Source organism: Myxocyprinus asiaticus, chromosome 44 (assembly GCF_019703515.2).
Source record: "Myxocyprinus asiaticus isolate MX2 ecotype Aquarium Trade chromosome 44, UBuf_Myxa_2, whole genome shotgun sequence".
In the NCBI taxonomy this organism is placed as follows: domain Eukaryota; kingdom Metazoa; phylum Chordata; class Actinopteri; order Cypriniformes; family Catostomidae; genus Myxocyprinus; species Myxocyprinus asiaticus.
In genome coordinates this window covers 24,966,990-25,018,202 of record NC_059387.1, presented here as the reverse complement: position 1 = coordinate 25,018,202, position 51,213 = coordinate 24,966,990, and the positions used below count along the sequence as shown (strand labels likewise).

At 38.0% G+C, this 51,213-nt stretch overlaps 2 protein-coding genes across 4 annotated transcripts in view; both read left to right on the top strand.

The window, feature by feature from the left end:
* LOC127434403 (membrane-bound transcription factor site-2 protease-like) overlaps positions 1–6,249 on the top strand; it is a 15,435-nt gene extending 9,186 nt beyond the window's left edge. Inside the window, exons 8-11 of the mRNA XM_051687126.1 lie at positions 2,083–2,177; positions 2,532–2,727; positions 3,345–3,420; positions 4,503–6,249. Of these exons, the coding sequence (XP_051543086.1) occupies positions 2,083–2,177; positions 2,532–2,727; positions 3,345–3,420; positions 4,503–4,725 (590 nt within the window). The 3' untranslated portion in view covers positions 4,726–6,249. The remainder of the gene's footprint in view (positions 1–2,082; positions 2,178–2,531; positions 2,728–3,344; positions 3,421–4,502) is intronic.
* Positions 6,250–26,812: 20,563 nt separating this feature from the next.
* Positions 26,813–48,574, top strand: LOC127434632 (phosphate-regulating neutral endopeptidase PHEX-like). 3 transcript variants are annotated; one of them, XM_051687506.1, is made up of 22 exons: positions 26,813–27,259; positions 29,342–29,398; positions 29,561–29,722; positions 31,014–31,097; positions 31,222–31,448; positions 33,122–33,190; positions 33,293–33,409; positions 33,538–33,621; positions 34,059–34,201; positions 34,634–34,727; positions 38,556–38,684; positions 39,342–39,443; positions 39,529–39,606; positions 39,741–39,844; positions 42,845–42,903; positions 43,063–43,117; positions 43,392–43,459; positions 43,560–43,690; positions 43,793–43,858; positions 44,017–44,121; positions 45,027–45,103; positions 45,207–48,574. In XM_051687506.1, the coding sequence occupies exons 1-22, from the start codon at positions 27,136–27,138 to the stop codon at positions 45,307–45,309; spliced, it is 2,238 nt and encodes a 745-aa protein (XP_051543466.1). In that variant the 5' UTR covers positions 26,813–27,135; the 3' UTR covers positions 45,310–48,574. The 3 variants fall into 3 exon arrangements, with proteins under 3 accessions (XP_051543466.1, XP_051543464.1, XP_051543467.1); XM_051687504.1 differs by having other exon boundaries at positions 43,560–43,858; XM_051687507.1 differs by having other exon boundaries at positions 27,134–27,259; positions 29,620–29,722; positions 43,560–43,858.
* The last annotated feature ends 2,639 nt before the right edge of the window (positions 48,575–51,213 follow it).

The following is a 51,213-nucleotide window of genomic DNA, read 5'->3' as shown; positions in this document are numbered from 1 at the left end:
ATGGATTAAATTCATTATTTTCCTCACAATTCTACAAACAATACCCCATAATGACAACGTGAAAGAAGTTTGTTTGAAATCTTTGCAAATTTATTAAAAATAAAAAACGAAAAAATCACATGTACATAAGTATTCACAGCCTTTGCCATGACACTCAAAATTGAGCTCCGGTGCATCCTGTTTCCACTGATCATCCTTGAGATGTTTCTACAACTTGATTGGAGTCCACCTGTGACAAATTCAGTTGATTGGACATGATTTGGAAAGGCACACACCTGTCTATATAAGGTCCCACAGTTTACAGTACATGTCAGAGCACAAACCAAGCCATGAAGTCCAAGGAATTGTCTATAGACCTCCGAGACAGGATTGTATCGAGGCACAGATCTGGGGAAGGGTACAGAAAACTTTCTGCAGCATTGAAGGTCCCAGTGAGCACAGTGGCCTCCATCATCCGTAAATGGAAGAAGTTTGGAACCACCAGGACTCTTCCTAGAGCTGGCCGCCCGGCCAAATTGAGCGATCGGGGGAGAAGGGCCTTAGTCAGGGAGGTGACCAAGAACCCGATGGTCACTCTGACAGAGCTCCAGTGTTTCTCTGTGGAGAGAGGAGAAACTTCCAGAAGAACAACCATCTCTGCAGCACTCCACCAATCAGGCCTGTATGGTAGAGTGGCCAGACGGAAGCCACTCCTCAGTAAAAGGCACATGACAGCCTGCCTGGAGTTTGCCAAAAGGCACCTGAAGGGCTCTCAGACCATGAGAAACAAAGATTGAACTGAATGGCAAGCGTCATGCCTGGAGGAAACCAGGCACGGCTCATCACCTGGCCAATACTATCCCTACAGTGAAGCATGGTGGTGACAGCATCATGCTGTGGGGATGTTTTTCAGCGGCAGGAACTGGGAGACTAGTCAGGATCGAGGGAAAGATGAATGCAGCAATGTACAGAGACATCCTTGATGAAAACCTGCTCCAGAGCGCTCTGGACCTCAGAGTGGGGCGAAGGTTTATCTTCCAACAGGACAACGACCCTAAGCACACAGCCAAGATAACAAAGGAGTGGCTACGGGACAGCTCTGTGAATGTCCTTGAGTGGCCCAGCCAGAGCCCAGACTTGAACCCGATTGAACATCTCTGGAGAGATCTGAAAATGGCTGTGCACCGACACTCCCCATCCAACCTGATGGAGCTTGAGAGGTCCTGCAAAGAAGAATGGGAGAAACTGCCCAAAAATAGGTGTGCCAAGCTTGTAGCATCGTACTCAAAAAGGCTTGAGACTGTAATTGGTGCCAAAGGTGCTTTAACAAAGTATTGAGCAAAGGCTGTGAATACTTATGTACATGTGATTTATTTATTTTTTAAATTTATTTATTTATTTTAATAAATTTGCAAAGATTTCGAACAAACTTCTACCACGTTGTCATTATGGGGTATTGTTTGTAGAATTTTGAGGAAAATAATTAATTTAATCCATTTTGGAATAAGGCTGTAACATAACAAAATGTGGAAAAAGTGAAGCGCTGTGAATACTTTCCGGATGCACTGTATATGTATTTGGCTAAGGTGTATGTAAACTTCCCCCCACAAAGGTCCGAAATGTCCCATGATCTATAACGTGAAGTTTTAATGAACTCAAATATGTAAACAAGTGATATACTGTATCTTGTTTACAAGTTATTGCTAACAGTAATTAATTAACAGTAATTAAACAATTATGAAGATTTTACTAAACATTAACTAAATTTGTTAAAATACACTGAACTAAGAATATTTTAAGAGGACAATGCCAGTACTTTCATTTCTTAAGTGTAATAATTAAAATTATATTTAAGCAGTGGGCTACATGCACATATTATTTGGAGTCCTCCATGTGTGTTTTGCGGTATTAACATTAACGATTATTAGATTCATTGATTGTTAATTTCCACAACCATTGATTATGAAAATGTCTGAAAATTAGCATCCCTATTTACCGTCTTACTGTACATTCATTATTTATCACATTAGAGTGGTTGGCCACAGAAAGGTAATATTTGTTAGATGATGCTTCTGACTTTTGATTTTATTTTTTTCTTCACAGCATATAAACGCCTTGATGGGACTATGGAATGCTGTGGTAATAACAGCATGACAGACCTCTGTTTCTCATACAGTAATAACCTGGAGAGCAAACTGGTAAGACAGCACACATGATACGCATGTTTCACACATGTCACTACTGTAGCATTTTCTTTAAGGCTATTTGCATTTGAGGCTAATTATATGAACATTTGGGTAACCGTATCAGCACCCCATTGCTAAGCACACTGAACTGTATGACAATAACAAATAAATGACCAGTAAAACTGGATTTGTACATTGTGCTGATGGCTAAGAAGTCTTTGCATGGTTACGGAAATGAAAACATGGGCCATGTTTACATTAACCCTTATAGCCCTTATAAACCCCCACCCCCCCCCAGTACCCTCAGCTATATAATTTGGCGAGTTTTTTTACATTTTGAACTATTACTGATTTCCCCCCTGCCAGTTTGCCTGCCTGCCGGTTAGAAAAACCATCGAAGCGAGCCGTACATGTCGTACCAACACTGACTGTCAAACAGACTTCATCCCGAGCTTGTGTTTAATCCCGTCTCTGGAGAACCAGACCAGACTGATACGGGTCAAACACCCTCCACAGACAGACATGCTGTTCGTCGGATACCCTTCACACCTCCAGTTTTCAGGTCAGATGAAAGGTTATACGTTTAATAGGTTTAATTTGACCGATTAAGATGTAAGCTGGTGTTGGTGGTTAAAGATCTGGTCTTTTAACCAGAAGGTTGCTGGTTCGAAGGTCCTTGAGTATTCTGTTCTATTCCAGTGGTTCTCACCTGGTTCGTTCGTAGGTCTTTTCTGATAGGGTGGCAGGCAGCATGGTAAACTGAAATGCTGAATGCCAATAATTTAATGCAATCAACCTTACAATTATGCATAGTTAAAATAGCAAACAGTTTTAAAAGGGAGGAGAAACACTTCCCTTATCTTCTGTTATTGACGTCAAATCAATCAAACTCTGTTATTTTGTTGCATTTATTTCTGTCTCTTAGTAATATTGCTAGTGCTAATACAAAATGTGGCCCTGTGTTTGTTCCAAGTGTTGGGCTGGTGAATTACACTTCTGCTTTTATATATGCATTTACAAAATTGACAGTTTTCCCATTCAGCCTATGTCATGTTAATGATAATACATGTTTTTGGGCCCATGAAGCTCATGGTAATATTATTAAATTTGTATTATATTCTTCTCTGTTCTATTCAAGAGATCTTGCATATAAATCTGAACATTTCTTTATATTTTTAGTGAGTCTCACCAACTTTGTTCCTCGTTTGGGTTTCCTTCACCCTGATCTGCCTGTCATGTTGGAGACATTCTTCAAGTATCCTTCTCACAGAATGACTATTTGCATATCTCTGTGGTTAGAGGTTTTTTTTAAAGACTTCACAAAATGGTTTTCCCTTTTTAAAATAGTCAACAGCCTTTAGTTACATGTAGTATTACAGCCCCAAACAGAAGATGATGTCATCAATAATCATCAATGCTATTGAGGAACTATCCAAGATTGCATAGAAATGTTTATTTCTGCTCATTTTGGAAATTGTATAAGTACATTAGCAAAGAGATGTCCTCAAATAAAGTATACATACTAAAATGCCAAATTTAGTGTCATGGGGTCTTTAAAGGAAATGTCCTGGTTCAATACAATTTAAGCTCAATTGTCAGCATTTGTGGCATAATGTTGATTGCCACAAAAAAAAAAAAAAAAAATTTTTTGACTCTTTCCTCCTTTTCTTTAAAAAAGCAAAAATTGAGGTTACAGTGAGGCGCTTACAATGGAAATGAATGGGGCCAATTTTTGGAGGGTTTAAACTAAATGTGAAACTTATTATTTTATAAAAGATCTTGCATTAACTCTTCTGTTGAAACTACGTGTATTCATAAAACTGTGTATTATTTGAGCCGTAAAGTAGTTTAAATTGTAATTGTTTTAGGGTTTGTTGACATTACATCGTCATGGTAACGAAGTTGTAAAATTGGCTGAAACTTTACACAGAAAAGGATTGTAAGTGATTTTATCACACTAAAATAATGTTTACACGCATATGCTTTATGCCTTGTGGCTATACTTTTGAAAGAGTGAATATTGTAATGTTCAACAATTGGCCCCCATTCACTTCCATTGTAAGTGCATCACTCTAACCTTGATTTTTGCTTTTTTTAAAGAAAAGCAGGAACAAAATTAATTTTTAATTTTAAATTACGTTTTGTGGCAATTATGCCACAAATGCTTTCAATTGAGTTTAACTTGTATTGAATCTGGAACATTCCTATAACAGGTTGGTATGAGTGCCTCAAAACATTATCCATGAATTTTGACCAGATTGTGTAGGACAGTAGTAAACTTTCTAGTAAAGATTTATCCACCTTTATGCATTTAGCCTTAACCCTTTGTGTGTTGAGATACCTGATATCATTGTCAGGGGCTCTGGCAGTGGTAAACGCTGTTCCATGCTTTGCACTGGATGGCCAGTGGATGCTGACAGCATTCCTCGAGGCCACACTGAGCTCCCTGATCCCAGAGAGAAACAACCGTGAGCTAATTGGCTTCTTTTTTCTCCTGGGGGGCAGTGCCCTTCTAGCAGCCAACGTGGCGCTGGGCCTATGGATGGTCACAGCACGGTAACAGACAGCTTTCTCCTCTAATCAGACTGCTTGGGGGACATGTTTATTGAGGAACCTGCTTGAACCACCAGAGGAATAGACTAGGTGTGTAACTTGTAGTGGTGGAAATTGCAGTTGGCAGGTTGCCCCACTCACCAAAGAAAGGGCCAGAGGGATTGAAACCTGCTGTACCTTAGAATGAATTTGTGCAGTTAACTTCATCGATTTGTTCTTAGGTCTGAATTGCATCAAGAAGCAAGCTGTGAAAATAATTTTGAAGGTGCATGCTTTTACTGTACACCGAGACCTCAGGACTGCACCAATAGTGCCCTCTTTGATCAATGCACTCTCACACAGGCACATTGAGTGATCTGATTTAAATGTGTGTCTACTTTATTGTGTAAGCCCACAAATGGCACTACAGTATATCAACATCTACAAGTACATGGAGGCATTTTTAGGCATTCCCTGCCTGTTTGGCCTCTCTGTCTTCCTGAAGTACGTAGTCTCACAAATTGAAAGGTTGTAGTTTTACTTGGTACCTTTCATTCCGCATCTGTAGTTCACTTTTTCTTCAGGCTACTGCAACCCAGGCAATTACCACTGCACTGCAGAAATAAAGCCATTTAATAAATTGACCCCATGAGGGAAATTTGGGCATTACAGCAGCAAGATTTGAACAGCAGGTGCTAACAGCCTACAGGCTATAGCCTAAAAATAGGACTCACATCTGTAAACTGAATATAAATTTGTTGACTGTACACAGAATGTTACTTCATTAGAAGTAGCATACGCCATGACAAGCTCTTGCTAAACTTGCTCCATTGTGGAAAAGTATTCACACTGCTAAAGATAGGAAGTTTTAATACTGGTCATGATCTTTTTTCTTTCTTTTTTTGAAGGGTATACTGTGAATATTTCAGTAAAGACTTTCTTCCATCTGGAAGAATTGAACTGAAGCCTTTAACACAAGCTTGGATTACCTAACAACATTTAGCCAGACTATTTGTTCTAACTGCACTAGGAATTATTTGTTGAATATGGTAAATTTTGTAATTACTTTGATCTCCTTTTTTATTTGTTATCTTTTATTTTCTTTCGATCCAATGTACATACAGTTTATAAATTAAATTTAAAAAAAAATTTTTTTGTCATTGGCTTTTTGTTTTGAAGAGCTAGAAGTTGGTCCTGCTCTAAATATGTTTGGCAAATCTCCTTCTGTTTGATATTCTATTCCATTCTCCATGCATGTGCTCTACCCCCTCGGATAGGCAAATGTATTCATGAGCTGAAGAAGGGAAGATGTTTAACTATAGCAGTGTTTGAAATGAAATACTAGCATACTGCTTAGTGCATACTGCACAGTGTATACTGTATTCTACCTATTTGAATTTTTTTTTATTTTTAAGTATGTGACCAAATGCGATATGCTACAAAAAGCGTTTCCAAAAGTGGTATGCTACATTGTTGTCACATGACCTTAAAACTTATACAGCGAGTGCTGTCCAGTTATTATCTTTGAAATAATTAAAGTTATTATGTGTTTTTTTTTTTTTTTTTTTTTTTTTTTTTGGGGGGGGGGGGGGGATTTTTCCCCTTTTTCTCCCAATTTGGAATGCCCAATTCCCAATGCGCTCTAAGTCCTCGCGGTCGCATAGTGATTCGCCTCAGTCCGGGTGGCGGAGGATGAATCCCAGTTGCCTCCGCGTCTGAGACAGTCAATCCACGCATCTTATCACGTGGCTTGTTGAGCGCGTTGCCACGGAGACATAGCGCGTGTGGAGGCTTCACGCCATCCACCGAGGCAACCACGCTCAATTCACCATGCGCCCCACCGAGAACAAACCACATTATAGCGGCCACGAGGAGGTTACCCCATGTGACTCTACCCTCCCTAGCAACCGGGCCAATTTGGTTGCTTAGGAGACCTGGCTGGTGTCACTCAGCACGCCCTGGATTCGAACTAGCGAACTCCAGGGGTGGTAGCCAGCATATTTTACCACTGAGCTACCCAGGCCCCCTTATGTGTTTTTAATTCATTTTTAATTGTGTTAAAAACAAGTTTTTTTAAACATTGGCAGTTTGATCAAATATTGAGTCAAGAGATCATTTTTTTTTTTAAATCGTTCATTCATCATATTTATAAGGTCAATTTGAGCGCATTACATTGTGGAATACAGTACCTAGCGCAGTATGCTTTGTTGAATACTGCGGTTTTTGGCAAATGTAGTAGGTTATCCTGATATTCTGTTCATGCAGAACATTTGCATAGTTTGCAGACTATACACTACAACATTAGTAGTATAGAAACACACTGGAGCACCTCTTGGATACCCTGTGCCAACGGCTCTGGATCGGTATAGAATGGCACAGTTCTGCAACAAGAACCATCAGTCAGATGGTGGAAAAATGGCTATTGAAGAACATGGTTGTTTTGTAGAACATACAGATAGCAAATGTCATAACTGATCTTACAGCTATCCTGATCATCCCAATATTTTAAAAGATGTGGTGGAATGTTATATATATTCTGATGTCAACGTTGTCCCAAATTTGCCATGGAATTTTGTTCCCTCACTGTAGAGGTCACTGTAGAAAATTATAAGACTTACTATATACTGGACATGTCAGTCTAAGACTTGATGGAAATTTCTGTCGGGAACCATTACAGTTCTAGCTGAGATACACAAAATTGGACCTGTAAAAAAAAAAAAAAAAAGATGTTCCTAATCTTGGCTTGCCAAAAGTCCCTGTAGCTCTAACACTTTGATTCCCAGGGAACCCACAAATTGATAAAATGTATACCCTGAATGCTGTGTAAGTCGCTTTGAATAAAAGTGTCTGCCAAACACATAATGTAAATGTAAAAATGACTTGGCAGACAGCATGAGGAAAGCTACTGGAGAAAATAAGAGGATATCTCCGGAGGAAAAAGAGATATAGCTGGCAGGAATATTCATTATGGGTGGCATAAAGCCATTGTGTATTTCTAGGCTGTGACTGTTCTCAAAACAAGTCATAACCAGAGTGGATTTTAATGGCTGTGTTGTTCTGGAAGGTGATGAAATCTCAGTGGTGAAAGAGAACAGGATAGAATACAATCAGATCTTTCTTCAGTTTGCATGTGGTGGAGATAGAAGTGGTGGTTCAGCTATGGAAATGTTATGTCTTTGCTGATCAGAGCTAAGAAAAGACTTCACAGAAAAGGGTAAAGTACATTTGTTGGCCAGTGAACCCTGTATGTTGTGTGTGTGTGTCTCAAGAAAATCAGCGTGTGAAACTGAATGTTCCTAAAGGTCTCGTTAATGGCTTCTGCATGTCTCTTTTCTCCTGACGTGCAGAAGCCAAGACACTATGGGAAAATGTTAGCAATGATGTGGTCAGTTTACAAGCATTCCTCTTCTCCAATTGAACAGATTGAAACTTATACAACATTGTGTACAGCATATGTGAGCTGTATGCTTTTTTTTATATATATATATATATATATATATATATATTCCACTACACTGTAAAAAATGAAATACATTTTATCCAGCTTATGGGGGGTTTTGAGTCACAAATACTACGAAATGTGAATTACTTACTTACATCTACATAAAAACACATGGTAGACCAACAATTTTGCGCCAAATAGCCTAACAGACTTACGAACAATTTCATATTGAACAATGTTGCTGATTTGCGAGTTCCAGCATGCATTTCAACATGAATATATTATCCGGTTAGTGTTATAGGCTTATTTTTTTACTTATTTATGCTGTTATTTTTTTCTATTTTATTATTGTTTATTTATTTTCTGCCACTGTTAGTTTATTGTTGTGTGGTGATATCAAGAGCTCATCTTTTAGCTTAATGAAGTTGATTGTCACTGTTACTGAGGTTTGTGTGTTGTGGTCTATTGTGTGTCTATGTCAAACAATTGCACGTACTGCCGTGTCTTGCAAGACATACCTCTCCTCAGAGGCAAATATTGCAGTTCATTTCATGTAAAAGTAATTGAAATGGTTAAAGTGAAAATTCTCATACTGTGAAGTGATAGTTGGCTGAACAAGAAATTAGTACTTCTCTCAACAATGTTTGCATTTGGTGAACAAACAAATTCACATTAATAAAACAAAGCTTTATAACTGAGGACAATTATTAAGACAGTTGTTGAGAACTCAAAAATATTACTGCTCATGTTGCCTTGGTTTTTTTCTTTTTTTAAACAGTGTACAATGTTCCAAGTTCATGGCCCAACATATTAAAAGTTCTCTTGAGGGATCATGGGAATCTTGGTTTGTTTGCTTTGTGAATCTGCATGATCTGCTAATGTTATGCACTTTTCATGCAGGCAGAGCTTTACTGATCACAGTAAGATATGTTTTAAAGCTGATGTGTGTTTTCAGTGTTGAAAATCTTTTATCCCAGTTTAATATTAACTATACACAAATCATTTGTTGGTTTATTTCAATGGAAAGTGTAATGTTGTAATTATTTAACAAGAGGCTTAAATAATGGGGCAATAATAAAGTGAATCGGTGACTCCTATTAAAATTAAGGTGTACTTGGTTGCCAGGGCATTGCTTTGTAGTTGCTAAATTAGACCTAATCTGAGTGCTCTTTTATTTATTTAATTTTAGTTTGGTTACAACTTGCCGCTACTTAAGACATGTTCAATGTTATAAAAGGGGTATGTTTTGGTACTTGCATTTTCTTTAAATCTTTCCAGTGTAGAGCTCATCAATCCATCTGTCCATCAGTTTGTCTCATAGGCTGTGTGCTTCCTGGCTCCTCAGAGGCTTTTGGCAACATTTGGCTGTATATGTCCCAGATGCACAACTATAATCAGCTCTCATTGTGTCCCTCACTGCATATTTGAGTTTTTCCTCCCAAGCAGGCCCTGTTGATGTTGCGTTCGGGACGTGCCCCCATGGGAAAATAGAGGGCTGTGAGTCTGTTATTTCTGAGGGAAAATAATTACACATGGATGTGGTTCTGCGTGGGGAGACCAGAATCCTCCCCACTCACTGTCACCCAGAATGCCTTGGGACTGTTTATATGTGTGTCTGCTCATAGTTAAGAGGGATGAACTAATTACTGGCTTATATATTCAGACTGGTGTGTGGAAAATGAGCTCTGAATTAGCGTACATTCATCCTTCATAGCTAACTTGCTTTTGTTTTTATTATGTCTGTTTAAAGTTTCAAGTTATGTTTAGTTTGATTAATTTTTGTATTTGTTTTTATATATATATATTAGAATATTCTATGTCTCTAATTTTTGTATCTCTTATTTTGAGATTGACAGTGTGTGATTGGTACTCAACAAAATTTGGGCACACCATTATGCCATGTATGTTTTTCATGATCTAACAGATTTGTTTATTTAAAGACTTCTGCTTAAGTGCTTGGGATTTTTGGTCACTGCATAATTCCCATACTATCATTTGTTTTATTTCATAAATTTGATGACTTTATATTATCCTAAAATGTGGGAAAATAGTACTACTAAGAAAGAATGACTAGGTATGTTCAAATGTTTAACTAATACTGCATGTATTAGTTGACCCCACAGTGCAGGAGAAACTTGAGAGGAACTTGCTGTTGTCCGCTGCAAGGGTTGAATACGTCTTAGACTAAATGAGTCACAGCTCTTAGTAAATCTTGAAAGTCTTCTATTAGACTGAAACAAAAACAAAAAATGTTACATAAATGTCAGTAATAGACAGGTATCTATTTCAGGTTACTTGTTTGACCCAGAAAAGCACAAAACCCATTAAACATTTAAATAGACAGCTATTTTTGTGCTGGTAGAAGCCACATACTGTAAAGGTGATGACACATGTTTTCTGAGAGTTTGTTTTCGGATTTGTGGTTGGCTGAGGGACCAAAAATCTCATGTTGTCAAATCTTTTTGTTTTTTCTTTAGTAGAGCAAATATTTAGCTGTGTAATTGATAGACCTTCTTGTTTCTCCCATAAACCTCTTAATTGAAGATTTGTCCTGTTAAAGCAGGCAAGACCACAACTGTCTGCCGTGTATGACCAGTTTAGAAAAATCAAGTGACACCACTGTTCTTTGGATATGCCAGTTGGCAGGATCATGGTGAGTTCAGCCATGATAATTCTCACAAAAAAATGTACCATGGTCAGGGTTGGGGAGTAACGGAATACGTGTAACGGGATTACGTATTTAAAATACAAAATATAAGTAACTGTATTCCACTACAGTTACAGTTTAAATAATTGGTAATTCGAATAGTTACATTCAAAAAGTATTTTGATTACTGAAGAGATTACTTTGCATTTTATTGTCATTTGTTTCATTTAATATTTAGTCCTTTCAGATGGAAGAAATTTACATATAAATGATGCGATCCAAAGTACATTTGAACAGCGGTGAAACACTTTCTTATAATGTGTTACATTCATACGAGCAGACAGAGAAGTAAGTTTGAAGTAAGTTTGGAGCAGAAGAAATAGAAATAAACCTTGTGTAAGTTGTCAGCTTTACGCTAAGCTAAAATGTTATTTCTATCCATTTAACATGCACATGTTATCAGGCACGATCATATTTTTTTATCAAGAAAATTCACTTTAGATCATAATTTCTTTTTTTCTAGTAAGACCTTTGATATTAGGGCAAAATTGTAAAATTCGATCATTTTTGTACTGTTTTCCTGTAAAAATATCTGAAAATCCTTCAAACAAGATCAATTTGATTTATCTTGTTTTAACAACACTGCATAAGACTTAGGTTTTTCAGAGAATGTATTTTTAACGTGTATTTTGTCTTACTGTACTGGCAGAGATTTTAATAGTCAAAACAAGTGAAAAAATCTACCAGTGCTGAAGAAGTAATCCAAAGTATTTAGAATACGTTACTGACATTGAGTAATCTAACGAAATACATTACAAATTACATTTTACAGCATGTATTCTGTAATCTGTAGTAGAATACATTTCAAAAGTAACCCTCCCAACCCTGACCATGGTAACAACATTTTCCATCAAAATCAGATATTTTAGTACTACAGTTGTTCTAAATACAATAAAAAAAAATATTTCAGTCTATTTTTAAGATTAACGCATTCCATGACACATTTCCATTGAACCTAAGTGATAATTCTTAATAGTAAACTAAAGAAAATTATTATGAATTCAGCAGAAATGTGAATAATTTAAGTTTGATGAAATATTTCACATTATGCTTAATTCATGGTAATGTACATAATGTGTAATAATACTGTATAAAAGATGTGATTTCTTGATTGTAGGCATGAAGGAAGAAATATATATATATAATTTAATACTGTCACACAACCACTATATACATTGTGTGTATATATATATATATATATATATATATATATATATATATATATATATATATTATTATATACAGTTGTGCTCAAAAGTTTGCATACCCTGGCAGAAATTGTGACATTTTGGCATTGATTTTGAAAATATGACTGATCATTGGTCTTTTATTTAAGGATAGTGATCATATGAAGCCATTTATCATCACATAGTGATAGACTCCTTTTTAAATCATAATGATAACAGAAATCACTGAAATGGCCCCGATCAAAAGTTTACATACCCTTGAATGTTTGGCCTTGTTACAGACACACAAGGTGACACACAGGTTTAAATGACAATTAAAGGTTAATTTCCCACACCTGTGGCTTTTTAAATTGCAATTAATGTCTGTGTATATATATAGGCAATGAGTTTGTTAGCTCTCACGTGGATGCACTGAGCAGGCTAGATACTGAGCCATGGGGAGCAGAAAAGAACTGTCAAAAGACCTGTGTAACAAGGTAATGGAACTTTATAAAGATGGAAAAGGATATAAAAAGATATCCAAAGCCTTGAAAATGCCAGTCAGTACTGTTCAATCACTTATTAAAAAGTGGAAAATTCAGGGATCTCTTGATACCAAACCAAGGTCAGGTAGACCAAGAAAGATTTCATCCACCACTGCCAGAATAATTATTTGGGATACAAAGAAAAACCCACAGGTAACCTCAGGAGAAATACAGGCTGCTCTGGAAAAAGACGGTGTGGTTGTTTCAAGGAGCACAATACAACGATACTTGAACAAAAATGAGCTGCATGGTCGAGTTGCCAGAAAGAAGCCTTTACTGTGCCAATGCACAAAAAAGCCTGGTTACAATATGCCCGACAACACCTTGACATGCCTCACAGCTTCTGGCACACTGTAATTTGGAGTGACGAGACCAAAATAGAGCTTTATAGTCACAACCATAAGCACAATGTTTGGAGAGGGGTCAACAAGACCTATAGTGAAAAGAATACCATCCCCACTGTGAAGCATGGTGGTGGCTCACTGATGTTTTGGGGGTGTGTGAGCTCTAAAGGCACGGGGAATCTTGTGAAAATTGATGGCAAGATGAATGCAGCATGTTATCAGAAAATACTGGCAGACAATTTGCATTCTTCTGCACGAAAGCTGCGCATGGGATGCTCTTGGACTTTCCAGTACGACAATGACCCTAAGCACAAGGCCAAGTTGACCTTCCAGTGGTTACAGCAGAATTGATACATTCTGTTATAACCTACAGTTGAAAATAAATCCCATAAGAAATAAAAGAAATGTGTTTTGCCTGCTCACTCATGTTTTTTTTTTTTAAATGGTACATATATTACCAATTCTCCAAGGGTATGCAAACTTTTGAGCACAACTGTATAATAAAATCTAAAAGATAGATCTGAAATCTTGATTCAAGAAAATAAGAAAGACAGTTTTTGTTTTTGGGTGGGGGGAGGTTAACAGTATTAAATGTAATTCAATTTGTATTTAAATTTAGTTTTAAATTAAACATTTAGTTACAAATAATTTTTGTAACTGTTTGGTATTCTGATGGTATTTATTTACCATTATGCATTTTTGTAAGTCATTAAAGTGCATAAACATGTATTCTTACATTGTAAGTGATTTCTTAGATCGGTATGAATTGAGAAACACTGTGAGTGTATGTGTGTCTGTAGACCTCAGCCTGTGTTATCTCAGTGTAATGACACAGTGTAAGGCTGTTTCTCTGTGTGCTGTAAACAGCCACCACAGCAAGCCACCACAGCATGAGGTTTAGCCCTGAGATGTGTCAGCAGCACCCCTCTATCTTTTCTCTTTTCCCTTCCAGTGCAGACTTATACCCTTTCTCATTCAGTCTCTATATGTTTTATGTTTTAACCTTCATGTTTAAACTAAAGTTTGTGTGCCATTCCCTGTCTTTCCTTTAAATACTGGTTTTATCTTTAACCATCCCATGCTTAGATCGTGACCCTCCCTCTCTGTGCAGTTGGTCTTCCTGGCCACGGCCTCCTGTTCAGTAACAACATAATGAGACGATACCGTCCCCCCAGGAAAAAGATGTCTGTAAAAAGAAGCTCTCGCCCCCTCACTAACCAAAATTGCTTTGTGAATAAATATAACTTACGAAAACAAAGTAGATATGACATTTTGGAGCAAAGGGAATAAACGCAGGGAGTGGTGAGGACTACTTGATGTCAGAATAATTATTTCTCACAGCAGCTTTACAAAAAGTCAGACATGCTGTTATCATAGCCAAGGATTATTCATACCAGAAAATATATATATCTCACTATACAAGTAATACTGTATGTCTAGATGTTTACTTTTTATAAGAAAATGTGAGCACTGCTTGCCCGTGCTAAGCTTGCCATCCCAATGCTAGGATGTTGTAGGTCATCTAACTTATCTAACACCTCTCTTTCCAAATGATAGTCAAACCAAACACTATGATGAAATGTAACCTAAAATCAGGGTTATCAGTCTTCAGGGTGAGCGACCAGATGCGACTCACACTTTATCAGTTCAGGAAGTCTTTTACTGACATTCTATCAAGAGACTCACTCGGATTTGTTCATAGATCAGTCTGAGGAAAAATCACTCTACAGGAACAGTTCTCTGCCCTCTTTAGCCATGTGAAAAGATGTGATTTAGTACTGTATGTGTGTATAGAAAACCTCAGGACACACATTGTACGGTTGTGTTATCGTTTCTAATGAGGAACGCTTCCCTCTGAACTAGACTAAATTTCTTTGTATTTTCAGAAAAACAAGCATACAGAGACATTGATACATTGTTATATTTCACCTCTTTTCAGGATAATTCATGGGAGTTATTCTATCTGAAATTTTAATGTAAATTAGGAGTCACTTGTGATAAGACATCTTATACAGTATATCTTTGTTGACATGGTTCACATAATTCTCATTCTGTGATTGGCCATTGTTACAGTGTCTACTGACAAAAAAGAGGGAGACAGAATGTCCCAACAAAGATTTTGAAAAATAGATAACTACACCAAACCACAACGTCATGTCAGAACTAGAACTTTTCCATTGTAATCAACAAAGCTGACTGCCTGCTTTGTAGCTGTGTAACTGTTGGCAAAATAGCTTTATTGCCACCAAAGTGTAAAATTGTCTTTTCTGTCACCTTTCAAGACCCTGCTCAGGATAGTCACAAGTTAAGGCTGTGCGATTGTACATTCTTGTGGTTCTATTAGTGGAATAATTGTTCCCATTGAGATGAATGAGAATGCTAATCAATAGCTTTTAGTCCCAGCTATGTGACCAAAGCTCATATGTTATTTTTATTAGTTTTTATTGTAAAAGATTGAAAGTTCTTTAAAGGTTGAAAGGTTGATGGTTCTGTCAGCCACATGCCACCTGTCTAATCTCTGGAAAACAGATTTGTATGAGTTGGGAAGTATCCAGGATGCCCAAGTGTTCGTTTTATACAAACATTATGTTTTAGGCCTGATCAAGGTGACGAAATGGCCTACAGAGTGGAAATGTGCACCCTGACACACTGGTGCCAGGAAAACAATCTCTCACTCAGTGTCAAAGAAGTTAGTAGTCGACTTCAGGGGACAGGACATCACCATAAACTGAACACCAATGGAGAAGGTACACAACTGAAACTTCCTCTGTGTACATACGGTACTTCACGTGGTTTGCGACTCTTCTACATCAGATGGCTGAGGAACTTCAAGATGAGTCCCAGGATTCTCAGATCCTTGTACTGCACTGTGGAGAGCATCCTGACGGGAACTGCCCTCAATGGCAAAGCTTTGCAAAGGGTGGTGCAAACAGCCCAGACTATAATTGGTGATCTAGAAATTATGCATACGTATATTGTACATAATGCTTATATTTTGCTCCTTATTTAATGTAAATTCTAAACCCAGGACTTTAACCCATCATTACACTTGTGTAGGCTATATGGTGATGTAACAATAAAGTTATTTCCTTTGATATTGGAGGATTTTAGTGTTTTTTTAAGCAGTTTTTCATTTTAATGTTAGTTTTAGTGCAATTGCTGTTGCAGTCAGGGTTGCTTCCCCTTTAACATGCTCATGCATCCATTTTAGTGAATGCATCCTCTGAACAAATGCTTCTCATTTCTGGAGGTCTCATTACCCCAGAGTCAAAGGAAAAATTACGAACATGCTGGAAGAATGACAAGGTCAGATCTTTCTATTTGAATGTTGAGACTGGTAATTCATCCAGCCACTAAAAGCTGTGGATCTTCTAAACTTTGATATCTGTTTGACTGTGTTACATGAAGATATAGCTGCCCTCCCTAACTAGAAAATATAGTAGACCTGTCATCTGCTTCCTGCTCAGCAAGTCCATATATATATATATATATATATACAGTTGAAGTCAGAAGTTTACATACACCTTAGACAAATACATTTAAACTATGTTTTTCGCAATTCCTGACATTTAATTGTAGAAAACATTCCCTGTCTTAGGTCAGTTAGGATCACTATTTTAAGAATGTGAAATGTCAGAATAATAGTAGAGAGAATAATTTATTGCAGCCCACAAATTTTGTATCGGATTGAGGTCAGGGCTTTGTGATGGTCACTCCAATACCATGACTTTGTTGTCCTTAAGCCATTTTGCCACAACTGTAGGTATGGTTGGGTCATTGTCCATTTGGAAGACCCATTTGCGACAAGCTTTAATTTTATGGCTGACGTCTTGAGATGTTGCTTCAATATATCCACATAATTTTCCTTCCTTATGATGCCATCTATTTTGTGAAGTGCACCAGTCCCTCCTGCAGCAAAGCACACCTGAAACATGATTCTGCCACCCCCATGCTTCACGGTTGGGATGGTGTTCTTTGGCTTGCAAGCCTCAACCTCCTTCCTCCAAACATAATGATGGTCATCATGGCCAAACAGTTCAATTTTTGTTTCATTAGACCAGAGGACATTTCTCCAAAAAGTAAGATCTTTGTCCCATGTGCACTTGCAAACTGTAGTCTGCCATTTTATGGTGGTTTTGGAGCAGTGGCTTCTTCCTTGCTGAGCAGCTTTTCAGGTTATGTCGATATAAGACTCATTTTACTGCAGATATAAATTCTTGTCTACCTGTTTCCTCCAGCATCTTCACAAGGTCCTTTGCTGTTGTTCTGGGATTGATTTGCAATTTCGCACCAAACTACGTTCATTTCTAGGAGACAGAATGCGACTCCTTCCTGAGCGGTATGATGACTGCGTGGTCCCATAGTGCTTATACTTGCGTACTATTGTTTGTACAGATGAACGTGGTACCTTCAGGCATTTGGAAATTGTTCCCAAAGATGAACCAGACTTGTGGAGGTCCACAATTTTTTTCTGAGGTCTTGGCTGATTTCTTTTGATTTTCCCATGATGTCAAGCAAAGAGGCACTGAGTTTGAAGGTAGACTTTAAAATACATCCACAGATACACCTCCAATTCAGTGCACCTCCTATCAGAAGCTAATTGTCTAAAGGCTTGACATCATTTTCTGGAATTTTCCAAGCTGCTTAAAGGCACAGTTAACTTAGTGTATGTAAATTTCTGATCCACTGGAATTGTGATATAGTCAATTAAAAGTGAAGCAATCTGTCTGTAAACAATTGTTGGAAAAATTACTCATGTCATGAACAAAGTATATGTCCTAAACAACTTGCCAAAACTATAGTTTGCTAATATTAAATCTGTGGAGTGGTTAAAAAATTTGTTTGAATGACTTCAACCTAAGTGTATGTAAACTTCTGACTTCAACTGTATATATAATCCTTGGATTAATAGCGATGTTCGCGCGGCACTTAATGCGCGGACCTCCTCTTTTAATTCCGGGAACGCGGAGGAGCATAAACAAGCCAGTTATGCCCTCCGAAAAACTATCAGAGCAGCAAAACGTCAGTACAGGAACAAGATTGAAGGACAGTTTAACACCACCAACTCTAGAAGCATGTGGCAGGGAATTAATATCATCACGGATATTAAAGGGAATAAAAACTCCGCCGTGAACATCGCTGCCTCTCTCCCGGATGAGCTAAATACTTTTTATGCACGTTTCGAGGGAAATAACACCGCCCTCGCGGAGAGAGCTCTCGCGGCCGAAGCTACAGAGGTTAGTTCACTCTCAGTCTCTGTAGTGGATGTAACCCGATCCTTCCGACGGGTGAATATCCATAAAGCCGCGGGTCCAGACGGCATTCTGAGCCGCGTCTTCAGATCGTGCGTGAACCAACTGGCTGGTGTTTTTACGGACATTTTCAACCTTTCCCTCTCTTTGTCTGTAGTCCCCACATGCTTTAAAACATCCACCATTGTGCCTGTACCAAAGCAATCCAAAATCACTTGCTTAAATGACTGGCGTCCTGTTGCTCTGACCCCCATCATCAGCAAATGCTTTGAGAGACTAATCAGAGATTACATCTGCTCTGTGCTGCCTCCATCACTGGACCCATTGCAGTTTGCTTAACGCAACAACCGCTCCACTGATGATACCATTGCATCTACAATACACACTGCTCTCTCCCACCTGGAAAAAAGGAACGCTTATGTGAGAATGCTGTTTGTAAACTACACCTCAGCATTCAACACCATAGTGCCCTCCAAGCTTGATGAGAAACTCTGGGCTCTGGGCTTAAACAGCTCGCTGTGCAGCTGGATCCTGGACTTCCTGTCAAGCAGATGCCAGGTGGTTAGAATGGGCAGTAACATCTCCTCATCACTGACCCTCAACACTCGAGCCCCACAGGGCTGTGTTCTCAGCCCACTCCTGTACTCCCTGTACACACATGACTGTGTGGCAACACACAGCTCCAATGCCATCATTACGTTTGCTGATGATACGACGGTGGTAGGTCTGATCACTGACAATGATGAAACAGCCTACAGAGAGGAGGTGCACAATCTGACACGCTGGTGTCAGGAGCACAACCTCTCCCTCAACGTCAGTAAGACAAAGGAGCTTGTGGTGGACTTCAGGAGAAGAGAAAGAGAATACAGCCCCATCACCATCAACGGAGCACCAGTGGAGAGAGTCAGCAGCTTCAAGTTCCTGGGTGTCCACATTACTGAGGAACTCACATGGTCTGTCCACACTGAGGCCATTGTGAAGAAGGCTCATCAGCGCCTCTTCTTCCTGAGACGGCTGAGGAAGTTTTGAATGAACCGCCACATCCTCACACGGTTCTACACCAGCACTGTAGAGAGCATCCTGACTGGCTGCATCTCCGCCTGGTACGGCAATAGCACCGCCCACAACCGCAAAGCCCTGCAAAGGGTGGTGCGAACTGCCAGACACATCATCGGAGGTGAGCTTCCCTCCCTCCAGGACATATATACCAGGCGGTGTGTGAAAAAAAGCTCTGAGGATCATCAAAGACTCCAGCCACCCAAGCCATGGGCTGCTCTCACTGCTACCATCAGGCAGGCAGTATTGCAGCATCAGAACCCGCACCAGCCGACTTCATGACAGCTTCTTCCCCCAAGCAATCAGTCTTTTGAACTCTTGATCTCTCACAATCAATATACATCAGCACTGCACTTTATTAATCTTATTATCTCACACTGGACTGTCATAATTATATCTCTCTTAACAAAACACTGGCAACTGACTATCAAACAACAGCCTGAATGACAATACAGTACAATACAACCTACTGTACATTATATATATACTATATATACCATTTTTTTATTGTATAATGTGTATTCTATATTGTGTGTATTTTATAATATACATTGTATGTTATTATTTGTATATTGTGTTGTGTGTATTTATGTGTATATTAGATTTTAAATTGGGTTGTGTAAATCTGATGTTTATTGTAAATTGGTATATGTCTCATCACTGTCACGACTGCTATGTTGCTCGGAACTGTCGACTGGAGTTGTGTGGATTATTTTGATGCACCCTAAATATGCATTTTGGACCGTCAAAAAGTGGAGGACATTCATTTGCATTGTTTAGAGGAGGAGGCCTGAAATGAATTCCTAAAAGTCTTAAATTCTGTTTTGATGAAGAAAGAAACTCAGATACATCTTGGATGACCTGAGGGTGAGTAAATTATAAGCAAATTTTCATTTTTGGGTGAACTATTCCTTTTACACCAATTGGGCAAGCCTTACTCAGCGACACATAAGCCAGGGCAACTGCATCGACAATCCAGTGAGAAAGTCTTTGCTTGGAGACGGACATTCCTTTTGTGCGTCCTCCATAGCAAACAAAAAGCTGATCAGACAGTCTGTGCCCGCACAGGGCATAACAAATGCAATGATTGTTCCTCATCCAAATTAAATGGAGGAGGGAAGAATGCTTGAAGGCGAACCACCTGCGCTCTGAAGGGTGTGGTTAGGACCTTAGGCTCATAGCCTTTTCTGGGTTTGACAGTGGCATTTGAAAGACCAGGGCCAAACTCAAGACATGAATTGTCAATTGATAGTGCATACAGGTCACCAACCCACTTTACTGAGGCCAGAGCCAGCAGTAGTGCGGTCTTAACGGAGAGCATGCGCAAATCAACAGAGTCCAAAGGTTTGAAGGGGGGCCCTGTGAGAGCTTTTGGACTAAAATTAAGTCCCAAGTCGGGACTGTAGCTGGGCGAGGTGGATTTAATTATCTTGCTCCTTAAAGGGACTTTATGATTAAATCATGCTTGATAGAGGCGCCAGCTTCATGTGTGTGATACACAGATATAGTTGCCACATACACTTTGAGCATTGACGGAGTGAGTCCTGTATCTAATCGCTCTTGAAGAAATATGAGAATTTCATGTATGGGGCAGTTTACTTGGTCTTTGCCATGTGAGAGACATCAATCTGTGTACGGCACTCTGCCCTGTAAAATGGTGTTCATGACTGAATTTGTCAGTTCTAGCGCATTTAGAGTGCTCTGTTCAGGGGCCACACATGCATGTTCCACAGCTGAGGCTGGGGATGCCAGATTGTGCCATGCGCCTGAGAGAGGAGATCCCTCCTTTGCGGAAATTCCCATGGTGAGCTGTACAGCATCTCTATCATTTCCGGAAACCATGGCTGTTTGGGCCATTTCAGTACAACCAATAAAATCGTTTCTTTGTCCTCTCGGACTTTGCATATGACAAAGTGAATCTGGCATACCAGGGGAAATGCATATTTGAGTTTCGCCAGGCATTTGTGTGCCATTGCTTCCGCTCCCAGTGGGACTTGTGACTTCGAGTACCAGAGGGGACAGTGGGTATTCCCCACTGAGGCAAATAGATAGACACTGCAGAATGGCCTGAATGCACTCGCTCATGAGGTGCGCGTGCCTGCTCGTGGAGTCGAGGCAGAATCCCAAAAAGGAGATTTTTTTGGCTGGGGGAGAGCGTGCTCTCCGCCCAGTTCACATTGAGGCCCAAGCTGTTTAGATGCTGAAGAAGTAAGTCTCTGTGCTGGCATAGCAGAGCCTCTGATTGCACCAGTAACAGCCAATCGTCAAGGTAGTACATGATGCGCATGCTGCTCACTCTCAGAGGGGCGAGAACTGCATCGATGCACTCTGTGAATGTGCAAGGAGCCAGAGACAGTCCGAAGGGCAGGACTTTGAATTGATACGCTGTTCCCTCGAAGGCGAATCTCAAAAAGCCTGCCATCTTTCTTTGGGACAAGAAAATAATGGCTGTAAAACCCTTTTTGGGCTTGACAGTTTGGTACAATCTCTATCACGCTTCTCATGAGGAGATTGTGTATTTCGCCTCGTAACACTGGCATGTCTTCAGACGAAACCGTGGAAGATGGAACTCCATTGAAATGGGGTGGCCGGCGTGCAAATTGGATCTTATAACCATGTTTGATTGGTTTTTTTTTGCACCCACTCTGAAATACCCATTAGGGCTTGCCACACGTCTGCATAACGGGACAGAGGGGAATTTGGTTTGTTTACCGTATGATATAATGCGTCGCTTACCACAGGGAAGCAGTTGCACATAATGTGTGTGCTTTGAAGAGGAACAGGGCTCTTTATTGAGAATGTGTGAGCATCTTGTGCATTTGCAATGAATGCTGTATTCTTTTTTGCATTTTTTGCATTTTTTTTATTGTGTTTATTTGAGTGCAAGACACAGGAACAACATTTTGAACAATATTGTGAACAACAATATTCCTTTCCCGACAAACAGTAGTGGGGAGATAGGGAACAGTGTTTTGTGTCTCCAAACTAGCCTTTTTTGGAGCTGACCCGGAGGGAACCACAGGCTCTGCTTTCCGCTTTTGTTGCGCGTGCTGATACGCAGGTGATGGTGAGGCAGCAGGTATAGGGCTTTTAGTCGGGCGCTGGCTCGAATCAGAGTGAGGGCGAACCAGCTGTGATGTACTCCGTTTGGGCATAAAGTGTCTCATAATTGTGACGTAACACTCAGCAAACGTATTTACAGATCCGCCAAAGAGGCCGACTGGAGACACTGGAGCATCCAACAGAGTGTCTTTTTCCTTATCATTCATTTCTGTAAGGGTCAGCCATATATGTCGATCAAGAACTTCCAGGTTAACCATAGAATTGCTGATGGCCTGCACAGTGACTTTCGTGGCATGCAGCGCTAAGACTGTAGTGGTATGGAGCTTTTTGAATATCTCTGGATTGAAGCCGTGCTTGTCCATTTGCTTGAGGAGCTTGGCTTGAAATACCTGAAGCACCACCATTGCGTGGAGTGCTGATCCAGCTTGTCCTGCAGCAGAGTAAGCTTTTACCACCAGTGTGGATGTTTGTCAACACAGTTTGGAAGGATGAATGGGGCGTTTTCCATGGCCTGTAACTCGCTGGGCAGAGGTGTGCCGTGTCCCGCTTCCTCCTTTTGATCCAAATACGAACAAGGAGGAATGTAGGAAGCAGGACATGGTGAATCCAACTCAGGAATGTCACTTTTTATTAACAGAAAATAAACACGTTCGCTTAAAGCGCAACGGTGAAGCTTCAATTTAAACACTCAAAAGTTGAAACACAGCAGCGGCCAACACACAAACAGCTTCTCAGCTGGGCTCTCTCTCAACCTTTCGGTGGACTGGGCCATCTTTTATCTCCCCCGACTCTCACTGTGAACATGGAAATGGTAATTAGTCACAATTCATCTCAGGTGGATGTCCTTACCGCTTTCTCTCTCCCCAGATGGGCACTTAACCACGCCCTCACCTCCACAGTTACTTAAACCATTAGGCATGTGTCCTGCTGAACTCATATCATTCTTGTTTAAATAAAATGTCCAAACAAATACATGCAGTTACAGTCTCCAGTTACCTTTATCACTTTTTGCGCGGTGTGGGATTTTGGCTAGTGACCTTGGAAAACTACTAATTTCTAACACTGGTCTTGTAGCTATACTTTTGAAACAGTGAGTATTTTAACGTTTATGGCAGGCGCGAGGCCACATAAGGACCAGAGTGGCACTAGTCCACCCAGATTGACGGCTGGTCCACCCAATCAAAACCGCAGGAATATAAGAACAGTTCGCAAATAAAAGAAACTGTATTTTGTCGCACACAAAAGCTCACATGCAAGATAATCATCATATTCCTGTTATAAATATAGTTAGAATTTTTTTTTTTTTATTTCTAATAAAAAGTTTGATAATATTATGGTAAACTGAAATGGGTTGCAGTGTGCTTCTTATCGAGTCGCTCATTTTCTCTGCACTGCACAACTCAACAGTCATGCCTGTAAACGGATCCGCTTACTGCCAGATAATGTATTCACGCCATGTCTCACTTAATTTATTATTATTATTATTATTATTATTTTATGTTGGAGTTTGGTAGATGTTTCAATCTATGACTTGGCAGGGTACAAAATTAGCGAGTAATATTGCTTGTCATCTACCCGCAACTGTGTGGCAGGCGACCTTTAAGACTTCTCGGAGTGACAAATGACAAGAAACGCTGTTAGACACAAATACGCACATTTGAAGAAGCACACTTGATCATATTTTGGAAAACAGACGAAAGATAAGCCGTCGATGCGTGTGTCTGATTCGTTGTGTGTTTAGAGGTTTATTGACACGTTGCGCTCACACGCACAGCGCGAGCATGTCTCGTGGAGCACGTGCATATGACGAGTTCTCACTATTTCTTCGCTGTTCGTAATCTGGAAACAATTTGCAGGAATAGTGTCGTCTATGAGAACACTGAATCTGATCTCAGACCATCTCAGGATGCAAGGACATTGGGACGACTGGTGAATTGTCAAATGTGTCATAATTCAGTGGCTAAAACCTCAGAAATGGTTCTTGATTATAATTAGGGCTTTGGTAAGAGAGGGTTTCAGATGTTTGCTCAGCTTATAGAGATTAATAAATATGATGCAATGCAAGTAGTGTGAATGTACCTGATGAGCATCACATCATAATAAGGGGATCTCACCTAGCCTGTGCTGTTTCTTTGGCAGGAAACTGAATTTATGCACAAAGAACAGGACTAAAATGACGGACATCAGTACTGAACTACTCATAGACCTTTCTAAACAGAATAAAGGGAATCTTTCATTGCACACTCACTCTAACCTCCTTTGATAAACTTATGTTATTTATTTATTTAGGCCTATTTATTTAAGTTTTAAACTGCAGGATCACTTTACTCATGTCTACAGAAATCTGTTGAATAAGATAATCTTTCTATTGCTATCATAGTCATGATTATAAACGGCAATAAAATGTTATACTGTATTATGTGTTATGTAAATTTAGATTTATCTTTAGACCTAATTTAGACCTATCACGTTGCATGCGCAGATTGTGCAGATTTTTTCACACTTTTTTATCCTCTAAAACAGTGTACAATGGCTTTCCAATTATCAAAATATATTAATATTATTTATTCTCTTTGTCTCTGATAAACTGTGAAAGATGTGAGAAAGATACATTTAAGTTGCACTTAATGGACTTAAGAGTGGTTTAAAGCTCTAATTTACAAACGTTTTCACTTAGATAACGATGCTTTTGGGAAACGCACCATAGAGATTAAGTACTACTTAGGCTATGTGTTATTAACGTTCTCCTTAGTGCTTCGGGAAACCCAGCCAACACCTGTGAAAAGCAGGAGGACTGAAAAGTGTCTAATAATAATGTTTATTGCAATATCGCTTATTTTAATTTATTGTATATATTTCTATGACCATTTCATTTTTCATTGTGTAACAGGGTCAGAAAGGTTCTCCCACTTGCTTTACTTTTTCATACATTTTGTGTATGACCCTTTAATTATATTTAAGCTGCACTCTCCACCCATCGGCTGGTGCTGTGTAGCGAACTGGTTCTGGTTGTGTCATTAACATTTGCGCCAGCCGAGAGAGTGGTCGTGGTGGGTGAGTCCTCCCCGGAGAAGTATTGAAATTAATATTATCTTATTTTTGGGGGGTTAACATCAACAAGTATTTTGTTTTGTCATGTATGAAAGTGTATTGTAGGCTCTCTTCTCAAGCTACCATGATTTATGTGTAGTAATGGTTGATCTAATGTTCATCCTCATTATACAACATGTGTGAGCATAATTATTGGGACTGACCACCACTTTTAAATGTGTTTAGGTACAGACTTTATATTTTAAATAATATGTGTAATTATTGTATACCTGTCCTATATTGTTCATACATAAAGATTAAGATTTGCGCCAGCCCGGAGAGTGGTTGTGGTGGAACATGCGTGAGTATGATTATTGGGACTGACCACTGCTTTTCAATGTGTTTAAACAGAATAAAATTCACCAAAGGCATGAGATGGTGTCAATCGAGTGCTTTATTCAACACAACTCAGAGGCAACCCCATTACATTTGCATCATTATGACCTGTTAAGGTACATTTCTAATAATAAACTTAATAATTGTAAAAAAATAAATAAAATAAAATAAATAAATATTGTTATTGTACATGTAATAATGCAACTCATAAAGGCTGAAGAAAGAGGCACACTTCATTATATTCATGATGAAATTAGGCACAGAATAGAGGTCCACCCTGTTTCACCAAAGTCCACTCATTTGGAGATTTCTGGCCTCGCCCCTGCTACCATTGTTAGTGTCTCACTCTAACCCATTTTTCTTTCTTTTTCTCTCTCTCTCTTTTTTATTTTTTTTAATTTTTTGTGCCTTTTTTTGCCTTTTTTAAAGAAAAGAAGGGACGAGTCGAATTTTTGTGGTAATCAACATTATGCAACAAATGCTTTTAATTTCGATTTCTAACTTGTATTAAATCTGGAATATTCCTTTTATAGACTGGAAATTAAGATCTTAAACACTATGACAGTGCTTTGAAATTTTCACAAAATATAATCGGATCTGTTTTATCCTTATATTTAGCATGACACCCTTTCAAAAAATACTATGTTAGTGCTGTGGTATTGTGATATAAAGATATTTTAGACAGTGAGCAGTTATGAGAAACATTCATGAAACGTTGGGTCTGTTCCTTGCACAGACGCATCTCATGCACTTGTGTGTGTTCCCCATTCTATTTTATGATTTGGGCTCTGACATTCAGGGAATAAACAGGGAAGTGGCTACATTTAATCACTGGGCTCATCATCCCAAACTTAGTGCTGAGTGGGCAGGTGCATAGAGTCAGTAACACACACCTGCTGCATAAACACAGACTATATCTCAATAGGTAAACACACATACTCAGAATCATCCCGCCCTTTCTTGAGGGCGCTATAATTAGGCCTGTTAGTAAGGTGCTCCAGTTGGCTCTATAGAGAAACGTTCCTCCTACTCTTGGTCCTCTCTCTCTCTCTCTCTCTCTCTCTCTCTCTCTCAATCACTCTTTCTGCCTCGTTCCACTCCCTCCTTGCCTATTCTTCTCTCTCCCATCCTCTCTCTTATTTTGGGAATCTCATTGACCAATAGAGCATACTTTAGTTAATTTTGATTTGCATTGAGCTGTTGATCGCCATAGAGTGCATCATCTGCTGATCTGAAACTTGTGAGGTGACATCAACTCTGCATGGTCCCACAGCAATCCACAGGGGCCACAGACACGACACTGATCCGGGATCAGGACCTAAAGCACAGTTAGGTGCTTTAGGCCAGCTGGGGTTGAAAAAAGGGCACAGTCAGCGGGGTAGAGAGGAGTAGAGAGAGGGATAGAAAGAGAGAAAACACATTCAGTTTAGTGGCAGTATGGAAATGGAGAGGCTAGGGAGAGGAGGAACCAAACCAAGCGCAGGCCCAAACACTCTGCTGAAAGTCGCCCTGGCAGTGTGTTTGTGTATCTGTCTCGCACTATTGATTGCCGTCATCACGGGTAAGTAAACGCTTTGAATTCACCTACTTTACTATTAACATGCTCTATATGGCACATCATTCATTGCAAGCGTGCAACTTAAGTCTCTGTACAATATATATATATATATATATATATATATATATATATATATATATATATATATATATATATATATATATATATATATATATAGAGATAGATAGATAGATAGATAGATAGACAGACAGACAGACAGACAGATAGATAGATTATAGATACTATGTGCTGTGTTCTGTCAGTTGAACTGTGTTTAGATTTGTGTTTGTGTGTGAGATTATTTTAGGAGTGTATACTGTTACAAGCAGAGCGTGTCTTTGAAGGCTGTAATTAGCACAGAGCTGTTCAAAGTAGGAGCCCCGGTTAGGGAACATATATGTGTCATTAAAGTTTTGAGGCAAGAGGGCTATGATCACACACTTCTGTGTCGGTTTGGAATTTAAAGGGATAGTTCACCCAAAAAGTAACTTCTGTCATCATTTACACATCCTTTGTTGTATAACTTTCTTTCATGGAACGCAAAAGATTTTGTGAAAATTTTTCACACAGCTCTTTTCCATACAATGTAAGAATAGAGTGACCAGTGGCTGTAAAGCTCTAAAAAGGACCACAAAATTAGACCATACAACTTGTGCACTATATTCCAAGTCTCCTGCAGCTATACAATAGCTTTGTGTAAGGACATGAGAGTGAGTAAATGATGACAGAATTATCTTTTTTGGGTATTGTATTTTATTAAGAGACAGACAGCGTAGTATAGAAAAAGATATGAATGACCATAACTCTCATGGGACCTGAGAAATCATGAACAGCTTGTTTAATCAATTCTCTGTAAGTGTGTGAATGCACATCAAGCTTGGGTGGGGTATGCAGATGAGACAGTAAATAAATTATTTTCTTCTTATTGCTCTCAGTTTTTGAGGGCTGCCTGCATATTTGTGGCGAGACTAGAGTGTAATTATGCACATTTTTGTCTGTACCTATTTCGGGTCACACATACATGAGGCTGTTTCTTCTTGTTCTGGGAATGATGAGGCTCAGTCCCACCGGGCCAGTTGCTGGATCCTGCTGTGGTCATCTGCTGTCCAGTTGTGGACTGAACCATAAACACTGGCCTCTAAAACAATGCTTAATTATCCAATTTCAAAACATAAACATCACACGCACATGTTTTGTGCTCACTCACTCTTGGACAAATTCACCCAGCTTTACTGACCTGTGCATAGAAAGTTTACACTGTCGACTTTTCATGGCGTAAAATGGGTGATTACTTACATGCGCTGTGCAAAGTGACAATTGTTTTGCTGCATTAGCTCAGTTTGCTGCAGGGGGTTTGTGTTTATATGCACTGTAATTGAAGGTTTGCTGCCTAAAAGAGAGTTCACCCACCAAAAAAAAAAAAAAAAAGTTCTGTCATCATTTACTCACCCTCATGTCTTTAAAAACAGGTAAGACTTTCCTTCTTCTGTAGAACAAAATTTTTACTTCATTAAAACAACTGTTATTTTAAATCATAAAAGGTTTTCAGAAAGTATAAGCTGCTTTTTTTAATACAATGATTGAGGGTGGTGACTCTAACTGTCAAACACCAAAAAGGCATCATAAAAGTAGTCATTCACTATATTCTAAGTCTTCTGAAGCCATTAGAGAGATCTTTGTGTGAGAAACAGACTGAAATTCATGTCGTTATTAATTGAAAATGTACAGCTTCTGAAACCATAGCTTTTCTGGTGCAATTACAGAGGTAAAATAAATAAATAAATAAAATCATATAGGTAGGTTTCTAGCAACATAAGGGTGAGTACATGATAAAGACATTTACATTTATGGGTGGACAATCCCTTTAATGGCTTTTTTTTTTTTTTTTTTTGTGGGTGTGTAGTAGAGCATGTTTTTTTTTTTTTCATTGTCATGCAGGCCATGGACAGCTGAAGCCTGAGTACAGTGTGAACAGTGTGTGTGTGTGTGAGTGAGTACGTGTGTGCATGGCGGTCATTTCAGGCCATAGTTGTCTTGTTTTCCAGTGGGTCCACTTGACAGATTTATTCATCCCTTTCCTTGTAGTGTCAAACAAAACAAACAATGAAGAATTCTGCCTTACTCCACACTGTATTGAAGCAGGTAAACTTCTCATATAATTGTTCCTGAACTCCACTTACACTTACAGTAAAGCTAGCATTATCATTCAGAAAAACTAAGCAAACTACCCTTTAAAAAAGAGAGTGTCTACTTATGTGGAGTTTGAGAGTACCATAATAGTGATTGTGTTTATGTCTACTTTAGCCGGCTCTATTCTTAGTAAGATGGACCAGTCTGTAGAACCATGTGATTACTTTTACCAGTACGCATGCGGAGGCTGGCTACAGGAAAACCCCATTCCAGAGGATTCTTCAAGCTTTGGGATTTACCCATGGCTCCGACAGAATGTGGACCTCAAGCTGAGAGGTATGCTGATCCACATGATCCAGAAGAGTGAAGGAATAGTTCAACCAAATATCAAAAATCTGTCATCATTTACTCACCAACATGTTGTTCCAAATCCATATGATTTTATACCTTCTTTGGAACACCAAATTTGTTATTTTGCAGAATGTCCTGGCTGTTCTTTTCCATGAAATGAAAGTGGATCGGGATGTGGGGGCTGTTGAGCTCCAAAAATGAAACATTAAAACACTCGCTGTTCCAAAAATATTGCCATTAACATAAACAATTTACCTGTTAACATGATTTGAGTGGGATAACACCGCTTATTAACCTTTCCCATGTAAAGTTATATCTAATTTTACAACTTTGTTGCCATGACAATGTAACACTGTAAACATTAAAACCTTAAAACAACTGTTAAATTGACAATTCAAACAACAACAGAAGAATTATTGTTAGTGTTTTTTTATTATTATTATTATTATTATTATTATTATTATTATTATAAGCTTCTCATTTCTGCCATTAAACTCTCCAAAAATTGGTCCATTCACTTCTATTGTAAGTGTCTCACTGTAACTTTGTTTTTGTTTTTTTTTAAAACAAATGATCAACAGATTGAGCTTATCTTGTGTTGAACCCTGAATATCCAATTTTTGTTTTGTTTTGTTTTTGTTTTTTGAGATTCCGGCATTCTGTTTTGCTCGGTCCAGCTGCATTTGAGTGCAAAAGTGCAACTGTCTGTGGAAGGCTGTGCTGCCTGTTTCTCTCATTGTTTGATGAGGCATGTTGCACCTACAGCTGGTGCTCTGACTGCCCTGTACTGCATCAAGGTGGTACATCAAGCTTGAATTGCTCCGATGATAGGAACATTCCTTATTACGGAAATTACGTACAGTTCAGGGGAATGATTAATTGCTTAAATTCTTTTAACACGTTATTTTCCATATAATCACATTAAATGAACACGTTAAATCGACAGCATTATTTTAAATGCAAATTAAATTTGAAAGCTACGGCAGAGGACATTTTTCAGCAACAAATAAATTAAATGCTGGTCTTTTACATACACAAAGCTATTGTATGGCATCAGAGCGCTTTCAAATGTAGTGTACTAGTCAAGTGGTCTACTATAATGATGCTTATATGGTGCTTGGCAGCCCATGTCGCCATTTACTTTCACAGTGTGGAAAAGAGCAGCCAGAACATTCTCCTAAACATCTCATTTTTAATTCCACAGGAGAAAGCAAATAATACAGGTTTGGAATGACCTGAGGGTGAGTAAATTATGGTTTTCATTTTTGTGCCACAGAATTGTTAGAGCAGCCCATCGGAGATAAAGACATTGAGGCAGTGAAGAAAGCCAAAATCCTCTACATTTCCTGCATGAATGAAAGTAAGAACTGAAGACCATTTCATACTAATCACAATTTAATTTACGGGTACGGAACCTGATCTTCAGATTTCACCATAACCACCTTCACTTCTGTATCTCCCCTTTGCTAACTTTATTATGACAGCTGCCCTGGAGATTGTAGATGCAAAGCCTCTGCTGAAGAATCTAAAGCAGAAAGAATTCCGCTGGCCGGTTCTCGGGGACACACTAGGTTCTTCCTCGCAGTGGGTGGAGTCTCAGTTTGACCTGCTGAAGACACTGGCTGAGATACGCAACCAGCACAGCAAGTCCGTCCTCATACGTCTATTTGTTTCTTATGACGACAAGAACTCAAACAAGTACATAATCAAGGTGATGCTCAAATCATTCACTTATGAGGTTCCATTTCAGGTAGAAATCTGTTCATGTAGACAGCTGCCCAAGTAGGCAGTGGATAGTGAGTAGGGGTGTAACGGAATGACATTTTTACGGTATGATAACAACACAAAAATTACCAAGGTATTATTGTATCATGGTATTGAGGTGCATTGATGATATTATTAGCAGTTTAATATTTGGCTATTGAAATATGTCTGATAAAGACACAGATAAATATTTCAGTTATAACCAATTTTTCAACCACCAATTTGGATTTGAACATCAGGACGCTCTCTTAATCCGACAAGTTAAAAAAAGAAAAGAAAAAAATCTCAAACAGGTAAAACAATAACAAAAAAAATTGCAACATGTACAAGTCAGATGATTATAATGAAAAAAATATTTTGTTATTGTTATTTTATGATTTATGAAATTGAATTGTAATAATTTGTAATGATTATTGCCCAGGTTAACATTTCAGAAATGCATTTGTATGCATTCAGAATTTGTCGCATTTGTGATTTTGTTTAATTCTAAACAATACCTACTGAAAATATGTTATTCATTTGCAGTTTGTTTATTGCCATTTTGTCCAAAAGTGTCTATTTTCCACACTTTCACAGTCAATTTCCTGCATGCATATTGTCAATGACAATTTCCTGCACACCAAAAGCCATGCACTTTGTAAACCCTATTTAGTACTATGTTTCACAAGTAAAACATATTATTAGTGGTAGTATCAAACACATTGTTGGCCTACTGTTGCGCTGCACTTATGCAAATGAACAATCAGTTGGCACATTGTAATGTTGAACAAGTGCTTAAATCTGTCTGCAGCATTTGTGAATGTGACAGAAAGCGTAAACATAACTTTAGCCTACCTAGTCATTACAAATTATGTAAAACTACATTGAATCTGTTTTTTGTTTTTTTTAGTAAACAGGGGCTATAATTTATTATTCTGTTTACTGTATTTCCACCTACATCATCTCCGCAAATTCCACGGGATGGTGCTCACGGAGAAGGTGCTTAAGGTTTGAGGTGTTTCCCACCTGTGCCGATCCTTTTTTGCGACAAACTTTACAGACTGGTTAAACATCAACATTGATGGTGCCTCGTGGGTCTTTAACATACCCAAAGTAATCCCACACAGTGGACTTCAACCACTGGAAATAAAGGTTCAGGCTCGGATATGTCTGTATGATGCGCTCGTGCTGCACTTCTGATGTGATCTTGATGCGCTGTGCTCGCAACACCTGCATGTCATCTTTAAAATTGAGTGACAGTCGAATGTAATATGAGGAAGGCACAATTTAAAGATTTATTTTATCTTGCCAAGTTTATATGATGCTGTAAATGTCGCCGATTCTCTCTTTATTAAACCAATTTGGATTTTAGAAAAGTTCTGAAATCTGTCTTTATATTCATGCAATACCGTCAGTGAGAAGATTTCAACGGTATGATAACCGTCCGTTTTAAAAACGAGGTATATTGTGAAACCTTGAAACGGTTACATCCCTAATAGTGAGTCAGCTCACTAGGTTTTAATACATGGATAAGTCAATAAGTCTGAATAATGATGGTGTGCTTTTTAAAATAAATGCGATTAATTATCTGAACCATTCTGAGAATTCTTTGTAAGACACTCATACTCTGTTATATCCTAGCTGGATCAGGCCTCTTTGTCGCTGTCATCCAGAGAGGACTACATCACTAATACAACTGAGGCACAAATGGTAATATATTCGTTAACATAAACATTATTAGATGCAGTCACAGACAGCTCTGGTTAAACCACTAGAACCTTTGTATCTCTCTCTCTGTGAATTGCTCTGCAGTATCGAGAGGCTCTTTTTAGGTTGATGGTGGATGTTTCTGTCATGTTGGGAGCCAATGAGCAGGCTGCTGAAGCTCAGATGAAACAAGTACTTGATTTTGAAATGAAGCTTGCACAGGCAAGTGGCTAAACACTGAAAAACACACTGCAGCAGCCAAATTCCTACAAATTATTGGCATTGAGGTATAAAACAATGCTGTCAGGGCACTTGATGTTTCAATGAAGTGTGTGTGTGTGTGTGTTTAGATAGTGATACCATTAGAAAACCGTACCAGTGAAAACATGTACAACAAAAACAGTTTGTCTAAACTGCAGCGCCTTATTCCAGAGGTAAGCACAATATTATTCATAAAAACATAGTTATTAAAGGGGCTTCTTACACAAAAATGCAAATTCTGTAATCAATTACTGACCTACATGTTGTTTAAAACCATATGACTTTCTTTAGCATGAAAGAGAGATGTTAGGCAGAATGACATGTTCAGTCACCATTCACTTTTTAAATGTGTTGAAAAAGAAGCAATGAAAGTGAACTGTGAGGCTGTCAGTCTCCAACATTCTGCCTAAAATATCCCATAGTATTCCACTGAAGAAAGTATGTCATATGGGTTTGGAACAATATGAGGGTGAGTAAATGATGACAAAATTAGCATATTTAGCTGAACCATCACTTTAATCCAACACTCTGTCATATTTATGCACATACTTATTTCCCAACTTGTATTAGGCCATCTCTCTGTAATTCATTTTCTTTCCCCTGCCTGCAGTTTAACTGGCTGGTTTTTGTCAGAGCAGTGATTGACACAGAGCTGTACCCAGACATGAAAATCTCCTCTTCAGAGCAGGTGATTGTACGTGCCCCTCAGTATTTGAAAGACCTCTTCAAACTCATCAACTCCACAGAAACCAGGTACCCAGAAAACCAGACCCCATTAAAACCTTCTGCTTGTCTGGACAACATCAATAGTGAGTGCATAACCATGTTTGTGTGCACTGGATGTGTTCTCTCTGTTCTGTTATTTGATTATTACCTGCTCTGGTCAATAACAGATTCACGATTACTCTGTAATTCAGTTATCTATTCAGTTGCCTGCTACCTACTTTTATTATTTAACATAACCAGGGCCATGACTGCATCAACCATAGCACATATTATTAATCGATCGGTATGAGGTTTTTAAAGGCTTACTATTAATTATTATTATTTCTCAAACAAAAGAGATGTGAAATCTGTCAGCAATTTCTGTATACTTTGACAACCATAAAACAAATGACAATATGATTTCTTAACAGTTTTACAAAAAGAACTTCTTTTTGAACTGTTATTTTCATCTTCGCCCAGGACGGTTGCCAATTACGTCATATGGAGATCAGTTTTCTCCCGAATCACCACCTTGAGTCGACGCTTTCTCTACAGATTCCTGGACTTTGCTCGGGTAAGTGAATGACCTCCTAATTTCAAACCTCCACCGTCTTCACAATCATTGATTAAACAGATTTGCATTAAAGGTGCACTAAGTAAAATTTGTGTTGATGTTGCGGTGACACCTGTGTACTGTAGATGCAAAAAAAAAAAAAAAGAAAAAGAAAAAATGTTTTGCTGTCAACCATGATTAATATATTTCGTATGAAAGCATTCAATAACAGCTAAAACCAAAGACAATTTAGTTTAGACAGACCACTTGTATTAAAATGAATGGGAGAAATTGGAATGCCCAAAATGGCAGGTGTAGCAAAGGAAGTCCTGTTTTACAGGTAAAAAAGCCAATAGAGCGCAACAGTGCCCCACCCACTTATTCAGAACCTGGATTATAGGCTTCTCATGAAATCCTCCATAAAAGAGAAATAAGCCATGAACCAAACCATCCAGCTCCGAGGTGAATCACAACATCACAAACTTTGTTTTGAGGCAAAAAAGTGTTTGAAAATCGGACAAAATAGACGATGGTTCAAGATTGTGTACTTACCATCTTTTACGAGGGTAAAAACTACAATCCAACCAAGCACTGAGAATGATGTAATTGAATAAAAAACAATGGGAATGATTTTAGGTTGTTGATTATAAGTACAGAAACAATATATTTTATGTTTATTGCTAAATATTCCGAAATGTACAATTAGATAACTAAGGGTAAAGGGAGACCGATTCATCACTCACAGTGCGTCATGGCAGTAGGCGGTTGCTCAGAGGCAAATTTGTTCTCAGACTCGTGAAGCGTTCTCTGCTGAAGCACAATTAAGGAAATCACTGTTGTCAGATTTTACTGCTGATTTAAAATATTTTATTTGATCATAATCTTGATCAACAGTTTTGGAGATTTCAGTCTTTCCCCATTCAAGATAGGAGCTGTACTTGTATGCCTGCCCGCTTGCCTAGGAGTGTTCCAATGTTGGCCACCGAGTGGACTGACTTGCCTTGAAAGCAACTTTGGATAAAACAAGCTATATTTGGCTGGTCATACATGGTGGCGCCCATGAATGTGCGGCCAGCACCATATGTAGAATAAAGCAGTTTTGTCTCTTAGGGGCCGTTTACACCGAACGTGTCCTTGTTAAAAAATTTTTTTTTTTAAACGTAGATGCAGCACCACGAATAAAGCAAAACGCAAGTGTTGAGAGACTAATTTTTTTTTAAGTTATTTTTAATTTGACTTGGTATCTAAAAAAACGTGGTGCTCCTGAAGCTGAAAAAAGAAGAAAAAGAAGATAAGATAAGATAAGATAAGACACAGTACCTACAGTACATACACAGACTGCCATCAACCAACCAATCGCACACTGCCCGTCGTACAGCACACCTGTAGTCATCATAATGGTTACAATCATTATTAAAAAAAAAAATCATAAAAACATCATAAAGTGTACAAGTTTATAGTTACAATTAAAAACATGGGTGAGGTCTGAATTTTTTTTTTGGACCTGTCTGATGATTGTTTCTTCAAAGACAGCCTGGAGTCTGGGATGCTGCCTGACTCCCATGATTTTTATGGCTCTCAACTACGGCATGGTAGAAGAGGAGCAACACTTTCTTGTTGACACCAAAGACCCTCAGCCTACGAAGGAATTGTAGCCACTGTTGGACCCTAGCACAGATGTTTTCTACCTGAACATTCCATGTCAGTTTATTGTCAATGTATATACCCAGATGTCTGTAAGAGTCAACCTGGGTTATGTTCTGGTCATGGATAACCTATAGTGTGTGGTCACCAATGGATTTGGGGTCGAACACCATCTCCATTGTTTTCTTAATATTAAGGGTAAGAAAGTGTTTGTTGCTCCACTGGATAAAGTTCTGAATCTCATGTTTGTATACAACTGTATCTGATGTATCTGATATGAGACCCAGGATAGCTGTGTCATCACAGAACTTAATCATTTAATTGTTAGCAGTTAGCAGACTGCTAACACCATGTATTGGTGTACAGTGTGAACAGGACTGGGGAACTGACGCACCCCTGGTGGGCTCCGGTGCTGATGGTCAAGGGTTCAGACAACGTCCTGTTCACCCTGACCTGCTGGCTGCGGTTGGTCAGAAATGAGTGGTACCACTTAATAATAAAGAAGTTGACATTCATCTGCTGCAGTATTTTCAGGAGAACATGAGGCTCCAGAGTGTTAAAGGCTGAGCTAAAATCTACAAACAACAGTCTAGCATAGGCTCTAGGATTCTCAAGGTGTTTAGTCACTAGGTGCACTATACTGTTGGTTGCATCATCAGTGTTTGTATGCGAACTGGTAGGATCTAGCTCTGGGCCTACATCCAGCTGTAGTTTGCTCACAATGAGCTTCTGCATACACTTCATCACAACAGAGGTTAAAGCAATAGGTCTAAAATCATTATTCTCCTGTGGACAGGGTTTCTTAGGGACAGGTGTGATGATTGCCTTTTTCCATTGTGTCGGTACGGTATGAGAATGTAGGGACCTCTGGAAAATGGGGCACCAGGCAGGTGTCAATTCATCTGCACGTGTTCTTAATAGAAAAGCAGAGATGCCATCTGGACCTGTGGCCTTGTTGACACTAATTTGCTTAAGGACCTTGTTGATGGATTTAGGGTCAATCTCTAGCCTATCAACATCATCAGTAGCAATACCATCAAGCACCATGTCACATTTAGCCGAGAAATCATAATTGTAAAAACCATTTAACTCATTTGCTTTTCCCAGTTATTCTACAACATGCAAAGATTTCTTTGTGGGTTTCATGTTGGTGGCTATTTTCACTGAGTCCCATAGTTTTTTAGGGTTCATAGTCTGGAGGATTTCCTCTATGGCCTCCCTATGGTGTTCCTTTGCTTCTTTGAGCCTCTGGTTCAACTCCTTTTGTACAGTTTTAAGTTGTAAGTGGTCATTGGTCTTAAATGCCTGCTTTTTTCTGTTAAAACAGACCTTCATCTCCTTTGTGATGTAAGGATTGTTGTTGGGGTAGACTTTTATTTTCCATTTTGGGATCACAGTGTCAACACAGAATTTTATGTAATCTGTGGTAACTTCTGTGGCTTTGTCCAGGCTCAGCTTCCTAGAGAAAATATCCCAGTCTGTGCATAAAAAGCAACCTTTTAATGTTTCTATGCTGTCTTCTGACCATGCATTAATAGATTTAACCAGGGGTTTACGGCTCTTTAGGGCTGTCTTGTATGTAGGGATCATGTGAACAATGTTATGGTCAGAGTAAGACAGGGGTGGTTTAGCTATGACTGTGTATGCATGTTTTACATTACCATAGCATTTGTCCAAAGTCCTATTCTTCCTGGTGTTGCATTTAATATATTGTTCAAAACCTGGCAATGCAGTATTTAAGTTACAATGATTAAGATCTCCCATGATGAAAATTAGGGCGTTTGGGGTGCGCTGTAGTTGTTCATGAACACAGTCCGCCACCTGTGTCGCAGCCCTTGAGGCATTGCCGTTGGGGGGTACATAAACAGAGCAGATGAGAATATTACCAAACTCTCGGGGTAGGTAGAACGGCCTGAGAAAAAAACAAACAAACAAAAAAACAGTGAGATGTGATGCAGCAGCAATGGTCAAAATGACAGTCTTGCACTGTTGCGCATGTTTACATTTATGTACACAATACGTGTTCATTGTGAACGGCCCCTAAGACTTATGTGACTAGAGTCATCATCTCATTTTTAAAAAATACTATTCTACCATTACTGTTTCTTTCAGTTTAAAAGTTTAGCAATTAGCAAAAAATATCACTGAGTGCACCTTTAATTTATCAGTGTCACACTCGGTTTAAATGCATACCTCCTTCCCCAGGTGACCACAGGCACAACCTCTTTGACCCCTCGCTGGGATAAGTGTGTGAATTATGTAGAAAACACACTTATCTACGCCACCGGTAGGCTGTTTGTCGATAAGCATTTTCAGGAGGACAAGAAACACATGGTATGACTTTTATTTATTCAGTTGTTCAGTTATTCTTATTGTGTATACATTTCATAATATATTCACTTTTACATAGCTCCCTAGAATAATTAATTGGAATACTTCAATAAAATGAGTCATTCTGTAGTCAAACAATTTAGTACAACGAGTGCTAAACTCTATATTTGACAGTTGTCCCAAGCAATCATTTTACTGTACATAGCTGTGCTAGTATTGTCTCTCTCATATCACTCCTTGTTCTCTTTCTTCTCACACAAGAAAGTACTTTGAACTCAAATCAATATTTCATGTCCATTTATTTATCTATTTGATAAATAGCCATGTAATAAGTGCATATTTATAGTCATCTGGTCATTATTGCACATACAAGATCTGAATATGAGGGGTTTATTTTGCAATAATGACTGACTTCACAGTATCCCTTACAAATTTAACTAGCTATTCATTTGTTTAATCGTCGTTCATTCATGGACTCATTGGTTCTATTGATTCAAATTTTGCATTTACATTTATTCGTTTTTTTTTTTCGCCATCTAGTGGCACTAATCACAAATAACAGTATGAAACACTAGATCTCAATTTATTGTACACAATAGCCTACTGATAAAATCTTTAAATGATTGCTTATCTGATGAATGTATCTTAACATTTGTGAAGATGGAAGAACTTGTAGATGGTGTTAAGTGGGCATTTATTGACATGCTTGAGAAGGAGAATGACTGGATGGATGAAGAAACAAAGAGAAAAGCAACAGAGAAGGTGTGTGTCAGTCTATTTGTGACAGCATTGAAGATCAGAATGAGTGCTAAACCAAAGGTCTCTTTCACATCATTATTTTCATTAGGCTCATGCAGTCTTGGCGAAAGTGGGCTACCCAGAGTTTATACTGAACGACACCTATATCAATGAGGACCTTAAACGGGTATGTTCATAAGCCAAACTGTACTTTATACATGTTCATGTTCTTGTTAATTGTGTTTATTTGTAATTTTGAATGGCAGACATCAGTGCAATTCATACTTCTTTTTGTTTAATGTGTTTTATGTTTATACCAAGTTGTCATTCACCGAGACAGACTACTTTGGGAATGTCATGCAGACGCTAAAGTTCATTGCTCAGTCTGACATCGGCTGGCTAAGGAAAACAGTCCCTCGCACAGAGTAAGTTTACAGCGATCGCAAAGCCTGCTAAAATGAGATTAAATGTCTTGGAACAATATTAAGCATTTTATTTTGTCAGAGCCATAGCCTTGAGGGCAATGCTCCGACATATGGTGTGGTACTGCACGGGTGACCCTCGCGTTCCTTTCCCAACCCTGTTCCCCCTCTTCTCCTGTCATTTCCTGTCACCCTCAACTTATAACAAAGTTAATATATATAGTAGCCCAAAAAAGTATTTGGACGCTTAAGCTGAACTTAAAAATGCATGAATTCCTTTGCATTTGAGAACAAAACATCAAACCAATTTGCATTTACTGAAAGATAGCATAAGCACACTTTTCAAGCTGAACATTTAACAAAAAGATGCTTGTTATGTTTTAAATGATAACAATTATTTGGACACTTGATAATGGCTTCATTAAGGATTACAAGTTCAAGTGATTTAGTTTTTAGTTTGCAATCCTTTCGTTCGCAGAACTTCTTGACAACATCTGGGCATAAAATCAACATGTTTCTATAAAAGCTGTGCTGAAAGTTTCCTCCAGGTTTCAGCCACCAAATCTTTCAGTTCATCCACACTAGAACATCGGCGATCTGACATTTTCTTCATAGGTACTCTCGCTGGACAAGTAAAAAAATAAATCCTCCATCCTCCTCAATTGGGTTTATTGCAAAAAAGTTCAAAGATGAAGGACTTGTGAATGAGAACAGAAAGCGCACAGGCAGACCCATAAAGACAACCAGCAGATTGGACAGGATAATTGTGAGTAAAATCAAGAGAAACAGGCAAGAAACAGCTGCAAGGATTGCCTCACACATCAATGAAAATTACCAGATACAACTTGGTTGGCAGATCATTAGACACCGGATCAATGAGTATGGGCACATACGGAGAGTAATGCGGCAAAAAACATTTATTTGCTTAAAGAATAAGAAAGCCAGGATAAAAACATGCACAGAAAGGCAGCAGCTTTTGAAGAACTGTCTTATAATCAGATGAGTCCAAATGGCTCGTTCAACAGGATAACGACCCAAAGCATACTAGCTGCCTATTGAAAGAATACTTTGCAAAAAAAGAAAATTAAGGTCCTAGAATGGCCCTTCCAGAGTCCTGACCTAAACCTTATAGAGCACCTATGGGATGCAATGGAGAAGAAAATGTCAGATCATCGATGTTCTAGTGTGGATGAACTGAAAGCTTTGTAAGTAAATAGTACTTACTTAATCTTTTAAAAATTGTGTTTACAAAGTGCTTTACAGAGAAAATATACATGTACATATGCCCTCACAGAAATGAAAAAGAAAATATCCATACATAGGGAAAGGCCCTAGTGGACAAGTGTAAAGTGAGTAAACTGCTTGTATATTGTCAGGGAGAGAGTTCCATAGCTTGGGACTGTAATGACTAAAGGCTGACTCATCACTTTTTAGCTGTGTTTTTGGTACAATTAACACGTTGCCATTGGTTGATCTAAGTGATCTTGCTGGAGTATATTTAGTAACCATATTACAAAGGGATGTAGGGGCAGTATCATGAAGACATTTAAAAACTAATAAGAGGATCTTGAAATCAATTCTGAAGGATACAGGCAGCCAGTGAAGGGATCTTAGTGTCAGAGTAATGTGATTTCTCATTTTAGTGTGAGTCAGCATTCGTGCAGCTGCATTTTGAACTCTTTGTACGTTTTTGATTGACCTCTTTAGGAACCCAGCCAAAACTATTGCAGTAGTCAAGTCTAGACGTAACAAATACATGAATAAGTTTCTCACTATCAGTGGGGGTGAGAATTTTACGTACTTGGAAATGTTTCTGAGGTGATAATATGCCGTTTTACAAACATTGCTAATATGCTTTTTAAAACTGAGATCACTGTCAAACGTGATTCCTAAATTCTTGACGTGATTATTGGCCTTAAGAGATAATGAGTCAAGATATCGAACAATAGATGTTCTCTGTGCATCATTTCCAATAACAAGTACTTCTGTTTTATTTTTATTTAGCTGTAGAAAGTTCTGTGGCATCCATAAATGTATGTTCTCTATGCAGCCCAGCAGGGTGGAAATTGAATTGTGGACATCTGGTGCAAGTGAAAGATAGTGTTGCGTGTCATCTGCATACTGATGAAAGGAAATGTTGTATTGATTAATTACACCAGCTAAAGGAAGCATGTACTGTATAAGTTAAATAAGAGAGGACCCACAATTGAGCCATGAGGGACACCACAAGATATCACATGATGCCTGGAGGTGTGAGTACCCATTGCAATGTAGTATTCCCTGCTGCATAAGTAGGAACTAAACCAGTCTAAGACAGGGCCTGATAGACCGATCCAGTTCTGCAGTTGGTCGAGTAGAATCTCATGATCGACTGTGTAAAAAGCAGCTCTCAGATCTAAAAGAACTAGGATTGACAGAGTCCCTAATAGCTTCCAGATTGCTTAAAACCTGTAGTCGGGTTGGTAAACCACCTGGTGGTTGAAACCTGAAGGAAATTTTCACCACAGCTTTTAAAGAAACTTGTTGATTCTATGCCCAGACACTGTCAAGACGTTCTGCGAACGAAAAGATTGCAAACGAAAAACTAAAACACTTGAACTTATAATATTTAATGAAGCCATTATCAAGAGTCCAAATAATTTTTTGTCTTAATTTTAAACCATATATCTGTTGTTTTATCATGTAAAACACAGCAAGCTTTTATTTATTAATTTTTTTTTTTTTTTATACATGTTCTGCTTGAAAAGTGTGCTTATGTTATCTTTCTTTACAATAAATGCAAATTGGTTTGATGTTTTGTTCTCAAATGTAAAGGAACTCATGCATTTTTAAGTTCAGCTTAAGTGTCCAAATACTTTTTGGGCCACTGTGTATGTATGTATATATATATATATATATATATATATATATATATATATATATATATATATATATATATATATATATATATATATATATGCTGAAAATATAAGATTAAAAAAAAAGCTTTTTTATGTCTATCAGGTGGTTTACCAACCCGACTACAGTTAATGCATTCTACAGCTCTTCTACAAACCAGATCAGTGAGTTATCTTGTGTTATGCTGTATTACAGTATATTTAAGTTTACCTAATTATAGTAGTATGATCCAGATTTCCTATTGGAAAGTTTTACATTTTAAATAATATAATGGATCATGTTCTTCTACTTGGCTGATTAGTGAACTGTCTCTCTTTGCCCAGGATTCCCTGCAGGGGAACTTCAAAAGCCATTTTTCTGGGGATTGAACTACCCTCGGTGAGACACTGATGTGTTATTCTGAACATTTATGATATTACATTTACCTTTATTTTCTTAGTAAGTGATATCTTACTTCTTGTAATGATACTTTAGCACATATGTAGAAGAGGAAATTTAGTATTGGTATGAAAGTGTATTACAAAAATACTAAGTTCTAATTAGAATGTTGTACTAAAATGATCATACAGACTTTTAAAATAAAGGAAATGTTTCTTGGTTTAGTTAGGATGTGTTGTCAGATTTTATTGTTTCGTTTCGCTGTGTTTTACAGATCCCTAAGCTATGGAGCGATCGGTGTAATTGTTGGCCATGAACTGACCCATGGCTTTGATAACAATGGTGAGCTTATTTGATTCAGAATAGACAATTCTCAACCCATGAGTTGCCATAGTGATGACCGGTTCTTAAGGACATCTGCGTATCTGTTGTGTTCATCTAGGTAGGAAGTACGACAAAGATGGGAACCTGGACCAGTGGTGGAGCAATTCCTCAATCGCCCGCTTCAATGAAAAAACACAGTGCATGATCGACCAGTACAACAACTACTACTGGAATGAAGCGGGGCTAAATGTACAAGAGGCCTTAAGGACCAACCTTTCCAATTCATTTTTGTTCTCATCAAAATGTGCCAGATGTGTCCATACTAAACTTTACCCACAATCCTCTCTCAAGGTCAGGGGGAAGAGGACACTGGGAGAGAACATTGCTGACAATGGAGGGATGAGGGAATCTTTCAGAGTATAACAGTGTTTTCTATACTATAATTATCCTATTATAACTATAATTAGCATACAGTAAATTGAATCAGAAATTTCTTGCCTCATCCTGTGTTAATTCTTATAAATAGTGTGTGTGTTTCTGTGCGTATATGTCTGTTCATGTGTGTGTGTCAATAGGCCTACAGAAGATGGATCGAGAAAGAGAGAGGAGGACTTGAGGAGCCTCTGTTACCTGGAGTGGGTCTGACCAATAATCAACTGTTCTTTCTCAGTTATGCTCATGTTAGTACTCAGAAAGCAGCACAAAGATACATCAATGTCAATCAGATATCAAATGCATTATTTTTTTCCATAATTACATATGTACATATATTATACAGTATATACTGTATACCTTAACTATCTCCACCTGATCTAACCCTTAAAATTAGTTTTGTTGATGTAACCTAATGTTTTGAGATTGATTCAATTATGTTCTCATACAGAAATCTGATATATGGCATTATATGTAAAACGAATACAGTATATGAAATATATGTTGAAATAAAAGGTTTTCAACTGATATTGTCACATACCTGTACATACTGTATATGGAACATATATTTCAAAACATTAAAAAAACAAACATATTTTTTTAAATACTTGGAACATATACTTTCCCAAATACTAGTGGAATTTGAATATGTACATGTATGCTCAGAAATATGAACTATAATTGTATATATATGTTAATACATGGCCATGGTTCAGATTACTGTATGGACTTAGTAATATTTTTGACTTGAATAAATACAGTTTATTTAGATGTTACCATATGAAGCACATTTTTTAGAAATTTTTAAACATTTTCTGTCATTTTTAGTTTTTGTGGTTTCTTTTTTTATTATTATTTGTTTTATTTCACAGCTATTCCCCAATGTGCATAATGTCCTAGCTAAATAACTTTCAAGAATAGAATTAGTGCTCTGCAAATCACAGTGTGTTAAAATAAAAAGCTTTGGGTGATTCTTGGGTGATTGTATTTTTCCTGGTAGATGTTCAGAGTTTGGAACAATAAAGTTCTCTTTCAGCTTTTTCGTTGAAAGAGAAAAGTTTGCAGAAGAAAAATTTGGGAATGCAAGACAAAAGCTCCCACATAAGTTTTTCAATTTATTAACCCCCCCCCCCCCCCCCTTTTTATTTTCTAGGTTCGCTGTAATTCCTACAGACCAGAAGCTGCACGAGATCAGATCCAGAGTGGAGTTCACAGTCCTCCTAAATATAGGTACGATATGGGTGGCAACAATCACGCACTCAGCTCATTTACATCTACATTAAAGCCTTTATTCAGCACTGTCACTCACTTTACCCTTGTTACTATGGTGAAGGGTTATTGGGGCAATGAGCAACTATGAAGAGTTCCGGAAAGCTTTTAGCTGCCCCGAGACATCGGTCATGAACAGGGGGGCAAAGTCCTGTCGCGTGTGGTAAACAATCACACCACCAAACCTCCAAATTTTGTTCCAGTCACTGCTTTTTATGGAGAAACAGCAGTTACTGTCACTGAACCTTTGGGCCGTGCTGACCACTGGGTGCCTGGCCTGTCTTCAGCCACTGGAATACTGCAGACCACAGTGCCTACACAGATGAAGGCTTTCAGCTATGTAATTTCTGACCTCATTTAACATGTTCAAATGCCGAAATTCCTTTGAGGCCTTCCTGTGGTTCATCACTGTGTTGCATTCAACAGTCACACTGTCTCTTTTTAGTGTAAAGGATTTATTCTATATAAATTATTATTGTTCTTGATCTTGATAACAGTTTTATTATTATAATTTTTTTTTTTATTTCTGTTGTTTTATTTTATTAGAAACAGTACTGTCTATTCTGTATGTAACATAGTAAATAACTGCTGTCCTGAGGTTTTCAAATTGTCTCTGTGATGTTACGCACAAATAGCAAAACTTAAACATACTAATTTGGTACATTTTATGTTAAGTAACTAGGTGCACAGTAATTTTTATGTTGTGAGGCGGATATCTGAAACATAGGATAGCTGGGAAAGAGACATTCAAATTTATGCCCTACCTGATTTGTTAGAATTAGGATTAGATTTAAGGGTAGGGCTAGTCTGCATGACTTCAAAAGTATAATTTAAGTGCCCCTTTAATGCAGAAAAATTGTCCAGACCCTTATTATACACAGAGTTCATTGCTGATATCTACAACTTCCTCATTGTGTGTATGTGCGTGCCAATATGGGCATTAATCAATTCAAATTTCACTTCAAAGGAATCCATGCAAATTTCCTCTTTTCTATTTTCACATGACCAAGCAGGAAAAAAAATGTCAGTTTGCTGTCTAGTTCAGTACAGGAGGAAATGGAGAGAATTAATAACTGAATCAGCCCTTTTGGGCATAAACTTAGACCCTGTACTATCTCCTAAACATAAATAAACGTGCACACACTTACACACTGCAAAATTCCAATAATGTAGATAGAGCCAGAACCAAAATCAATTCCTTTGACCTCCATTTATGCTGAAGTGACAGGGGATGTCTTGTGGGGACAAAACGGTGGAAAACTGGTGGAGAATTTCATTGATTGGAGTGCTAAAAAAGGACAGGTCTAAAAATAACCCGGTGTTCCTGAAGAGATGCATCAGGCGGACTGTGAATAGGAGTGTTTGCTGTCATTCTGAAGAGCGAGAGAGAAGGAGAGTGAGAGGGACAGACTATAATGGGTTTAAATGCCCAGAGGCCAGATTTTCACTCTGCCTGGAGGAACAGAAGATAAAAAGAGAGAGAAAGATGGATGTAGAGAGAGAGTTTTGTAGAACAGCGCCAGAGGCGCACCACTTGTCCACTGATGCATGAGGCCTGTGAAACAGAGTTTTTTCACTTCAACCCAAATATATATATATATATATATATATATATATATATATATATATATATATATATATATATATATAAACATAAAATCCACTCAATACCTAGAGTTGACATAGTATGGCTGAAAAGTGAAAGCACACCACAGAATGTTTTGGAACAAGATTGAATTACAAACTCAATCCCCTTATTTTTTGTTTTTGTTTTTGCATGAAGACAGACAGTTGTGTTCTGAAGTATCACATGCTATACTATCTAAAATTATTTTAACAGGATTTGTTATTCTTTTAAAAAATACTGGTGATTATAAATTATGAGAAAGAAAAAAAGGTTAAAAAAGAATGGTAAAAAAAAAAAAAAAAAAATAGTTATATGAAATGGTGACCAGTCACAGTACCTCATAATATTCATTCTGAAACATTATTACATTCCATGTAATTTGTATTACACATTACCAGGACCACAGAATCTGTGCCCAGAGAAAGCTGTTTTTGTTTTTTGGGCTAATTAGGTATTCATTTCAGCTACCAATATGGATGAAGTACTCTCAGCTCCATTAAACAAATTTTACTATGTTTAAAACCTTTCCACAATTTTTCCCACCACATTTCCTGCAGATTCCATCTGGGCCAAATTATAACTACTGATGTGGCAATTTTCAGTATTTTTTCCAATTACGCCTGTACATTCAAACCTATACATAATTGAACAGTCCACCAGGAAGGCTACTTCAAATCCATCAAATCTTCAGACTTTTGAAATGTAAGAAATGACATGCACATGTCTCCCCAGATGAGTTTTCTAAGCTCACATATCTTTTAGAATGGAAAAGAAAGCAGTTGAAAAGCACACCATTCTTGTGTGTGAAAAGCACACACGTTTCTGATCTGTACCAGCAGAAAAGCCCTCATTCACCTCTCAATTAACTGTTACCACTTGCCTTCCCCTTGTACTCCCTATCTCTTGCTTTTTCCCATCTCTCTTCTAGATAAGGACAATACCATCATTTTGTGCATTTATGTATACTGTTCCTATGGTAACACATGGCCTATGGGTGCTTTGAAACCTGCAGAGTTTATAGAGGGACCACACTGTGTGACTGCTAAAGAGTGAGCAGTACATTATCAGTGTATGCCAGAGAAATAGAGCATAATTTTTGCCATGGTCAGAATGATCGCATGCCCTGTTAATAAACAGCTCCCCATAAAGCACTACAAATGGTGGATTGAGTTAATGAGGAAGCAGGAAAATCCCACAACCCAAAACAAAAATAATCAATTCTGGGGTTAATAGAACCATTAATCTTCAAACTACACACCCATGCTCCATTAAAAGCTGATAGCATTAACTTATCTATTGTCTTTGTGTCCAATCTATAATATACCTTATATTCAGAGTAGCTTCATATTTATAAATGTCCTAGATCACATCTAATTCTCACAACTCGAGTGTTTTGGAAATATGTTTTTTAAAAATTTTTTCGATAATAAATGATCAAAGCAACATGTAAACAACAGTACAAGTCATTGCAGACACTGTAAGTCTATGCCTCAGCCGCATTTGCATTCGTGTCAAATATCAAATATGGTGCTACTCTAAAAGGTCTACACTACTGCAGTATGAACATCTGTGAGGTAGATCGAGACAGATTTCAATGTTATACATAGCCACTAGAGGGTATATATATATATATATATATATATATATATTTGTATGTTCAAATCTTTAAAGAGAAACGTCTCACTTAAAGAGTAGTTTGTACCAATAAAAATAGCCATTCATGCTTTGTTTTTTTTTACAACAGATCTTACCTGTTGAGGTAGTATATATATTCTCACCCCGAACGTAATGTAAATATACTGTGTGTGTTATTAATAATTTAATTTAATTGTATTTATTTATCACACATTATACATTTTGCATATATACAGTGAAATTCTTTTTTCACATATGTGTGTGTGTGTGTGTGTGCATATATATATATATATATATATATATATATATATATATATATATATATATATATATATATATATATGGGTTGAAGTGAAAACACTGCCATAAATATTTAATAGTAATTTTTAAAATGTCCTGACTATACATTGTAATCAGCTGAATGCCACTTTGGTGAATAAAAGAACCAATTTCTTTCCATGAGAGCAAAATCTGTACATTATTCCAAACTTTTGGCCACCAATGTATATATATATATATATATATATATATATATATATATATATATATATATATATATATATATATATATATATATGCCATTGCTATAGCCCTGAGCATCATGTAGAGATTGAAACAGGGGTACTAAGAGCTTTTTGAAAGCATTATACACTGTTGAATGAGCCCAGAGTGCACCAAACTTTTTAAACGCCCAGCCCTGCACTTACACCTCTCTCAAAAAAGCTCATCCATCCATCCATCCATCCATCTGAAGAATGTTGCTGAAGGCCTGAATAACTGCAGCCTACATGACAAATTGCAGCTATTTCCACAATGTACATACTCCGTTCTGTTGACATTTAAGAAGTGTCAGAAAATTGACATTATCCATCCCAGGTGTTCCAGGTTATGAATCACAGAACAGTGGGTATTCCAGCCAGAAAACATGACTAAAGGAACATTTCAGTCAGAGTTTATCTGCCTGCAGTTTTTCCAGCAGTGCCCAGTTAGTGCAGGAAAGGGATTTCGCTGTTAACACTGTCACATATGGGAGATCTAAACTGGGACCTTACTGTTGAAAGGTCAGGTTGCCAGACTCTTCTCTGGAGCTTATCCAACATAAATACACTTTGAGATATGCTCAAGGCATAACGGACAAAAATGGAAGAATTATTTATATGTGTATGGTTAAAATGCAGCAATAGTCTGGGAAATTCTAGAGCAAACAGTTTTTTAAAGAGTGTTCTTAGGGAGGAGGTCCTTTTAGATAACACAACTAGATACTTATAACTTTCTTCCACAGCAAAATTCCTCATCAATAATGAACTTATACATATGGGTGAATAATTTAGTTACAGAAAGGTCTCATGGACAGGAAACGTCAACTTCTAGTCTTCTATGTAGGAATCTTCTTTTAGAATCTCCTGAGGTGCTATTTTGGAAAATATCCCTCTTCCATGTTTTCCAAAACCTTGAGGAACAAACAATTTTTTTGTTTCTCAAGTTTCTGTTTGCTGAAGATTTCTCAAAATTGCTTCTATTCCCTACTGAAAAAAAAAAAATAATTAAACCAGCCTAAGATGGTTTGCTAGTTTTAGCTAGTCTAAGCTGGTCTCTCATCTTAATCAGCTGAAAAGTGCCAATCCCCCCACTACAACCTGCCAGGCTGGTAGACCAGCTAAGACCAAAAAACTGGTTAAGGCTGGTTTAAGCTGTTTGTGTCAGCAGGGTTGGTTTTTACTGTGACCGTAACATTCCAAATATCTGCTGGTGGTGGTAATGTTGGGGAATGGACTCAGAGACGGCGTATGATTATGGGGGTAATCAGAGTAACAGGCACATAAGCTGTCAGATGGGAACAAATGTGAGTGATCTCAAGTATGATTTATGACCAGTAATCCTGAAGGGCTAAATGATTGCCTCCACCCCTCATTAAAAAATCCCATCTGGAATGCTGACACACTTAAATCACATTTGATCGACCTGAGTTGGTAGTAAAGTGCACAGACATATGGTCTTCTGAAGATCATGATTTATTAAAGAAATAAGCCACTAGAGGCCATGCATTACAATGACTTTACAATGGTTATTAAGCTTCACTTTGTGTTTGAAAACATCCTTGCTGAAATAAAAACCTAAAACCAGCCTAAGCTGGTACATTAGTCTTAGCTGGTCTTGAGCTACAGTATTCTGTATGGGGTTTTGGATACTTTTAAGCTGGTAAGTCTGGGAGACCAGCTGGCCAACCAGCTAAACCCCAGCTTGGCCAAGCTGAGAGACCAGCTAAGACCAGTAACCCTTCTTAGGTTGATTTGAGCTGTTTTTTGTTTAGCAGGGACCCCTTACCCATGGTAAAATCACCGTAATGCATGGCCTCAATTGGCTTATTGTTTTTATAAAATGGTGGCAACAGCAATATGATAAAAAGACACCAGTGTTCTTTAATTAGTTACCAGTGTTGGGTAAGTTACACAAAGTTAGATTACAATAACTATACTATATTAATAATAATAATCAGAATAAACATTTCTTCTGCACAGTATAATTATCATAGCAACTTGACATATTAAAAAAGAATGTACGATCACAGGTGTGCGTTTATCAGCATTTTACAATGGCTTTGAGCACTATTCATCCATTTAGAATTTAAAACGGTATTATCCGTAGTATTTGTTTATTTATTTATAATTTTTTTGCAAATGCAGCCTTACAGCCAGTAGTCTGAATGAGGCTTTGCACTGTGACATCACACTGACATATGGTAAGAGTTCAGTGAAAACAAAGCAAGGTCAACCTATTGATATAAAACATGAACATGGACTCACTATAC

Coding starts and splice junctions, on each gene's coding strand:
- LOC127434632 (XM_051687504.1), top strand. CDS start 27,136: ATGGAAATGGAGAGGCTAGGGAGAGGAGGAACCAAACCAAGCGCAGGC. Junction 33,410..33,537: donor TTGAAATGAAGCTTGCACAG/GCAAGTGGCTAA, acceptor GTGTGTGTTTAG/ATAGTGATACCATTAGAAAA. Junction 34,728..38,555: donor GATTCCTGGACTTTGCTCGG/GTAAGTGAATGA, acceptor CTCCTTCCCCAG/GTGACCACAGGCACAACCTC.